This window comes from Argiope bruennichi, chromosome X2 (genome assembly GCF_947563725.1).
Source record: "Argiope bruennichi chromosome X2, qqArgBrue1.1, whole genome shotgun sequence".
NCBI lineage: Eukaryota > Metazoa > Arthropoda > Arachnida > Araneae > Araneidae > Argiope > Argiope bruennichi.
The window spans coordinates 85,794,410-85,866,498 of record NC_079163.1 but is presented as its reverse complement, the minus strand read 5'-3'; the positions used below and the strand labels follow the sequence as shown (position 1 = coordinate 85,866,498).

The following is a 72,089-nucleotide window of genomic DNA, read 5'->3' as shown; positions in this document are numbered from 1 at the left end:
GATTTTATACACATCTATATTATATATGTTAAATTTGTGCTCCAAATTTAGTTTATCTAACCTTTGCTTTGCTGTTACCATATTCTTTTGTACTGGCACAGCCTCATAAACAGCTTTCTAATAAGTATACAAAAGAATTTAAAACGAATACACTTCATCAATAGTTGAAAAATTTCTGTCGCTTGTTGTCTCTTCTTGTAACTTTGAACTGTTTTTATAAGATATTCACAGCACATTTCTCATTAAAATAGTCAATATTTTAGATATTTCTGTTAAATTTAGGCCCAAGAATTAAATTAATTTCGATCTCAATTATTTATTTATTCGCCGTTGTGATCTCTTGATTAAATTCCAGATTCAAACACAATGGTTCCATGAAAAATTAATCAGTATATTTGGACCTAAAGAGCATTCAGTCGGATATCCTCTAATAATATCCTTACTCTGGTGAGGCGCGGAAGTTTGGAGAGAGAGTGTAGGTTGAAGTGTCACTCTTTTCATCCTATCATAATTTAAATTGATGAGATCCGATCCAAAATAACATTCCTTGCTTCAAAGTATGCGTAGTATAACTTAACCAAATTAATTAATTAAAAAGTTTATCTTAACATATTTCAAAGAATGACTATATAATGCATTGTTACTTTACTAACGAATAAAAGATGAATTGTATTTTATCCCAAAAATTTGCATCGTTTTTAAAAGTGGTGCTTTTTATTTTTCAAAGATTCACCCTTTTAAACTTCTTTAATCACTTTGGAACATAATTTTATTCCCAGACATTATTTCACGATCTCTTCCACATCTTCGCAAGTAAAGCATCAAATACAAAAGCTAAAAGAAATCCATATCTTGCTTTGGATTTAAATTTCTTTAAAATCTTTAAAGGAAATTCATCTTCTCAAATGTCACTTTAAGCAATTGCGTTAGCATGGAATATGCATGAAGAAAAAATAAACATCCCTTCAGATTAAAAAAATAAATAAAACGTCTGCATTAAAAAGAAAATAACCGGAAACTATTCTACAGGAAATTCTACCGGCATCTTTCAGGAGTATTAACATCCTGCTTTATTCAGAATCGAAGAAATGCTGCAACTTTCTATTAGTTTATCTTTTTCCGCAGCTTAAATTTCTGATCGTATGAAATGCAGCTTTTTAATTCGAAAAGCTTTTTAAAGAAATGTTCTTTTAAAATAAAAGTTTATTTCACGTTTATTGCACAAAGCATTATTACAAACTTTGATTAGAAATCATTGTTTATTTTAGAAAATACTCCAAATGCATATGTAATGATAACGAAAATATATACGTTAAACAATGAAATGGACGATTTTTCTGTTTTACTAGCTACAAAATATGCAACGAATTAAACATGATGGTGGTACCATCTGAAAGACAAAGCACTGCTATTTATTTTGACAGTAATATCTCATTATTTTTGTTAAAGAGGGTTCGCGAATTAGTAAACAACATGCATTCGCAGTAAAAGTTTCTGACAAAAATAGTGAAGGTTATGTTTAGTGTATCCTTCAAGATCATTTTAAAGTCTCTAGTAAGAACCTACAAAGATTCGTATTGTTTGTGAATGACTTTGACACAATATAAATCTGGTTTTTATTGAAAAAAAATCCGTTTTAAATGTTTAATCTGATAGGTTGCTCTAAACAATAATGTTTCATGCTAATTTTTACGAAATTAATGCTTTTTGTAAAATTAATGTAGATTTTTTCACTCTTCTTCAGTAACTTTCCATTATCCGTTATAAGTTTTGGGCACTTCATTGCTCTTTCTATTAATCCAGATTTGCAAATGCATATGGTAGTATATTTGGGGATTTAACATAAATATGAGTAAAAGGTATTGGATTGATGCCAATTTCTTGTATCATTTTTTTCAAGAATTTAATATTGGATTAAGATATATGGTACTTGCCATGTATTAATGAAGTTTTACTACTTTATGAGTAAAGAGATAGCATTTTTCCAGACGTTTCGTGCCATAAAGAAATTGAATTTTCAATTTCAACCTTATAAAGAAAAAATTTCTTTGGCTCCAGAAAAGCATAATATGAATAGGTTGGAAAGCCAAAAGCGCATAAATTAACTTTAAAAAATGCAGACAGCCTTTTTTCCATTTCTCTAGAAAAAAACTTTTTTCCTCCTGCTTCTCTTTCAAACTTAGGCCCGCAGAAATCAAATACTTTTCTTTTTCTTTTGCGCAGATATGAAATTTTATTCTGTAATATTTTTGTGTTTTACTCGTCTGTCACACATATTTTGTTTCAGTACATTAAAATATTTTTAGTCATTAAAATTATGCAGTATTCAACATATGTTTTTAAATTTTTATTTTAAGTAAATTAATATAAAAATAATTTTACTATATTTATTTAACTTTTATTCAAATATTATGGTGATTTTACGATGATTTTATTTTTAATATTTTTTCCAGAGCATACTTATTTGTTTGTTATGAATTTTAAAATAATCACAACACAGAACATTTTCCATTTTTTGTTAAGAAACAAATATTTTAATAAGAAAATACTTTTATACTTCTTTATAATGACAACAGCACGTTCCTTATAAATTCCTTATATTTTACATTATATATAAATTTATTCGGGGAAATTTCCGTAATTTACAGCTGGAATTTCGACGAATTTTCGTCGCGGAGAATGTCATGTTCTCTTAAATGTTGGCAGTTTTAATTATATAAGCAGTTGATTTTCCTTTTGTTTCCCCATCTCTCTTTAGTTTACATTTCTCAGAATATAAAAATATCCCCTACAACTATAAATTTTTACTAAGGGCTTTGATTCTTAGAATCAAGTTTTCGAATTTTAGCCTTCTCCTTTATAATTGCAAAGGAAAATAAATATTTTTCTTAATTCTTTTCACTTAGAATTCTTTATAGAGCTCTACAATCGGTTATACATTTGAAAGAAAAATAATTAATATTATATTTTTTCGGTGTTTTCATCTTATTATTAATATCTTGTCATTAAATTAATTACTCCCTTTGAAACTGAATATTTTAATGACTTTGCAACAGTTTTTTGAATTGCTTGATTATAATTCAAAATGAAAGGTTTTACTTCAGAAATATTCACAACGCTCGCTTCTTATTCACCTATATTCCTGGAAATGTTTTTTTTTATTTGATTGCAAGTTTGTACGTGATTTTCCTTTATTATTAAATATCTTACTTATTACGTATACGAACTTACTTACTTATTACGTATTGAGATACGAAGATTTTACTATTTTTACAGCTTTCTTGAAAAATATTTTTTAAAAATATTCCCTTTCGACTAAATCGAAATGTAGCCTTCTGTTCATTTTTTTAAAATCTGCAAACGTCATTTTGTAATATCGCATTTTTTGGCATTATAAGTATCGCATTATATATCCGTAAGTAACATACTTTAACATAACAATGGTCTCCTTTCTATTGTATTAATTATAATATCGAGATAGCACATGAATAGCAACCATTGGCTAAAGCGCGCGTTCTGAAATTATTCTTTTACAATATGTCAACGCAAGAATATTTCCCACATAAAGTACATCCATTTTTCGTAATTTTGTACTATCCAGACTTTATTTCGATAAACTTTCAATGAAAGAATGATAAAAACATTCAAACAACTCAATTTGTTATTTTTTTTCAGCAGTTTTAAGTGTCGAAATTCAGCTCGATTTAACTTTAATGAAGGAAGAAATATTTTTTACGGAAATATTTTATTCAGAAAATTTATTCTGCAGTCTTTCTTCCTTCCATTCCTTACCTTCCGCAATTATGTTTCAAGAAAGTTTTCTACAGCTTGAAACGTGCAACATAATTTTTCCTATCATCTTTTCATTTCCTTGCTCAGTACTATTAAGCTGGTTGCTGCATTAGAAAAATCGAAGCAACTCCCCTCCTCTCCCCCACCCCCTCACAAACCTAGAGAATTCTACCGATGGCAAAAACATTTTCTGCATTCAAAGTGAGCATTTGTTTAGAATGCGTAAGCTTACACAGAAATTTTTACTGAAAAAGATTTACATTTTGCAAATTGAGGAAACATATTATTCCCTGTAGACAATTACAGAATGCATACTTTATAAAGGCACATTCGTGTTTTGTTTAGCATTCCATCTATGTAAAGGATTTTTGGTATTGAATCTGTTGATACATGGTTACTTTATCATAAATGAATAGAATTCGTAAATGAATAGATTCATATTTTTATAAATATTATTTACATCCAAATTTGATTGATAATTATTAGGCAAATTTATCATTTTCATAATTAAAACAAATAAACAAAATTTTGAGTTAACGTATATATTTTTTTTTCATTTACGAATTAAAAGAATGGGAAAAAAGTAAATTCCGTTAATTGCAAAAATTATACCTTTCTGCGAGTGCCCGTAAGAAATTCACTTATTCAAAGTTTAAAATTTAGAAACATTAATTATAATTGTGTGATATTTAATTCACATTTTGCTTACGTATGAAGTAATATGTCACAATATTTAACTCAATGAAAACATTTACATTTAATATGTACCAAGAATAAAGATAAAGTCATTTCCTCGTAATCCGATATCAAGTTATTTTTTAGCCTTAACTAGAGGAGAAAGAAATGAACAAAACTCACAGTATCACTTAATGACGGAGTTGACGTCATTAGAATACATTTCAGTTAAATTTTTCGTCATTTCTCGCTTAGTTCTTTAGTTTGAAGTTTGTATCCATTTCAACTGTCGGATATCACACCATGAACAAACATTCTTTTACTTTCATTCAATTCTTTTTCAAATAAAAATAATAAGAGTGACGATAGTGTAGATGGAATGGATATGTTTAAGAATCGTTTCTTTGAATCACAGAGTTAGCAATGAAATTCTAAATAAATTTATAAATTTGTAAAAATTTTATTGAATGAAGAAATTTAGCTGTATACATTTTTATAGATTTCCAGCATTTATTATATTTTATAAGTTTTGATTATCTAAATAGGAAATACATATAATGTTTCCAAACATCTAATTACCTTTTTGTCAAGACTATGTGTGCTTTAATATCTTTTCTTTATTCTTTTATTTCATAGTATTTCTTCAGCCTTTTTTATAAAAAAAACACACAATTCAAATTAACTATCAAAGATAAAATTGAATTTTTTTTCAATTTTAAAATATTTTATCAAAAACTATTTCATATAATAATTTTCAGAAGGCGTGATTGCAGGGAATGATTAAAAATGTGAAAATATGAAAAGTTGATTTAAATTTGTTGGAAACCCATAAAACACTTAACAGCAAAAATGCCAAAGATTTTTTTTATAAATAAAATCAAAGAAAATAAGATATGTAGGTGCATATTTTCCTTGAATGTAAATAATAAAAATAACCAATTCCCAAACATAGAAAAAAATAATGAAAATATATAATTTGAGAATTCACTAAAAATGATAAGAAGAAATAATATTGTAATCAACACAACAAATTTTAAGTTTTGATTTTAAAGCAAGACAAAGGGATTCTAAAATGCAGCAGAGAAAAATGTCCCTTTGAAAAAAAGTCCCTTCTTACACCAGAAATCTATCGAACCTGCTCTCAAAATGTATAATTTGATGAATTCTAGCAAAAAAGAGTCTACTTACTTGATGAGAAATTCTGTATTAAGATGGATAGTACATTTGATTAGATTTCAAGTACATTTAGAGAGGGCAGAGTATTACAATTTGCTAAAAACTACATCAGACAAGGCAAGAAGCATATTTTTCAGATATGGATACCATAAATTCATTTATTCTTTTAAATATGAATTAAACTAAGCAGTGAGGAAATACAACATCGATTTAAAACTACGAAAAAAAGCAGACGTTAGATTATCATAATGAAGCCATTTGACATCTGGAAGGCATTTCTAAAGCTGAAGCATGTGTTTTAAATATTTACATTTAAAATGGTCTTTTTTAAATATTTTTAATTATTTTTCCCCTGTCAACTTAAATTTATTACTTAGATAGCAAATTTCATAAAAAACAAAATGAAAAAAATTTACAATTTTGTGAATTTTCTTGCAGCTGCTTTCATTTGATTATTTAAAAGCCATGGCATAAATATTTGCTATGAATTAAGCTTTAACCATTTAATTACATCCAATGAAGCCATTCCTTTATGCCGCTGCTATTTCAATACGGCTTCTAGGGTTGCTTCTTCGTCTGGGGGACATCGACATCTTTAATTTTAAAATAAGTATAGAAGTAATCCATATTCATATTTCAAATTAAAATGACTATTATTTACTGAATAAGTTTACATAGAGCTACTGTTTTCTGCCGTTAGCGTTTTAAACTTTTTAAATTCTTCAATTGTTTCTCTCATAATTTTTCTTCATACTTTCTTAGCTTAATTTTTTACAAGTTTTTATAATAAGTGACAACAAAATGATACAAAGTTAAAGTAAATTTGATGTCAAATTTTTGTTGATCAACACATGACTTTCCTCTATCTATAAAATGTTGAAGTTCATTAAATACAAAATTAACTGATTGTTCTGTTATTGAGAATTTAATTGCATGTAATATCAGAAAGTCAGATACTTCCGAAAAAATAAGCTATGAAAATAATATAAACTGTAAAAAATACTTAATGTGTTAAAGAAGAAGTAAAATTTATTTTTCATTTCAGAAATTTAAATTTTTTGAGAAAATATTTTATTTATAATTATTTTTCTCTAACTCCGATTGTTTCCTCAGAAAATGAGTTGACTCAATTGTGAAATTAAATGATTTCATAATGTCCTTTTAAATCGTTTATTTACTGATAAAAAAATTCATACTGAAGAAAATCGGATTGTTGAAATCGTAATTCATTTATATGATTCAGTGACATTTCATTAATTTATTTATTTTTATAAATAAATCTATAACGATTCCATTAATTTTTAAAAGGATGTTTAAATAAGTAATTTTCAAACTAAGAAGAAGAGTCATAATATATGCTCACTTTTGTTTAAATTTTGTAAGTTTCTCGCTTATAATTAATTTGTATAATACAAAGGCCAAAAATAGGAAAATTTAATAACCCATTATAAAAAAGGAAATATATATATGCTATCACCAAAGTCACTCCATGTCCATAACATAATTTCTGTAACTTTGAGGCTTATAATCACAGCTGCATATACAGAAGATAGTCGCAAAATTAAATAAAATGGATCATTTCTAATATTTAAGGTTTTCCAAATTTATAATTTCGCTGTTTCATAGAATTACTAGTTATTTCATGACATAACTGATAATGTTTTATCAATTATTTCACAGAATACCTAGTTATTTCATAAAATATCTAGTCATTTCAAAGAATATTTAGGAATTATTATGATTTATCAGTTATTTCATAGTATATGCAGATATTTCGTGAAATAACTGATTATACATACTTTAACAATAACACGTTCATAATGTATATATGTGATCGGAGAAGTCCTTTAAAGCCCTTCAAAAAACTCAAAAGGGCGTCTTTTATATCTCAGGGAGTAACTTGAACTTATAGGAGAGTGACTATGGTGAATTTTCTGAGACAGGTTTCAGCTCCCCTAGTGGCGAAGTAAGAAAGTTACAAAAAACAATAAATAAAGGAATAAGGAAGTTACACAAACCAAAAAACCGACCAAAATATAAGATCGGCCACAAAGTCATTATTATGATTATGAACTTTCCAGTTTTATACCTATTACGAACTTTCCATGATTTGAAAAAGGGTTCATCCTTAAGTGAAAAATGTGTTTGGTTATTCTCCTCACTCCGAAGTGCGTTTTTCGGATTTTCTTCATTAATATTTTTGTTTACTTTCTTTGTTGATTAAATTTCATTTTGTCGGTGCTTAACTCGGAAAAACTGTATAATACTGGAGAATACATTTTGCAACTCATAATTTTAATCGTAAATATCTCCGTCAATTTTACGGAAAACGCCATAAAACGTTTTCCAGTGTTTTTATTATGATATATTAAGTATAATCTTCTAATGGGATTTTCTGGTAGATTTCCCTTTTTTTTTTTTTTTTGAGTTATTTTTGTAACTTCTTTATTTCTCCGCTAGAGGCGCTGTAGTCGATCCTAATAAATTCAGTATATTCATTTTACTATAGTTAAACGTTATTTTTCTGGTTATATCAGATACCGTTTTGAATTTAAAGGGACTTAAAAGGATTTAGCGATTACACAGCATGTGTGTGTGTGTGTGTGCCTACGTGTGTATGTGTAAAAAATAGTATACAGACGAAACAGAAAATCCAAATAAAGGCATAACCGCAAAACTAAATCAGAGTGAAATCCTGAAGAAAGCAAGGGAAAAAAAGCCTAAAACATATGAATAAAAGGAGATAAAAAATATAAAATACAGGACGGATTTGTATATACATAAATCAATGAAATTTTATATAAATTCCTTTATAAAATGTTTATAAATACATTTGTCTATTGCATTAAAACGTTTCTCTTTAAAACACTTTCATATTTAGTATTTAAATCAAATTAGCGTACCTCATAAAATGAACACTTTCTCATTTATTACGAAAATTTATTTATCATTATTTTTTCTGCGTCAGTGCGATCCCTGTCTTCTTTTGTATTGCAACATTATCTATGATTTTTAGTAACTAACGGTTTTCAACGGAAAAAATTTAAATCAAAGCTAAGTTTACTAAAATATCCGTTACAAAGTTTAATAAAATATCCGTTTCCGAAGTTGAGATAAGAAATAATATCAGGCAGAAAAATTGCTTGAATTTTCAAAAAGAGGGAATTTCATCAAGAATATTTCTTTAGAACAAAAGCTTTCTTTGTACATATATTTGGAGTATTCTATGTTAATCTCTGTGTCTATCATTTTTAGTTGATTGTCAAACAGGAGACAAGTACTGTCTGATTTCTGAAACAATAGCGGAAGTCACTAGGTAAGTCTTAAAATATAATTAAAAAATAACTTGAAGTGATAATCACCTCAAAATTGTTTTTATTTTCCACCATAATCTTCACAAATATTTATGCGCTTTCCCATAATTTTATCGATATCCCAATATCAACTATATAAAAATATTTGGGTTACTGTCTTAGCCATATTAATACTTCATGTTCCACCTCCAAAAAAAACGAACACTGAATATGACGTACAACAAATATTTGAAATTTTGCTCAATCATCCCGATCATTTTCTCAGAACTGTAGTCCGAAGCTTCAGTTAAACATCATAATATTCACATTTTCAAATACAAAATGAGTCAGTAACAATTCTTTTAAACCCAAAACCATAAGTATTCCCTTATCATCACAGAATATAAAGTTGAATTTTTAATTGAAGGTTCAAAGACCAGCTTCCATTGCTCTGAAGTACGTTTTAATTCGGCTTGATAATGCTCAACTCATGTTCCATCACATAATCAGTGATTATTAAGTTAAATATGTCTTCTTATACATTATGACTCTGAAAAAGATCTGCAAGCACAAATCCAATAGAATGTTTGTATCCCTCAAACAGTAGTCGAGAAAATCCAATCAGCACGCATTTTTCCGAAAATTCAAGCGCAGTTCCTTGTATGCAAAACGAAGTAAACATCCTTTTGCAATTGTAATGTTATTTCTATTCACTCTTTGATCAGCCCGAATAAATTCATCTTCTTCAGCTCTCTTGATTCAGCCTCAATCAAAACGGGATGCCCATTTCGAACTTTATTCCAAATTCTGGAGAGGCCTCGAGAAAAATTTTTGTCCCAATTGTGCACTGCTTAAGTGATAAATACTTTTCTCCATAAACAGATTTCTTTGTGCATATTTTTTGCATCAAGTCCTTTTCCCCACAAAAATTGAACCACAGAACTTTGCTCCCTTATCGTGCAATCATCGAATGGTAACGCCATTTTTAAGTTATGCATGCGTACGAATAGAATGTACTATCAACATTCTTGGACAATATTTGTAACTACTTTAAGATATATCATATCAATTTGTGTCTTCTTAATGATTTTACATTTCACTTAATGTTTCTTCGCATGGCACTATCTCAGAATCTCAGCGGTGAAGCTCAACCTAAGTGATTTTTTGCCCAGTATACAAATTCCCTTTCAAAAACTATATAAGTTCCAAATACGTTATGATGCTCTCTCTTTCCTGCCTTCTACCTTTCTTCCTATTTATTTGCGCAGCGCTTTTTCCCCAATTTTTATCTTAATTTAGCCCATATTAACTTCATTTTGAAATATTCTCTCATTTCCTAATCCAATTTCCACTTTTTTATTTAATTAATTTTACCTTAGCTGTATAAAATTGATCACTTCAACAGGTTCTCACGTTCTGAGTGAAGGGATAAAATTCCTTAATTTTTACCACATTCTTTCAAAGATACCTAAATTTCCCTTTCCTAAGATTAAGAAATCCCTATCAAAATCTCATAGCAAAAACCACCGAAGGGAAAAATGTCGGCCTCTTTTACTCCTGTATCGTGATGTAAAAAGACGTCAGTTTTATCATCGCTTCTTGTGCATAAAATGCCTCCCGTAGTGAAATAAAGCGAAGTATTAAAATTTCAAAAGTTTCTTCTTATCGGCCACGCTTCTGGTAAAACATGTTTACACACACACACACACACTCTCTCTCTCTCACACACACACACACACTCTCTCTCTCTCTCTCACACACACACACACACACACTCACACACACACACACACACACACACACACACATATATATATATATATATATATATATATATATATAGAGAGAGAGAGAGAGAGAGAGAGAGAGAGAGGGAGGGAGGGAGGGAGAGAGAGATATATACACTATAAGATTATGTTGTAATTTCAATACAATTAGCAGAAATACTATGTGTTAAAATAAATATTCCAATATTGTGCTTCTTATTTTCTCTTGAAGTTACGAAATTTAATAGAAATCCTGGTGATTTTTTAAAAATATTGGCTTGAGTGTTACTTAATCAAGCGGTTTTTTTTTAGGATAGCTTTTAGTAAGAATATATTTTGCAGAACATTTTCATTCACAATGATAAAGAAAAAATTTAATGAATAGAGAAAATGAATGAGCTTCTTCGTTCATTTAAAATTCTATATACACTCTACAGTATTATGATAATTTAGATAAAAACTGTCAAATAAGCATTGCTTTTTCTGATAATTTTTTTTGTTGATTTTTTTATGCTTTTCTATCTTCAAATATAGGCACTAACAATGCTTCATTACTCTACATTTTCCACTGATGGCAAAAACGTTGCTTTTATATGGAGGAAAATTTGACAAATTATAAAATTTTTTAAATTTTCGTTCATGTGCTATGTAAAATTCTATGTTTTCTCTCAAACCATATAATTTTCTTAACTGTCTTTCACTTATTTTTGAAAAGCTCCTTTCATTTAAGCGTAATTCATTTAATAGGTTGTTTCCTAGCAACTAACTTACAAGTGCATAATTTAGTTTTCTTCACTGATTTCAAGCTAATTGCTTTGACTTCTAATTAATTGCATTTTATTCAATTCTCTGTAATTCAAAACAGCCGGAGTAAAAAATAACATCATTTTCTTTCACAAAAAATTTCATGAAAAGACTCGCGAATTCGTTATTAGGTAGGAAAGAAAGCATTAATACAGTCTCATTCTCTTTCCAAAAATAGTGTAGTGTGAAATAAAACAACTTTGGAACAACAGTATTCTTTATTAAGCCATAATTTCATTTAATATTGTGAACTTAACGCTTTTAGCTGGACTTCCTAAAATGAGCAATACATGAAGTTTGCCAAAAATTGCCAAACAAGCGAATCTCGCCAATCCTAGACGCCTGTCTGAGACAGAAAACGCCCTCTTCCATGCTCTAACCAAAACAAACGGATTAGCAGCCGGTCATTTAAGCCTTCATCACGGAGAGTGCTGTAGGATTTCGTGGATTTTTCGTTTCTCTCTTTAGTTCAAAGATTCATCAGCTTGTCACTTGGAAATCAAAGGGGGGAGGAACGAATCTCTTCCATAGATTATTCTAGACTCGTGGTTTCATCTTTCCGGAGTTTCTCCGACGGATAGGATGCCGATTACTGCGAGACGTGCTTCAGCTGTCATGAGCTCGTGTTTCGAATTCAAAGAGGTGGAAAATTCATTGTAATTAACTAGCGAAATCAAAGTTTTACAACACACACAAATTGCATGTAAGTATTCATTATCATCATTATATATTTGTAACCAAATTATGTAATTTGTATCCATAATATAAGATACTATTCTTTAATAACTTTTATCATTTTAATGATCATTGAGAGTATTTTTGAGAATCGTTTGAGAAATCTAAATTTTGAAATTATTTGCGTAACATGTGTATTTAAAAGGAATCGATCAAAAGGCGTGGGTTTATTCTATGTCATTGTGTTTATTTTCAGAAGCATTCGTAAAATACGTAACTTTATTTCATGTTTATTTTTCCTCAAGTAAATAGGGAGAGAATATAGACTAAATTTCAAGTGAACCAAATTTAGGTTGACTGGATCAATTTGGGTTTTGGGTTATTGTTTTTTTTTGTATTAATTTTCAATGAAATTTCAGTGATAAATGAATTTGTTTTCGAGTGGTATACTACACAGCACAGATTATATGAATAACCAAGTAATGAAAATCAATTATGTTAAAACGTTGCATGTTAAATATCTGTTTAATACACTGTTCTCTATTTATGGATCTTGTCTTCCCCTCAGATGGATGATGCATTGTCCCTTTGTTCTACGTTATCACTGTTATTCGATGTTATTTGATTTAGATTAGTATAATGCTTTAATCAAAAATTGTATATATTACTTAGCACGTAATCGTATATAATAATATTTATCGTATTTGATATGGAGTTGTATCTTGCAATCAAATGTTCTATTTATGCTATAAATACGTTCTTCCATTTTTTTAAAAATATATATTATGACGAAAGATAATGAATTTGTGCAGAAAAAAACGTAAGAGTAAATTTATTAATTCTGTTTCCATTCAACTTTAGTATTTTTAATTCGATTTTCCATCGTAAAATAAATTGTATAAATATTTTGCATCAAATATACATTCATTTCTTTTAATCAAAAGTGCACATTAAAGAATTGACTTTCTGATTTGACCCATATGAATACTTTTCATTATTGAAAAAAATATCCCGCATAAATTGAAACTACTTCATAATCTAAATGAATTTAAATAAATGACAAATTAAATTTGTATAAATTTAAAAAATAGATTTTAGGATAACTACGGAGTATAGAAAAATAAAAAATTCGCAGTATAAAGAAGTTTACTTATCAATTGTTTCAGTTAAGAAGAAAAAAAATATTCAAAACATTAAAAAAATAGAAAAATGAGGGAAAATATTATCAGTCCAATTTCAATTGTTGCCTCTAGAATTCATTGTTAATTATTAATTTTTTTATATTGAAATGGAGAAATATTAATCTGTAATAAAAAAAGCGAAATACTGCACATTTCTATTATTTATTTACATTACATTAAAAATGTAAAAATTTATTTCACTTACTTTAAAAAAGGGTTTATTTTTTCGAAATAAATACTTGAATTATAATCCAATGATTATCATCCTGTTGATTTTAATATGAATGAAAGTTAAATTTTTTTTATTTATGCAAAATTGTTCCTTGAGCATCACTTTTAGAATTAAAAATCGAAATTTGTCTATTGCTGCTTGAATGCAGCATTCCATACGATAGAAAATATTTTTTCCAAAACGTTTGTCTGTTCTTCAAAGACAATATGTTAAAGCAACCTTGCAAGTAAAATAGGATTACTAAATGGAAGAATATTCTTAGTTTAATAAATATTTCTTGTTATGTCATTTAATGTTTAATTATTTTAACAAGAATGTAGCTATTACATATAAGTAAAAAAAAACTCATAAAGTTATTGTATCAGTATTTTTCTTGTATTTGTTTGATGAATTAAATAACTAAGGGAATAAATTATTTTTATGCTGACAACCTAAACTAGGAGGTATTCAAAAACACTTTATATATTATTGAATGATTAACACTTCATTCATAAGTAAAATTTAATCGAAAATAAATATAGTAATATCTCTAAAACAAGAAGATAAGATAAGATAAATGTTCTAAAATAATTTTTCTGCGCATTTCGATAAGGATTTAATCATATCTTTAGACAGTTATAAGAAGTTTAAGATAGTAGATTAAAAGTTCCTTAAAGTTGACTTTTCTAACCTGTTAAAAAAAGAGATATAAAATAAATTATAGAAATGGGTCGATTAAACTCATTTTACGTAAGAATATTAAATGAAATCAGTTTAAAAACATTAATTTATTATTGTAGTGTTTCATATTTGCATGATTGTTAATTAATACTGTGAATTTCACACCTCCAAAATTTAAAATGCGTTCTTCAATTTCGAATTTGATTTTTTTTTCATTTTTTAATTTAATTTTTTTATCTACAATGCTTTAATTTCGTTTTTTCCCCACTAAATGGATCTGACATTCCGGTATAAAGAGAGGGGGGGGGGTATCACCGATTTTTGATTATTCGTTTCAGACTGAAAAAAGGAGTACCGGATTTATCCCGTCTTTCAATAAAATATTCTAAATTGTTCAAAAACTATTATAAAAAATTTAAAAATAACGAGTAACGAGATCTGAACGTTATTCATCGTTAACGTTATTCAACGATTAACGTCGTCTCTGAATAATTATTCATCCACAATCTGAAAGAAATATCAGAAGTTCACATTAGTGCTTCTTTTTTGCAATTTTTAATAGTTTAATTTTTCCATTTTTTGGGAAAAATACTTCCTTTTTTTTAATTCCAAAACCTATTCCCCTAATCCCTCCCCTCCGTCCTTAGTTGGGCAGCCGTGTTTTAGAACCTCTCGGATTGAAATTTTGAAAATCTGAATAATTCTCCAGTGTAAACGACGTAGTTCTTTCTTATATAATGCATTTAATATAGAAAAGAATGATCTAATTTGAATATATGGACCACCATCTACGCACTGAATGCAGAGCTTTCTCCTTAAGTCCACAAAGTAATTAATTTAAACAATGGTCAACCAAATTAGGGCAAAGCAGGTAAAATAACTGAACTTATAAGGGACTTTACAAAGAACCTTGACGTGGATCATCTCATTAAAAATTGTGGAAAAGTCATTTTTTCCTTGTGTTACACAAATATTTGAATAAACGATTTTGAATAGAATAGAAAAATGATAAATTAATATGTGTTTGCTATATCTTGCTTAACGTAGTTTTATCAGTAGAAACTTACACTGCATACAGACTGGTAAAAATGCTATTAAGATTTCTTTCTTCGCACTAGGAAAATCTGTCTGTTCTCTTATAACTTTTAGGTTTCTCTTTTCTACTTCTTATACTTTCATGTATTATATTCTCCCACACTTTTGGTCCAATTTATTAACACCTCTGTTATGTAATGATTTATTACTTACGAAAAAAAGAAAATAATAGACAACGCTTACGGTGATTGAAAGATATCACTTTTATTATCTTAGAATAAATAGAAAACAAAGGAAATGCTTTATAACTACTACTCCAAAATCTCCATTTTAAAAGGAGACTTTGAGATTTCAACTACTCTTGATCTAAAAGTTAAGATGTTATAGTTCGCCGAAGAAGCTCTTGATAGCTTTCTATTAAAAATTTATATTTGATGAAAGTGATTTTTAATGCAACTGTTTCGATTAAACTAGTCTTTAAGCCATACCTTACCAAACAATTACCAAATTACGGCTTAGCAAAAAAAATCAAATGATTATTTGTTGGTCTCCAGACTACTAAAATCCAATTTATTGAAAGATCCATTTTGTAGAGATCACTAATAGGTACTGAAAAATTAAGAATCTTATGGTATATTGCGCTGCTGTTTGCTACATTGTAGCTCTTCTATCGCATACAATCTAGCTCCTTTTTTAATCACAAAGAATATGCCCTATATTGCGCTCTTTACTAAAAGCGTTTACTCGTGTTTCTGACTGCGATATAATTTTTTCACAGTGAATCCGTTTTATATAGCTGCGCGTGTCATCACATGTGTGGCACAAATAATGACTGCGATATAATTTTTTCACAGTGAATCCGTTTTATAAAGCTGCGCGTGTCATCACATGTGTGGCACAGACAAGCCGAAGATTTAGCAAATAAAGTTTATAATATTTTAATCACTCAGTCTATTTATATAACTCTAAATTCACTTATTAAATTCCTTTTGGGAGAATCATTTAATATATAGAATATTAATAAATGTTCCCTATTTTTTGAACATTAAAATAACTCGTTTTCTATTCTATAACACTTTTCTAGTAGCTGTGAATCGGATATCTGATAGTTATAAATGAATATTTTTTAAAATACTCTTATAATGCTATCTTAGCATACCAATGCTTTGAGAGTATCATTTAATATATAGAACATTAATAAATGTTCCTGACTTTTTTAACATTAAAATAACTCGTTTTCTATTCTATAACACTTTTCTAGTAGCTGTGAATCGGATATCTGATAATAATAATTATAAATGAATACTTTTTAAAATACTATTATAATGCTATCTTAGCATACCAACAAAATATATAATGTATCTTAGCGGAAAGAATCAGTACTGTATGCTTCATTCGGTAATTTCTATGATCAAATAAAATTCTAAGAAAAGAATTTCTACTTATCTTTAAGCATAATTTAAAATTACCGCTTCTTGAGCATTAGAATGTATAATGTTTTTTTGTTTTATAATATATACTTCTCTTCAGCCAATGAATCGCATACAAGTTAAAAGTCGTTATAAATTGCGACCCTTTCAATGCTGTTACGTCTTTTTATCTTTTATCTTTATCAAAAGAGTATTTTATTCACAATGTTAATTATTTTGTAACAGTTTGTCAAAAATATTGTCTTCTTATAAAAAAAATTTCCCTCTTAAAGAATCTTAATAATCGGGCAAAATCCTTATTAATCCTTTCTTTCATAAATCTTTATAATACGAATAAAATTCTTATTTTTTAAGTACCTTCAAAGTACTAGAAATAGATTTATCTGAAATGAAAATACCCCGTTTTATAGTTGTAAAATTTCTGTTACTTAATATAGAAGTTTATTAGAAGTATAAAAATTATTGTCATTTCTTTGAGTTTCAACTTTTGTGCTCACATCTTTCGACTCGTTCGTTTTAGCTCACATTCAACCTTGGGAACCGTCAAACAGGACTTTCACTTAGCACCTTTGCATGCAAAAATTTTAGTATCACTTGCAGATTATTATATTTTCACCCTGAAAATATGTAAAAATAAGTCGTAAATGACACTGACGCTTTAATTCATTGTCTTTCTCCTTATGATAGTTAAAACACCTTGTCATGTAGAATTCGTTATTCGGATACTGTAAAAATCTGTGTCCATTCAATTTCAAGGATAGTTGATCAAAGCACTGTTTTATAGTCTGAGTTATTTAGTATTATTATTTGACATACTAAAAAATACTTGGTTGGGGAAAAATAATACAAAATCTGATTTTATCAATATTTGAAATCTATCTATGTATTTTGATTTGCTTAAAAGAAATTCAAAAATTGGTATTATTGCGAAACAGAGTGAATAATAATAGTTTACGTATGAAAGAGGTTGTTGAATGTTTCACCTCTAATTAAATAAGACAAAATACATCAAAGAATTAATACAAAATGCAAAACATAAATGATGAAATTCCGTCCTGGATTAATGCTAACTTTATAAATATAAGTGTTAGTTTTGTATAATTTACATACATAATATTAATAATAAAGATGTGGAGCCCTATGTTTCGCTCAGAATCCAGCCCTCTCCTTCTGTGCATTTGCAGTTAACCTCTCCCATTTCAAACCTTATCACCATTTTAAATATGATTCCAATCTTGTATTTGGACACATATTTGGCGCTTGCTCACAAACATGACCTAGCAAATAGATTGGAAGGAAAACAGAAGATATAAGTAGATAGATATGCCCAGTTCGTAGTTGATACAGATAATGGATATACGAATCTGTCATTTTAATAAAATTTCTAATAAAAGTAATAATAAAAGGTTTAAATATGAATATTTTATCAGTACATCCTACTTTTTGCCTTTCTAAAATGCGCATGTTTGTTAACATTTTTTTTTATTTCTTCTATTCATTCATTTCTATGTTATTCATATTAAAAATACTGGAACATCGATTCGATTTTTTTTTTTCATCTTCTGAAACGCACAAAGTTTCATGAAATGCAGTTTTACGATAATTACTGATGAAACTATTCATGCGAAAGTACCATTTTATTTATCTAAATGATATCATATTTAATGTATACAATAACAAAGAGAAAAAATCGTTTAGAATATATGTTAGCAGTTTATTGTCTAACAGATGTTTAAAAATATTTCATCTGTCTTCTTGTAATGTAAATAAATAAAGAGTATTTTTAAGAAATACATTTTCATCTATTTTATGTTGATGTATGGGAAAAAACAGATAACAAATAACTAAATTTCATTGTTCCATTTTGAGTTCTTCAAAAAAAGATTAGAAAGGAAAAAGGCAGTATGGCAACTTTTGCTTAAAGACTATTTTGCAGTCATTAGTTGAAATTAATATTTGTTTCTGATGCTAATCTCATATTAAATTTAAAGCAAATGCTTATTTCGCAGCCATTTATTTTTTTTATTTTCTTTAAAGCTTCAGAAAAATTCTGATTCATTTGCTGTCATTTTTATTTTATTACATCTGCTCATTCATCGTAGATACATCCGGGAGGAAATTCATTATGTTTCTTAAATAAACAGTAATCTGGATAAATAAACAGAATTTTGAAGGAAATCTATAGAAAAGTTACATCTGCTCATTTATCGTAGATACACATCCGGGAGGAAATTCATTATGTTTCTTAAATAAACAGTAATCTGGATAAACAAACAGAATTTTGAAGAAAATCTATAGAAAAGTTACATCTGCTCATTCATAGTAGATACATCCGGGAGGAAATTCATTATGTTTCTTAAATAAACAGTGATTTAGATAAATAAGCAGAATTTTGAAGAAAATCTATAGCAAAGTTGAGAGTAAAGAATAACTAAAGATTTTTCCTGCTTATTCAGCCACATTTTTTTCCCAAGGTAAATGTTTAAACATACACTTTAAAAATGTATGATAAGCATAAATAGTAAATTATAGCTTCAAGAAAGTTGCATCGTGCAAATTTTAATTTCACACTTATACGTGCAACACGATGCCTGAAAATACGTGCTACAATTTCTTTCTTTAAATAACTAAAATAACAAAAGATTGCCGTTATAAATCAAAATGTTTATTATGCGATCAAGCAAATTATTTGGCACTAATCTACTTGGTTTACTAGGAATGTAGGAGATAATAATGTTTATAGTTGTTTATATATTTAACTTCTGTTTCCCCCTCTTATGCTGTTTATATGTGCCTTTTTACAGAAAAATTATACTTCATGAAATGACTTTTTTTTATAACGTTTTCATAAGCTATCATCTGAGACTTCTGCAGAATCTTGGAAGTTAAAAAGTTTATCTCAAAAAACATCGTAAGTGCACCGAAAATGCCAACTTTCAAAGATGTATAGCTTCGCCGATTTAATATGAATTGATCTGCAAACAACGCTAAGTTAACTAAAGCCCTTAAAATTGCTACCATTGGGAGATTAGTTGAATACACGTTACCGTAATTAATGCAATGGAATAAATTAGAAAAAGTTATTTTATTCTTTCTTCTGCAATATATCTTAATGTTCGCCTGACTTTTACATATGATGTTCGCTATACGAATAAAAACTGCACCCCTCCTAAAATATCACATTTCTCCATTTGTTTCGCGACTTGGTTTTGATAACAATCAGAAACCGATTGGTATGCATTTCTGGATATGTTTTCATTGGTGAATGAAGAAAGTTATTATGAACAATCCGTCAAATAACTTTCAGAACATTTCTTACTGAACGCAATCTGTAAAGTTTGAAATCAAGCAAAATGTGTCATTGGATTTAATGATGCATCTCCCGTAAGTACATGTAAATTGTATTTGTATAAGAAATTTCGTCATAATATTTATTTTCATTACATCTTCAAATTTTCTATTGATATTCTTTAGTTTTTCTTCTTTTAAACGATTTCTCAGAATCCTTCGAATACGATTTTGGAGAAATTTGACGGAAAAAAACCCGGAAATTTACGATGAAAAAAAGGTCGACAGAGTTGTCGCTAATGAAGAAAATTGGTTATTCTTGAAACTTTTTCATTTAATTTTTACATTTCATTAGTTAATTCAATAATTTAACTTTGGACCCTTTAGCTATTCTTAGAAGGAAACCAAAAGAAATTATCTAAAATATTTGTCGAATTATGAATCAAAAATTCTGCATTCGTTTTTCTGTATTCATTTATGGAAAGAAAATCAGAAAAAAAAGGGGGAAAATATTTACTATTAACAAAAAAACTTCCTTATCCAGAAATACACTTTGTATTTATTCCTTTTTGTTATCCGCTTCTCTACTCTCAATATATAAACCCATATTTACGAAAACCTCATTATTCGACATTTTCATTATATTGTTTTTTATATGCTGTTTAGATTTTAAAAATTTAGCTGTTTATCCTGAAAAATTCAAAGAACTGATATGAAATAAAAAATACTTCATTAAAATGTCTTTTGAGTAATTATAAAATGTTAAAGGTGATTATTATGAAAAACTTCTTTCTCAATCGAATATAATTATCATGATGAAATTTTTATTCTTCAGACGAAAGATTAAAAGATTTTATTCATCTAGATGGAAAATAAATATCGGTTGGTAAAATTTTTGATGTCGCTTTTATATTAAAATTTTAATGATAACATTGAATCCTTTGATCGGTTCATTATTTTATTTTATACTTTTACTCAATCAAACTTTCATAAATTATCCATTCATTCTTCGTTTAATCAGCTTTTCAAAAATTATTTTTTATTATTCTATAAATCAAGAATTTCCTTGAACTTTCTGGAATCCTTATCAATTTCCATGCTTTCTGATATTTTACTAATTGCATTTAGATTTTAAGGAGTCAAATTTGTGTTTTAAATCGATTGCTCGTTTTTATTTCTCTGTTTTTTATAATTACTTTTAAAAGGAAACATTATTTAACATTATTAATACTTATATATTAGTCTAAGTCAATATCTAAATATCTATTTTATTTTCTGTTTCGCTTTCTTCACCTAATAAATATGTTAAATTATAATGACCCTCCTCCCCCATAATGCTGAAAATGGCAGCATTCGGTGCACTTAGAATTTTGCTGCATATTTTCGAAACTATTGGACAAAAATGGCTAAAATAGATTTGTAACAACTGTGCTCCAATTGCTACTTTTTTAATTGCATCAAAATTTATATGTGTTTCTATTCAATAATTTTTGGATAAAAGTTTAATAAATAATTAAAATTATAATATATTACTTCAAATTGAAAACTACATAATTTTTATTTGTGTCAGGAACCGGTTTAAGATAGAGCTAGAGTTATTGTAATCGATCCATTACATCGAGATATGTTTTTTAAAAAAAAAGTGTTTCATTTAACAAGAAAATTGTTGAATTTCAACTACTCATAATTCAATATCCATTCTTTGAAAAGGAAATTTTTTCAGACATTCGAACTCATTTAATCAAAAGAATTTGAATTTCCAAATTTGGTATTGTCATTTTAAAAATATGAGTCTCTGTGAATTTTAAAAAGGAGACGACTCCCTGCAGAGACCATTTTTTAAGTCTGATCTCGCTTTTAATGCATGTTAATTAATTTCAAAGCAACAAGCAATATTCGGATACTATTTTTCATTCACTTTACAAAATCAGTGATGCTCCACTTTTGCAGTACAATTATTTTCTCTATCTGTCATAGTTTCTGAGATAAAATCTCTAACTTTCAAAAATTGCTTTTAGCCATTTTACAATAGATAGTCGTTATTTCCAAAGTTCTAATTTTCTTCGTTTCAACATAATTTCATTTATCCGCCCAACTAGATGTATACTACAATCTACTACTCCCAACTAAATCTACGTATATTCTTTTCACTGTATCTTATATTCATTTGAACATCTTTTCTTTATTTTTACCATTTTTTAAATTACTTTTTTTAATTTCATATGATATACGCAGAATTTATGTGCATTGTATTGAAATATTCTTTATGTTGATATATCCTAGTATATAAATGGCTTTTTTTTCTGTTCGATATAATGCATAAATCAATTACTTGTATTCTAATCAACGAAAAATTTCTAAATACAATTGCATAAAGTAAAAAAGCACGTTAAATTTATGAAATAATGAAATCGAAAAATGTGGCAAAATCATGAATGAAAAAAATTAAAGGCTTTACTTCGGAGTTAATGAAGGTTTTTTCTGTTGTTGTAATTGTTATTTGCTTTGCAATAACAAAAATCACCTTCATTATTTAATTTCGCATTTTAATTGGTTCCACGTATAATTCCTGAAACCAGACGTGAAAGGTGAAAATTCACATTAAATTTATGAAACAATGGAAACGAAAAATATTGCAAAATTATGAAACGAATTTAAATTTTGTTTTTCGTTGTCCCATTCTTTGTTTTTGAAGTCATTTGATGAATCTTGTAATGGTGGCGCAATTACAAAAACAATGCTAATTTTCGAAATTTATATTTTTATTAGTTTTACATGTATTAATGCATTCTCTCATTAGAAATAAATTTGTCTTTTTAAATTAAACCCAAATGAGCTTACATGATTATAATAAATAGTTTATATTTAAACAACGAATGCTAATTTTTTTTCTGTTATATTATGAAAGCTTAGTGCTATTGTTTCTAGAGTTTGCTCCTCTTTGATAGTATTTTTAATTAAAAATTTAAATCCACATTAATAATAACAAAACAAAGCCTCTCTTTAAGTTTATTAAAAAATTAAAGAATATTTGCTTCATATAAACCTACAGTAGAGAAAAATTGTATCGGATAGGAATGTGATGCAGAAACATCTAGAAATTGAGCAAAAAAGCCTGCAACGGAAATGCCCGGAAAGTCTAGAAAAAATTCGCAGTGACTTTTCGCAATTCCTATTAAATTGTGATTTATTTTCTATGTCAGTAAAGTTACGAAAGTTTTTTTCCCCTTTTTCTTTCATTAAAAAGTTCACAAAATTTTTTCACCAACTGAAAATGCAATTTATTTCTCGCCTTTTTTCGCAGATATTAGAGACGTTGATTTAATTTCTTCAACGTATATATTATAGATTATTTTTAGAACATTTCTGAGAATGTTCTGAAAAAGTAATATTACGAAAGAATAGAATAGTAATAGTAATAGTTCTGAAAAGTAATATTACGAATCGGGGTGATTTAAGCAACCGTTATATCAGTTGGAAAAAACACTGGTAGCTGTTTATGATGTCAGTTTTTTTAAATGCATAGTTCATTTTATTGGAAAAGAATTTTCTTGCATATATCTGAAGATATTTTACTTTAAATCAAAATTAATCGATTAACTTCAGTGAATGCAATAAAGATTGCAATGGCACTCTCCGCTTTTCTATTTTTTAGCGAATCCATTTAGGGCGGTCATTCACATGCACTCCACACCAGGTTCTCTCCAGTTCTGGCGGTGAACTTCTTACCAGAGTGCAGTAATCCCCGGGGGGGGCACCTCGAAATGAGGATGAGATGCTTCCGGCATGGTGGTTGGATCTCGCCACCCTGGAGGATACACAAATAGGTGGGGGATCTGACTCCTCCCATCGATGACGGGACGTACTTCCTTCGGGGAGGGTTGTACCGTGGCCGGTGATGGCTCTTAGGACTCAACCACAGTTCCCGCCAGTATTGCTGTTGCGGCGTTTCGGTCATTCAGTTTTATGGTTTAAATCCGTGTGCCTTCGTCGCGTGTCGGAGAGTCAGATGGTTGACTTACTAGAGTGCAGTGCTAGTATCCTCTTTATGCATTCCAAGTCTCTCTCTCCCCACCTTCATTAATTGAGCCTCGATCCCAAAAGGTGTGATTAAAATGTGAAATGTAAATTAGGGCGTATTAGCTATCCAACCTTCAACTCGTTTTGGTATGGAGTAACCAATTTTGCGTTAATCACCAACTTTGGCTTTTATACATGAGAGGCCTGAATTCAAAACTGGATTAATTTACCTGCTATATTTGCATGGCGTAATGGCGTAAATCTATTTTGAGTCAAACAAGGTAATGCAAAAGTTTGGAAAAAGGGTGGAGTTTTAAGTGCCGTCCTCGTCATCTGATAACCATTAAAAATTAATCGCACTGTTAATAACCATTAAAAATTAATCGCACTGTTAATAACCATTAAAAAAATCCTTGTAAAAAACATTGTACCAAAATAGCCCTTGTAGAGCTTCCAAACAGGATTTAATCTGACTTAAATGGTCTCTCGAAAACATTGTCTCAATTACATTAAATAAGTGAAAATGGAACGCTCAATCTGAACAAAAATGAAGAGTAGTTCCTTTGATTAGAGAATTGATAATAATAATGGCATGGATCATGTGTTCCATTATTATGATTATTTAATGAAGCATTTTTTTAAGTTTTAAGTTGATTTAAAATTATTATTCATTTAACTTTCTAGATACAAAAAAGATCATTCCTTTGTTCATCTCACTTTAACATGATTTCACTTAATGGTAATATTTTCACTTCATTCATTATTAAAAAAATAATATTAATAACTGAAAGGGCTACTGAGAAAAAATAAAATGGGAGTGAAAACAGATTCTTTGAATACATTTAATGCCCAAATGCATTTTACGTGTTCTCTTTAAGTCTCATTTTCGGAACAATGTATCATTTTGAGAACCTTTTAATTTCGCCATAAAACACTAACTTTCCTTCCTCGCCAATGCACTAGTTGTGCCAGTCCATTTTCAGCGTTGGACATAGAAATAAAAACCGCCCAGAAATACTTATCACGCCAAGGTACTTAGGGTTAGCGGAATACAAGAATTCGATGATTCTTCACCAGATGTTTCTATCGTTGCAATAACGTGGAATAATAAAAACAGTTCCTTAATAAACTCAGAACTCCTGTGCTACATTTAATTATAACATTTAAACTAATCATTTCATTCAGTAATATGTGGAAAGATATAATAATAAACAGAAAATAAAATATGAGGAAATGAAATTATATGAAAATAGTTGTTCTTTTACTTATTAATACAATATCATCAGGAAAAACTGCAGTTATTATTTGTATTATTCCTTTAATTCAGAGTGTCTTAAACTGTAAATTTTGATCCCGAAATGTTTATGTATATTAATGTCTCAAAAGAAATTTGTCAACGAATAGAGTTCTTGTCAGTAAGAAATCAGTGGGAATGGTCACCTTAATATTTTTATATACTTAATAAATGTATTATTCCCTCCCAATCACATTAAAAGTACTGTTCGTTCAGTATCCTGAAACGGGCACTTCTAGACGATTCTATGTCACTGAGGGGTGAGAAGCGGAAGGATGAGCGCATCTCCGGAATTCGTCATTCTTTGACCTTGATTCCCGCCCTATTAAATACTCTTTTGTTCAAATTTTTTTTCTCACGTGTATGTGAGTATGGTGTCTTTTCAGACCTTATTATTTTATTTTAATTAAGTCTGCTAGAAATCCGAGGTTACTTTATTGCCAAGTGCAAATATCTCCTCCTTTCGTCTTTCCTCTCACCCCTATTTCGACGAATTAAACCAATCCTAACGCATGCGCAAAATCGCGGAGGGTTTTAGTTGGCAAATAATACGCAACATAGGCAAGGCGGTGTACGCCCGAGATTCCGAGTTTTTATTTTCAGAGTCACATACTTGAGTATTTGATGCTTCATGGTATAGAAAAAAAAACGTGTATACAATTTAACTGCCTTTTTAATAACAGATTTAAACCGAAACACTACGTAGAACTACAATTTCAGTAACAAGATCACACACTAAATTCGTAAATCGTTATGTTTTTGAGTAATCGCCTTTACATGCATGCAGGTATGCAGACCGACAGACGGTCAACCCTTTATTGGATTTTGTTTAAAATTTAACACAAGGCTACAGTTTTAATAACAAGATTACATACCAAATTTAATTTATCTAAAGTCATTGAGTTTTTAATTTTTCAGGTATATATGCATGCGAAAGTACAGATTGACAGAAGTCAACCCGCGGACAAATTAAATTCAAAATTTGGTACGGATATACATGTTAGATACTAAAACGCTGTACCAAATTTTATTTAGTTCTTTCCGTTTTGAAGTTTTCTTGTTCACTTGGACATGGACAAATAGACAAACTTCCTAAGAATGGATTTCAATCAAAATTTGACAGAAATGTGTAAATTAGGTTTAAAGACCGTTTAGCTCAAATCATTTTAAAATTACTTAGATTCCCAAGCAGGCAGATAGACGATTCTAAAAATGTGTTTTTTCGTTTTTAAAGTGGTCTTAAATGTGAAGATTCGTCAGAATTTCGAAGTTAAATTTGACAATTGCAATACCTTGTAATTTATATATACGAAAAAGTAAAAACCACTAAGATTGTCGCCTTGATTTAAATCAGTTTAATAAATGATTGCAAATAAATATATTTCTCTGAAGTTGGTTTCGTTTATCGTCTATTGATAATGAGTTTTTGTACTTTGCTTTCCTACTTCTGGCCATGCACATTTGGTATCAACAGTGGAAAAGACTTAAGTTTACAGTTTAATTTCGGTTTGGTGTATTATAATCTCATTTTGAAACTGGTTTCAGAGATATATTGGACCGACTTCGTAATTATGAACCATTGTCAGACGACAACATTTGAGACTGCAACTTCATTTCGGATATTACATATCACACTTAAGTCAGTACAATTAATCTTTTGTGGATTTAGGAGTTTTTATGGATTTATAAAAGATTTATCGAAACTTATGTGGATTTAAGTACCAAACCTTACAAAATCCAAAACTCAGTCACGAGGAACAATGGGGCGAAGAATTACTACCTTAGTTTTAAAATACGCTATTATGAAGAAAATAAACACTATTTTCATTACATTTGGAATTCGTTCCTCTGTTATACCCGTTTGCCTGCCGATATCATTAACGATTTTATGACAGTGTCATAAATTTATTTACCGATGTTACACTTTTAACCGTAATTTTATATTTAGGATTACTCTTCTGCTGAAAACTTCGACATCTTTAATTCCTCATCGTAGTTCTTCCCGGCATAAATGCATTTATGCCATTTTTCAAGTACTTATCTTCAGATTCGTATGATAATCTTCGTTGGATTTATGTTTCTACCGCTTGGCGTTCTCATTTCTCTGGACAAAATTTATTTTTCCAAGATAAAAGTAGCACATTTTTATTTGCTAAAGAAAATCAGATTTTCTCTTGCATATCCAAAATTACTTCTGCGCTCAATAATAATGTTGATTGTGGCAAACATAATAATTACCTTAAATGCCTCTTTGCTTGAGGGATGTTGTAATCGTACCTTAAACTAAACGCAAATTATAAATTTATCTTTAAAGTTTCTGAAGGCATCTGCGGCTCAATGGTAGTTGAACAATCAAATATTTATAAGATAAAGGGTTATAGCCAAGAACTATTTACATAATACAAATTATTTTTAAGGGCGTTGAAAAATTACTTTTTTCCTTCTTTTTAAATCTCTAGATGTTTTATGTTATGTGAAAGCTTATTCTGTAATACTTCCACTGTTTCCCCCTTTGCATTTTTCCACAGCTTTTTTCCTTCCGTCTCAAATAAGTTTCAAAATTACCATTTAAAGATATCGACATTTTAAATCGCTATAATGTAAATCTAAAATGAATGTACAGAAATACAGTACTCTATTTGAGCACTAGTCTCGTACACATTAAATGAATCGGAGTCAAGGTTCTTTCAAATGGTGTGACGCGGAAATTCGGAGAAAATTTGATGATTCATGAATCGTTTTCATTGTCTGGACACGCTTCAAGATTATGTTGTCCGTTTCAAAATAGCCCACATATAATTTCAAAAGGGAAAATTTGTTTGAATACATAAAACTATCTAAAAAATCTATAAAAATTAAAGATATGAAGATTAGCTTCCGATAACAATTTGGTACAAACTACATCGAACTCCCAAATTATCTTAATTAAGCACAAGCAATAATTAACTTTTTAGCGATAACAAAAAATAAATAAACAAAATTTTACTAAAATTTCAAGCATTTCTAATGAATGAAAATTCAAAATTCCATGAATAAAATTATTAAATTAAAGTATGAAATTTATTACTATCACTTGACAATGAAATCTCCTCATGCAGATTTTAAAGCACAAAAATTCTTGGAAAAATCCCACTGATCCATTTAATTTTATAGAATAACAGACAATTTATCTTTCCAGAAAATGATTTGCTAAAACGAATTAAAGAGAAAAGGATAAATTGGAGTTAAAACATTTCAAGAAACGAAAGACTATTCATTACAATCGATCGATAAAAAAATTCGGTCGCTTTTGGAAAGAAATTTTAATTTTAGCTCAATTGGAAAAGATATTTGGTAACTATTTTAGAAAGACCAATGAAGCTATTTCCCCCATGGAAAATTAGTTTTTTTAAAGGTTATAAATGGAGATGCTTTTCAGAATAGTAGTTATGCTTCTAAAAATTCTGCTTCAATGCCAAATGCGACAGTAGATAAAGTGAAAGTCGCCATAAAAAAGATGAAAAATTAAAGAAAGAATGGAATGGGATTTCAAATTTGGAGATATTTCACAAGCTGAAATATTAAAAGTAAAATTTATTTTTATTTATCTACACAAAATTTGTTTAAGCAAAAAAACATGTAATAGTTATTTTTAACAATACAAACACTAATGCTTTTTCTCATTTTATGCTTGCAACTTTATTCATGAGAAATCTAACATCAATCGTTTTCGCTTCCAAATAGAAAGAAATACGACTGAATTCGGAAATTGCCATAGATGTTGTAAAACATTTTCGATAAGAGTTGGGAAGCATTTGACATCTCGAATTAGATATAGACAGCAAAGAAAGGCTCGTAAACACTATCATAATTTTCGACTGGCTGGAGATCTCTGATTAATTCAGCTATAATGTAAATCACTCGGCGGTAAGCTTCATGTAGGTTATTTTTTCACCGTAAACATGTTTTCGGTTTTTTTTTTTAATTCTATGATGAATGGCTATTCCATTGAGAGATTATATTGTTAAAACAATATCATTTAGCTCGACAATATTCTCTTCGAGTATTTCCCAAGCTATCTGGTAAGATTTTAAGTTTTATGTTATTCTATAAACTAAATAAATCTATTTATGACATTATAATAATCTAAAAAATATTATCCTAAATAGTTTATTTTATAGACAGTTTGAGCAACTTTGCATCTAATGTTTATATATGATTTTAAATGTGTTCTAATATATTAAATAATTTTATTGCACTTATTGATTTATCTAACAGATACTTGTTGATATAAGATTTTGTTTTATAAACCTTAAATTTTTAAAACTATTTAAGAACTTCAAAGTTAAAATTTTAATTAACTTTTTTACTAAAAATAAAATTATTCATAAAAAGGAAAATAATTAGCAAAAAGCCATCTATTGCTAGCTTCGTAACCGTTGTTTCCCATCACAGACTCGAATTTTCTTTCTTTTCCAGAAATTGTTCATCCACTAATGAGTAAATTTTACACTTTCATATAGTGGAACCAATTTTGGGCTGCTTTTTCAACATTGTCAGTTGCTACACCTTTAATCAATTTTGGTTGTTGTCTACATTGCTTTTTTCCTTTTTTTATAGTATTTTTTTCAAAAACACAGCTATCATCAACTGAGAAATCTCATACTTTTCAGCAACAGCGACTTAATTTTACTATTGAACAATTTCCGAAATTACTTTTTTTTCTTCTTCTTCTTTTTCTTCAAATGCCACTCGGCGGTTGAAATGTCATGTCGGATCTGGAATGTCATGTCGGATCAAAACTTTAATTCATCGAAGACAAACTTCAGGGGGAAAGTGGACAGTCAGAAAAGCTAACTGCAAATAAACAACGCCCACCCGGGGACAGAGGCAACAAACATGTCTGCACATTCCATTCGCTAACAGCTCCTCTCTCCCTCACACACACACATCTGATTTCTCTGTTATTCCACGTTCTCAAATATTTCCGAGGAGAGGACAATGGTTCTTATTTTCCAAGGAAAAGAAATAAGATTATACTGTACTAGCTTTCTAAAGATGTAAAGCTATCGTTGCGAACAGTACATATAAAGCGCTTTTACAGCTATACGCAGGTTTAAAATACAAATATCTTATTAACTGAGTGAAATTTACAGAAGACTGGACGGCTGAATTATTTATTCTTGATTGATGATCTGTCATATCCCTACAGTAATATAGGGAATACATACATATTGCGGAATCTTATTCGGCTTGATTAAATTAATGATTTGAAACATGACAATATTACAGAATCAGTGAGGGGAAATTAGTATTGATATCAGGTGCGATGTCAATTTGAATTCCACCGACTTCGGCGGACCACAGAGTTCCTACTCCTATTGTATAAACTGGTAAAGCACTAATTAACCCAAGAGGGAAGCATGCATTCTCCAGCGCCGCAATACGTGCCTGTCACTTTACACTATTCTGCGCAACCCGCTTAGGTGTTGATAATAATTTTACAGGTGTTTCGAATCAGCTAACTCATAGTGAGCTTATCCATGCCACTATCTTTGCACATAATTGCAAGTAATGATATGAAAATCCTAAATGCTGTGAATTAATTTGAAAGAAAGTATTTTTGTGAGATTTAAAGGCTTGATTTTGATGGATTTTAATTATTTATAAATGTTTAGCCATTTTTAGAATTCGTAGGGGTTATGTAAGTCATCAAAACAGTTTGGCCAAAGAAACTCATGAGATACCTGATTTAAAAAGATGAAACAATCTAGCAAAGAAAAAAATCCTTTCCAATTTATTTAAATTTGTTTATATAATATACAAGAATTATAAAAAATGTAATAGCAATGAATTATAAATGATTTCAGCGAATTATTTTAACTATTATTGTAAAATTAGCCGCCTTTAATGACCAGTTCGATTTCCGGGAATAATTATTCCAATAAAATTGTAATTCCAATTAAATCTTAAATGCATTACTTGATGTTCATGATACTCTCAACAAAATATTTTTTAGCACCAAATCGTGGCAGACATTAAACCAATGTTATTTTGTTTATTGTGTACATGAAGCTTCTTAGTAGAGTGCCATGGCATTATAGTGTCATTAAAAATTTAAATTATCGGATAATTTATTTCACATTGCACGTTTCTTTTCTGGTAATGTAATTTTATTTTCCAGTATATAAATTACGCAGGTAATAAACTGAATTTTTCTTTCCTAACGTCGAAAAAAAATCACACGATTAAATATTTGATAAAATAATAGGCATTTTGAATTTATTACCACAATAAAATCTAATGTTGAAAATTATGCAAAAAAAAAAAAATCGCAAATTTTTAGGAAAAATTTGCCCTACAACTACATCGGTATTATTAAAAGACAATTTTAAAATGACGAAGAAATAAATTTTATGCAATAATATTTCTAGAAGTTATCGCGAAGAAGCACTAAAATTCTTGCTTAATTTTAATTAATTTAAATTTAATAAAAATTTCAAATTGTGATGGAGATTTTGGGATGTAATTCTGACAGCCGAAGACCTTTAGTTCGAATCCTGACAGGGACGATATTCCGACAACGTCAAAATCCGGCGTATTTAATATCCAAATCTAAACATCCAATTTGGGTTAACTAAGTACCTTTTATAAACCCAGTATTACTTATTACTAATTAATTAAGAGCCTTAATCACTAAATCACAAAAATGCATCGATAATTAACCTCTTATTGAGTATGTTCTTGGTATAGATCACAACGGTCCACTAAATGTACTGTAAATATTTCGTTTAAACGCATACATAGTTGCATACTTTATTTTTAAACTAATTTAATAAGCCTTCTTTTCATTGACTATCATCACCATTTGTTAAAATTCATTTAAATTAAGACATAATTTTTGTGATTTAATGATTATAGCAATTAAATATTTAAACAGAGTATCGAGCTTAAATTAATATTATTACCATATCTTAATTACAGCGTGGAATTAGCTATTGATTTGTCGGGATAACTGTCCTGGAACTCGAATAGAACAGGGACTCAAACCCGTGACTGTTCTGCCTTGAAGCTGATACTCTGCCCTAAAATCACTGTGTTCCATTTTTTTTTTCCAGACTAACTGTAAAAACGTGAAATCTTCTAAGGCGCAATATCTGTAGAAAGATATAAAAATGCTTATATTCGGTTGCATAATCCACAAAATATTCCTCTTATTCTTTTATATGCACGAATACTTAAATAACAATACTTTGGTTTTCTTCATATGAAACAACAAAGTGAAATTTATTAAGTTCACTTGTTTCAGAATAATATTTCTTGACTAATCTGATAACATAATATTTGAGTATCCGAAATAGAGCATTTGATAAATAAGATTATTTATCACCAATAGTAAGATTTTTGGGCTTACCTTTACATTAGCAAAAAATTTCCTATTTATTAAAAAAAAATCTAAATTTAAAATCAACCTTGATTTTTTCATATTAATTACTCGTTATATATCATTTAGAAACATAAATAAATTTTATAAAAAGAGTTTTTAAAAATTCTACATGTTTATTAATGTGGTAAAAAATAAATTATTTAATTTCATAATGTTTCACTTTTCGTCTTAAATATATAAATCATTATTTCGAATAGTTGGATTCATATAAATCATGTTTTTAAACAAATTCATAATTAATAAATAAAGAAACTAAAATTTATTTAAATTAATTGATTTACTGATAATTAGATTCTAAAATATTAGTATAGGGTAATGTCATTGTAAATATTCAAGTGTACTACATTTCAAATTTCTAAAAAATGAGGTATCAAAATCGAAATTGGTTACAATATTCAGTTTTTGAAAATAGTAATCGAATCATATGAAATAAGAGAGAGTAAAAATAGAGGAATTGTAAAATATATATTCATTAGGGTTGAATAATTAGGCGTTTTTGTCAGCTTTCAGATTCGTGTGCGAGGCATCAGACGACAAACATAATAATTATCATCGCAGAATTTCGAAATGTTATCTTTGCAGTTGAGCAGATGTATTTTGAAATCACAACATCTTCTATTCAAAAATAATCCCATTTCTCAATCATTCGTAGTATTATGATGTAAAATTATTCGTTTCGTTCGGATGTATGCTTGCAAATGTATCCTTCTTTAAAATTGCTGAAACATTCTCTATAAATACCAGCGTTAGTTTCAAATTCATTCAAAACTATACCTGCAAAAGTGCGGTTCTGATCGTCTATATCAGGTTAGTTTATTCTTTATTCTTTTTTTTTTTTGAGAAAAAATATTTTATTTAATAAACATATAAAGATTGCTTCTAAAACGTTTCTTGTCATATGCTTGTCACACATCTTATTAATTTCATTATTTTTATCTCTTAAATTAAATCTGATTTGGCAATAACTAAAATAAATATTTTTATACGTTTCTTCCTTTAATCGTTTCTGATTTATACTGAACAATTCATAAGTCATATATTTCTTCATAATTACATTCGAACGAATATACCAATAACATATACCACTTTTTCATTAATAATATATTCTTCATTTTTAAAAACATTATTTAGATATTTTTTGCCATAAATATTTTTGAATTTTTGCATTTAAAATATAAGTTTTCCTTTCTTTTATACGCCTGAAATTGAGTTTTGTTTGGCAATAAATTCAAATAAATACATTCCTTTTTTTTATATCAGAAGAGTTATACCTGATGATTTATTCATGTTTTTATTCCGGATTTGTTTATAATATATACTGCCTTTTCATAAATAAATAAGTTATTCTCTGTTTTTTTAAATATTATCTTAGCTTTTTTTTTGCATATCAATTTTAAAATTTTTATATTTACAATTGACATGTTCTTATTTCTTTTAAATTCTGTAATTTATTATATTTGGGCATAATTAACCGAAATATGTTTATGCATACTTTTATATTTATATTAAAAAAATTATACCTATATATATATATATATATATATATATATATATATATATATATATATAGGTATAATTTTAAGTAAGCGGAAATAATCAATAAGCGGAAAATGTATCTGTAAAATAAATATGCTGTATGCATGTTACATTATATCACTTGAATAATAAAAAATGAAACGAAATATTTTAAAAACTGAATCGATAATATTATATTCAACGACCCAGTTTAATGGAAGGACTTCTTAAAATGTTTGTTCGCAATGAATGCACTAATAATTATATAAATTTAATAAAAACATTTCTTAAAAACACCCTTCTATTTATGTACTGAAATTATTTTTATTTTAAATATTTTCTATTTTTTAACCTTTAATTTATAATTTATTTTTAATGAAGATTATATGATACATTTTTTTCTGCAATGGAATAGCGCCACTCGTATGGAAGCAAAATTTAAATCAATTAATTGATAAATGAAAATATACAATAATAATTTTTGAACTTCTAAAGAAGAATGCTTCTTTTTTAAAATCAGAGAATGCAACGATAATTTTCATTTAGTTTTATCGAGACTTCCTTTTATAATTTAATTCTTAAGTGTGAATAATTATTACTAATTTTTTCTAATGGTAATCAAGATTTTCTTGTCTAAGCTGTGCTCTTCTATAGACACAACTTTAACTGTTATAATAGAGACAACAATATTTAAAAATGAGAACTAAAAAAAAGTCAGTCGTTTTCGTTTCAATAAAAAAAAGATCTGCATATGTAAATAATTCTTAGCAGTTTTATTTTTGAAAGTATTTTTGAATAATTCATTCGGAATTGTTATTTTATACGTATTTCATCCTTATGTATTTACATTAATTCAATCGCTTAGCGGAATTAGAGACAAAACAAATTCACAAACTCTATACAGAATAAAATTATATATGGAAATAAAAACTGACACAAAGCTTCAACCAGTTCTTTTATTTTCATAGCTTCATTCTTTATACTTTCATTTTAAAGCTCAGTAACAGATGCGAAAAATGGTCCTTCAGCTTAATATAACGCCGGTCAATAAAATGGAAAAATGTCATTGAAAGTGATTGTTTATTTACGGACAAGAATATAAAATTAATCTCTTTTAATGAAATTCCTGACGTCATTAACTCTCGCCCTTGTTGGTAAGTTAATAGAGCTATAAATAAATAACTATTTATGTAAAGGGCTTCATTAACTTATATTTATTGACAGATTGATCAATTGTTATTTATTACTAAAGTAAATACCGATCTAATTATTTAACCAAGAATGGTGGGAATTTTAAAGACAAGCAAATGTATTTGATTTTCCGAAAGACCTGTCCTCCATTTTTCAAACTACACTAAACGATTATTTCGCCAAGCTGATGGCATTAAAAATTAAGGCGATGTCTTGATTTGGTTTATTGATTGCATCGTTTCACCGTTCTTCTACGTTATTTACTAGATAGCGAGACTATGTGTCGAAAGTTGGCGAAAAGACAGCTGAAAATATTTCTCTAAAAACTGTGGTTTTCAATCTTTTAGCATTTGAAATGCAGCTTTTATCTTCACAGTTTGAAGCCCCACCCTTCCTTAAAACTTTGTTATTGCAAATAATTAATATAAAAATATCTTTTGTGTGAGTTCTGTGTGAAATAAAAGATGAAAAAATGAATAGTGTATTATAATATAAAATGGTGGGAAGGAAAACGAATTTCGAAATGAAAGAAAAAGGTTATTTTTTTTATGATTAATGAGAAGAAATAGGTATACTCAGAATTATATTTTTAGCAATTATTCTGAGCAATGGATATTAACGGAGTACATATTTGCTTAACTAATAATACACTAAGAGATTATTAATGGGAAGAAACAGGTATACTCAGAATTATATTTTTAGCAATGATTCTAAACAATGGATATTAACGGAGTGCATATTTGCTTAACTATTAATACACTAAGCGATCATTAATAGGGAGAAACACATACATTCAGAATTATATTTTTAGCAATGATTCTAAACAATGGATATTAACGGATCATGATATAATTGAATTATTGCGTTTTAAATTAAATTATATATTTGCTTAACTAATAATGCACTAAGAAGAAGAATGAAAAAAAAACACATATACTGCTAATGACGTGTTTATTTTTCATTCAAAATTATTTTCTTCATACTATTTTTATTATTATTATTTAGGTGGTTTTATAAACATGCGTGTTTTTAAAATCATATTTTTTGTTAATTAACTCAAGTCCCAATTTACTGTTCTCAGTTCTACTTTTGTCACATGTCTCGGATCTTCCCCTGATTTGAACTTTAAAGTCTTTTCTTTAATTTATTAATTTATAATTTTTTATTAACTTATCTGTTTATTTGATTCATGTTAATTACTTAATCTTCATATGAAACTTTCACTCATTTCATGATATGCAAGAATTTTGTGTATTCCAGAATTTTTAGTATTAATCGCAATTTTAATAATTTCAGAAATTAATTTTTATCTGCTAATCGATTGAATTCTGATTCTGTGCCAGTAGCTGAACTCTGTAGTAAATATGAGAAAAATTGATGTCAAAGCTTCCATATTATAATAAATATTCGATTATCTGCGGAATTTTGAGACGCAGTAATGACAAATAATCGAATTCCGCAAATTGATAGAAAAAAAAACGTAAATCAACACGAAAATGCTTTTAACCAATTTTTATTAAAAAGCGTTATTTTTATTAGTGGGGCCTACACGTACAGTTGTGACTTTTTTTTTTTGCTAATTTTTTTTGCTTTTTTTGCTCGATTTTGAGTTTGTGTCTCTTTTTGCGTTAAAACGCATATTTTTTTAATTTATAATTAAGTTTTTCCTATATTTTGAATTAACAACAAATGTTAATCGAGAATTTGCCATATTTATGATAATGAATTATTAGGAATTGTCTCTATAGTTCCCTCTGTATCTTTGCTAATACAGAGGAAATTAAATAGACAATTCTTAATAATTCCCCATTATTGATTGCTTTGCTAAATTTGTTAAGATTTTTTTTAAATTCAGCAATGGTTAGGTAAAGAACTTTTCACTACAGAATGGGAATGGGTTACTGAAACTGTGAAACACAATAAAACTTTCGAATGAATTCTGAATTCATTTGAATTCATTTCAATGAATTCATTTTTTCCGATCCTTTGCATCCAATGTCTTGAGCTTGATTTTCTTACAAGTGGAAAAAGGACGAGGATGATACTATGAGTGCAAAAAAGCTAATTTGCTCTGCTGTACACTGTGAAAGTATTGTAGAGATTTGTCATGCTTAAACTCACCAATTTATTCCGAGGATAATATGATTTAATCTAGCTGTACAAAATGCAAGCAGATTGATTGAATATATAATATATCCCTATATATATTCATTCCTTGATGGTGATAATGGGATGTCTTTGTGAAATGGTTTAGCGAAAACCCTCCGAACCAAAACTGGCATAATTTTAGAAATGTTATAAAATTGTTTCATATTATTTTATATCATGTTATTTCCTCAATAAACCCATCTTTAAAATACGGATATGATGATCATAACCTTATTTATCTACTTCGTATCTTACAGTAAATGTAATCCCATTACATCTACTTCATTCACTTATTACGTGATCAAATTGTTGAGGTTTTAATATGATAAGGTTTCTTGCTTTTATCCCTGTCTTCGCCGTTAACTTCGCCCATAAATAAATAAAAATGTATATCAATAGCTTAAACAAAATGTAAACTATTACTTTTATAGGAAAGATTTGTACATAATATGTGATATAAAAGTGTAAAAATCAAAAATTTGACAGCAAAATTCCAGCTTTTTTTCACATTTATTATACATTTATAAAAAAAAAAACTACTTGACTTATCTTCATATTTATAAGGATAACTATTCTTTTAGGCCATTAAATAAGAAACAAAGCGAAAAAAGAAGTACTTGATCCGATACGAGTTACAATATTAATGGATGTTTTGCAAATTGTGTCATTTTGAATCTTTGAGAGGGACTGAGAAGGAAGTTCGAAGGGGATATTCGGGGACTTATATACAAATTTTCCTGTAGTATTGATATATCAATGGGGTATAATTCAATTTTACACTTTTATCCTTTTAAAACCTAGTATTGAAAGGATTATCAGTTAAAGCAAGAACGCTTATTTAAAAGTATACTACAAAATATATGTGTTTTTAAACACTTCTACATACATGTTTCGGAACTACATACATGTTTTTCACTCACTTTCTGGTATGCTAGTTTTGCAATTTTGATACGTGAGTTTTCTCAATGATAATATATTTTACAATATTTTCGGTCCTTAATTAGCAATTAATCGATTAATTTAATTAAATTTGATTCCGTACGAAGAGCTTTGCCTAGAAAAATTAATATTATAAAAATTGATTTCAAGTTTCTATAATATTTATAATAATTAATTATAAATTAAATATTAAAAGTAGAAAATAAATAAAATAAAAAATCTTATTTTAATGAACCCATAAAAATATGATTTTAAAATACAATTTTAATAAATTTATTTTTAAGTGATTATTCCGTATTAAGAAATATTAAATTAACCAATTATTTTTTTAATTCGGCTTCAGAAGAATTCTTTTTCCCAACTTTTTCCATATATATAATTCGGTTATGTTAATGCACCCATTTTGATGAATAAACCTAATTGAAAGATGATAAAAGTAAGGGCAAAATGTTTAAGTTTTTTATATATTTGCTTTTTTAATTTTTAATGATGAACTGTTTGTCATTAACTATTAATGAGCTATTTGTCATTTTTAATAATGAGTTATTTTTATGTTTGCTAACTATTATTGGCAATTTTTTTATATCCTTTAACTTTTTCCGACTCCATGTCTTGTAGCTTTATTCCCCAGTTCTCGATCTTAATGTCCCTCGATCTAGTGGCAAACTTGGTGACGAATTTGGTGAAATTCTGAAAAATGCAAGAATTATGGCTCCATCTTTATGAAGAAACGAGATCTAGAAATTCTTCTGGATCGTTGGAAAGCTGAATTGATGCTGTAATTCTCTGGTTAGCGTGTGAATCTCAGAACGAACTCTTTAGCTGCTTACGCCAATCGCTATTACTGGTTTTCTATTTTGCTGTTTTCATCCGTTCTCTCTTTTGCTGATCTTTCTCTCTCTCTCTCTCTCTCTCTTTTTTTTTTTTTTTTTAATATTCGTGGAATAAAGTATAATTTTCCTTTATCCAGCGTGGCGTTGAAATTCTTTTACCACACATCCAGCGGACGATTTACTTTTAACTAAATATACTTTTTTTCTTCGTTTATTTTACTGTTTACTTTTTATGCCTTGGAAGTTCAAAGACAGAAAATCGTTGTGTAACCTGCCTTTCTTGAATTTCATGTTTTTTTTATACTTCAACTATAAAAAAAATACATTAAAGTGTTATTTATCAGCCAAAAAATTAATTATAATTACTTATTAAAAAAATTATGGAAAGTTTCTAATACTAAAAAGATCGATCAGCCCCTTTCACATTTTTAATACAATTGTGCTACTTATTTCAACAACAAATGTATCAAATGTATGAAGTGGTCTCTGAAACTAAGTTTCTAACATCAGTATTGAACAGGAATTCAAGAAAAGACAGAAGCTATCAATCATCATTGGCAGAATGAAATCTTTAATTACTTTTTCCACTTCATCGAGCTTATGATACTTACACGATCATAAATCAAGTTACATTCATACTGTTCTGGCGTGTCCCAATAAGTATGATTCCTCGTTTTATGAGATTTTTTCTTTGCCGCCCTTCAATATATGGCCAAAACCTCTCAAAGGACAGTTTTTTTTTCCACTTATTTTCGATGATTTATTGTAGGGTTCTTCACGTACTTGATTTTTTAATCCGATTCCATTGCCAACCTAAAAAAAAGTATATTTCTTTAATGCACTCGAAAAAAGCACATTCTTTTCTTTATATTTTATATATATATGATTTAATTTTTAGAGTATTTCAAAACATAAAAATAAGACAAATGAAAGTATAAAAATTTCTAGTTAGACGATAAAATTTATATGTTAGTTTTTTGTTTCTCTTCGCTTAGCATAAAATTATTAATTTTGGAAATAATTAATAATTAATATTAATTTTGGAAATAAAAAATAGCTCATGAGATACTTCAATGTAAACTTAGACTCAATTTATCCATTTTAAAAATGTTTTTTTTTTTAAATACAGAAAACACATCTAAAGCAATCTTTAACCGTGAACATATTTTTATACAAATTTTTATTATAATAATTGTGTTGATAAATATTCTATTGTTTCTATGCTGCTCATGCTAAAAACGAAATTTGGCATTTCTGTTTCAATTCTGTATAGTTTCAAAAAGTTTGTTAATAAAAAATTCTGCCTGCAGACTTTAAGAAGTTACTTGATTTCAATTCCAGTTGCCTTTGGTACAATTTCAAGTGTTCATGAAATTTGACTTGCAGGGTTTGAAAAATTACTTATTGAATTGAGAAAGCGGATCTCTTCATAGATGGCACTTGATCTTCTTTAATTCAGTATCTGTTGATAGTATAACCAGAAAAAGAGCTTTACCTTTTACTGCTGAAATCCAATTGATATTTGGCAGGGATAAGAAAAAATACTATGCCAAACTGCAGATGGAGTTAAGTTAGACGAACAGTTTTTCCTTTTCTTTACCATGCAATTTTGAGTTTGAGTGGAAGGAGGAATAATAGGGCTCGATCTCTTCATTCTAAGGTCAAATGAAAATATTTTATAATGAATGAATGAAATCAATGCACGTAACGTCACATTTATTTGACAAATGCAAATGTACATGTCATCTAACATGTTGCAATACATTGTTTTAAGTTTCTCTTTTTGCAAGTTGTACATCCATTTCGAAATTTAATAAGAAAGGATCATTTGACATACATCGTGTGAACTTGAATTGACTCCATTCAGTTTTGAAGAAATATAAATCGCTGACCCACCCAGTGCATGTCTGTATATATAAGAAATCCCGATTGGATCCGATTTCAATTGTAGAGAGTATCGGAATTTTTATTGATTTCCCTCCTTTATTTAAATAAGGCTATTCCAAGAATTAATATAAGTTATTGCGTTTTTTTTTTTTTTTTTTTTTCCTTTGCTAATATTTGGCATTCTTTAAATTATTCTGATCTCAACATAGATTCCTTTGCTGCAAAAGAATTAATTAATATTGAATGTTCTAAATGCGAAAAATGATTAACGGCAATTTTTTCTGATTTTAACTTATTATTTGCATTTAATTTATTAAATAAGATTTCTGCAGCTTTAGTCCTCCAATGTCAGACTTTTTTTTTCTTTCTTTTTCTTTCTTTCTTTCTTTTTTTTTTCTAATCAATTATTTTAAACAAATGCTTACGAATAAATTCAAATTCTTTTTCAAAGAGAGGGGTTCTTGTTTATAACCTATAATTCTGTAATTAAATGCTATAATGATAAAATATAAATAATTGAAATTATTTTTATTATAACACCATATTCTACGAGTTGTAAGGAATAATTCAGAAAAACTGGAATTATTTTAATAAAATCTTTATATTATTTATGAATATATGCATCATTTTTACGAAAATGGTTGTGGATAATGTGCACATTAAAGAAACCATGAAGCAAAACTGCAAATCATTATCAGTTTTGCTGTCAAAAGGGCTAAACCCAAATAATTTTTCTTTCATTACTTTCTTGTGTTGGCCGAATTTCCACATTTAAATATGCGTTCTGGTATATGCAAAGCTCAAGAATAGTTCATTCAACGAAATTTTAAAAAGGTGTACAGATAAATTCTTCAGAATTTTTTAAAAATTAAATCTGATTCACTTTATCATTGATAAGTAAAATCGGGTCAATCAAACTTTTTTTCAATCAGGTACTGACTGATCCGGCAATATTGATCAGTCTTAATGCTTAAATTAAATTTTTATCTAGCTTTCTGAAAATATTACATGCCATTGATATTTTTAATATAATTTCTGGAAAATCGTAGAAAAATCGGAAAAATATTTCTGAATTTGGACAAACAAAAAAATTCAGGACTGTTGGATTAATCATAGATGCTGGGGCAACATGTTTTAAATAATCTGTGAGATAATCTACATATTATTTAAAAAAATAAGCTAAATGTTCAGGCCTAAGCAGCCAATTACAACAAATTGAAGACCTGTAAGGTTTTCACAGAAAATTCATTTTTTTTCCTAAATGTTTTGACCCAATTCACCAAGATTAAGTCAATTAAGTGCCTTTAATTCGATTTCTTTTTGTACTCTTTTATAGAATTTTCAAGCAGAAGACGTCGAATCAGCCAATTTGAGTTTCAGTTCGCTGTATTTTGGATAAAAAGAACAGGAGACATTTATATTCTTATAGTTGCAATTAAGGTTTCTTTTCTGTTGCAAGTTTAGTTAAACCAGTTTTATAATATTCTTTTTCCTTATAATTTTTTGATAAGCTTTTAGATTTTTTTTTCTTTTATGGAAATTTAATGTTGAATTTTGGAAAACTTATTTTTAGCATACTAGAAAATTTTTAACCTTATTTTTATTTCTAATGCTACTTATCAGTGTTAGGAAATATTTATAGAAAAAGCACAAGTTTTAATCCTTCTTTCTGCTAAACTTTAAAATTAAATCCTTTGAATTCGCGGGGAATTTTCTTATGAATCAAATACGAAACTCCATCATATTCATTGTTTGCTTTAGTTAAGCTTTTTTATTTCTTTATGTTGATTTAAATGTTACCGATAATAAAATACTTTATTAATGCGACACGATTTATAGTGTCTGCTCTCTTCCACTGTTCTGAAAGAATTTCGGATGTGGGTAACTACCGGCTGAGTCGTAAATCTTTCACTCTGGAGAATTGTTGTTGATTCTTCTATAATTTACAAGGCTGCTCTTATATAGAATTTTCGTAATGATTCATGAAATGGAATTGTAAACTTGAATATTTCATTCTCAGACGGTTCATGATTTTGGAACTTTTGATTATAATTCTGCAATCTTTTTAATCATTACATAAATTTAAAAATGTGGAACTATTTCTATATTTTATAAGCGAAATACTACATAGGATAAAATATCATTGATGCATTATTTTAACTAACAATCAGTAGGAGCGAATTCTCCGTGATTTTTTTCCAAACACTCGAACACTAAATTTAATGCATATTAATAATCCTGATGCCAATATCATATAGTAAACTAAATTTCTCAAACTTGTTGCTTTTTCACATTCAGACTAACTGACAAACGGCTAGTTTATATGTTGACGCATTAAGTCATTAACTAAACAGAGATCTACATAGTTGGAATATCGTATAATAAAAGATTAATAAAAGATCATCGATTGTTGTGTTTCTTAGGTATCTTGTATCAGTTTCTGCTTCAAGATCAGCAATTCATTTGTTTGAGTCTGATTCCATCAAGCATTCACCATATATATAGATCTGGTACCCGTAAAATCCGCCAGGGACAAATGTCCTTCCATTGTTTGGCGTAAAAGTTTCGAGAAGAGAATACCGGTTCAGGCGTCGTCCTCAACATCTGACCATGGTTCAAACTTACAAAGCCTATACTAAATAGCCCTCGAGTAGCTTCCAACTTGGATTCACTAATGGGATATAGCAAGTCAGTTTTGCTGTGAAAGAAACAAAAATAAGGAGATATTCAACATAATTCTGCTTTTGATTATGCAGCGAAGACAACTCTAAAGAAATCTCCATACGACAAAAAAAAAAGTCGTGAAATTCTTATAGACATACAATATATATAAACAAATAAATTCAGTTTAAAAATGCAATGCACGATAGAAATTTAACAATAGCTGCACATTAAAAACGGTTTTTCAAATACATCATAAATTGCACAAAAACTGCTGTAGTAAATTGATGCATACAATATTCTTTTATTTGGAAAACTTTCTTCACTTAGAAGACCTGCCTAAGGTATTCTATGACTCTTAATTGAATCGAAGTCATATATTTTTAAATTAGAAATGTTCATTTAATAAGTCACTAGAAAAAAACTAAACTATATTACTCCTTATTTACAATACAATCTTTAACATTTTTCGGTCATTTGTAACGCTTTTTATTGGTCCCTTTAAATTTTATATGATCACATTGCCATGTAAGTGGTTTTAAGCGATTTATACTTTACTCTTTTTATTATTATTTCTTTGGATTTATTATTTTTTCTTGTACTGTCTTTAAATATCCATTGAAAAATGAAATAACCCCATTATAGATTAGAGTATTCACTCTTAGACGAACCTTAACAAAGAGTATTTTTTTCGGAAAGAAATCGGTTTGGTTTTAAAAAATAATAACAAGTTTATTTTTTGAAGTGTTTAGTTTCTCGTCATGATAAAGATTATTTCAACAATAAAATACTGATTAACACATAAAAGCGTGCTTCTAAAATAGTCTCCAAAAACAACTGGTGGACTCTGATTGATAACAATGATTCAAAATCAAATAACCTTTCTGAGATTTCGTTATCGATTTTACAATCGGAGCACTTTAACCAAGACTTGACAAGTGGCGTTATTGACTACCAACCTTGTGCAAACAGAGAGTTAGGATGAGTTCTTATCTAAACGTTAAATTCCATTGATTCTGATTGGCATTTATTCCGAAAGCAGATAACGTTGCTTCAGGAGCTTTACATTCTTTTTAAGAAACAAACTTCACGAACTATTTTCGTTTTTATACTTTTAGAAAAAAAAAAAGCAGAAATAAAGTTATTGATTAAGATAAATCTTTCCAAAGCTCGAGAGTATATTGATATTCGTGGAAAGAATTTGTTTTTCGATAATAAATTGATTTTTGCTTGAAATTCGATAATATTGGCAATGAATTTCGTGGGTTTCTTTCTCCTGATGAGTAATATTCCATGGTATTCCATCCATCTTCGTTTCCCCCCTTTTTTCTGGTTCTCCTTTATATTTATTTATCGACGTTAGTCTGTTCATTGCATATATAAATAAATAATAAAACCAAAAAAGTAAAATAAAGAAACACATGGCAGTTAAATTCAAAGAGCTTTGTTCACTTATTTGGTTTTTCTTCCTAAAATAATATACTTATTTATGTTATTAATATCACCGCACGTATAGACTGGTCCATTCACTTTATTACTATGTATCCATTTATTTTTATCTCGATTGCATTATCTAAAGTTCAGAATCCAGTAAATTTTTAAACTGTGAAAAAAAAGGTATCTTATTTTTTAAAATTTATTGGCGTTAATTTAAAAGGAATTCATTCTGCATGAATGATTCTATTATATAGGATATCCGTAAATGAATATTCCTAATTTGCAGGACTATTGAAAGGAAACAAAAGAAAGTAAAATCTTGTTGGTCATCGGAAATCAAAACAATAATCTAAAGTTAAAATTCAACACAGTTATAAGTGTTCATTGTAAGCCCTTCTAGAAACACGAAGGATTTCGAGGGATTACGATAGCTTATCGCATACTTTTTGCTGCATGTCTGCTTTAAAGCTTTTAAAAGCTGCACCTAAGAGTGTAAAGTGATTGTCGATTTTTTTTCCTGAGACTACATCAAACAGCAGGTGTTTTGTGTCCGATTTATGCTGAGAAACTTAGAGACACGCATATCTGCAATATTTCAAAGCTTCACACTAGACATACTGAAAAGCGTATCCCCACGATATTACACGACAAAGGCTTACATTGAGCATTTAAAACTTAGTTGAATTTAAACTTTCAACTGTTATTTTTGATTTTCGATGAACAACAAGGTTGTGCTTTTTTTTAAATAACCCTGCAAAGTTAGGATAATCATTTATGAACAGCCTTGTATAATTTAGACTTTGTCAAATCAATCATTCAATCAAGAAACTGAAACTAGGAATTCACTTTTAGTAGAGTGATCATATTCGTTGTATAGAAATTAGCGGGAAAAACGGAATCTATTTAAAATCAGCAGGTGTTTTTTTTTCTGTAATATGAGTTATGTACTTATTAACCCAGGTATTGCGCGATGTTATATCTAAAAAAGTTAAGTGGGGGGATGCAAGTTTTATTTTCCAGTTAGAATTAACAGTCGAAAGTTGCGACCGTAAAATTTAATCTGAAACATCTGATTAATGAAATTATTTGAAACATCTTATCTCCAACATTTTTCTTCCTTACGGAGCATTTTTTAGAATTAGTTTCTTCTGAAAAAAATAGGTAGTGTATTTAGATATTACGAAGCCATTTCTTGCATGTACATCAAACGGATACATAAGCAAAAATAAGGTTTCTTTATCTTTTATTATAATGTTGCTACTCTATTTAAAACAGGGAAAATATATCAGTTAATTTTTAATTTTGATTCAACTTCATCTCATTCGCATTACACATTCCCTAATTATTATGGTAGCAGTATCTAGGCTAAGGGCAAGAGGCTGGGGATTTCAATGCCTGAACGTTGTGTACGCAGTGTTAGTACATTTTAATTCTTGCGAGTCGAAACAGATTTGAACAGGGATTACCAGCTTATCTGTGCTCCTCATTGTAGTCTGAACGTGATTCAAAATGAAAAAGCTCGTCTCAAAATAGCCTCGCATGTACTTTCAAACATTAATTTAACTAAAACTAATTCACCTCTATTTATAATATTAAACTGCTTGTGATAAATAAATTTTTTTAAATGCTAATTATATCGTATTTTTATTTTCGTACGCGGATTTTGGAATTTTTTTTATTTAAATGCTTGGTATTAGAGCCATAAAAACTATGTTAAAGTTTTCCAAATTAAAAATATTTAAGTTTGAAATTATAAAAGTAAAAAAGTTGCAGTTAAGATACTAGAATAAAATAAGATACTAAAATAGATGAGGAAGATTAAGGTACTAGAATAAGAAGAAAGATGTTTTTTCCCCGAAGATATTAATGCTTTCTTAAACTTGTTACCAAAAGGTGACAACAGATTAGATAATTATTTTTTTTTCCATTTTACTGTTTCATCTCTAATGAACTATTTATCCTCTTCCCAAAACACGTGCATAAACCATATGGATTTCGTCAAATTTTATACATGTTTCATGAAAAGGATTTTAACCCTAAGTAATAAAATAATAAAATTAATGTTAAGTTTCTAAATACGTAAACAATGTAAAAAATATCTCACAAGTTTGAATTTGTTCTAAATTATAAATAAAAGAATTCGCAATCAAAAGAAAAATTGAATAAGATAGCGATAACCATGCTTTCTTATTGATGGCATAAAACAGTTCCAATAACTCATTTATTTTCAGTATATTTCAAATGCTTGTTGTCCGATAGGCGAGACGGTTTTTCTTGCTTTAAACTTATAAAAAATTGCTTATAACTAGTTCAAGTTTAACAACTTTCAAAGAAAAATATGCCAAAACTGAAAATGCAGTTTTTTTTCAGTAAATCAAAAATAAAATGAAACAAATCATGTTTAATAAACAAATGATATTTAAAGTGTAGCTTATTGAAATAAATAGAAATAAATGTTAAAGCAGTTGTTCACTACTTTTCAGTACTCTTGTGAATGTACTAAAAGGTAGAGTTCTTTATTTTAATAATATTTCATTTTTTAGTCTTTAATTTATAATTTGTTTTTATAAATATTATGAAATCTTGAAATCATTTCATTTCTCAAATGCTTTACCAGTTGGCACCTGATAGAATCAATCAGTTTAACTAAATTGAAATATCAAATGATAGTTTTGCTTTAAAAATGTCAAAATAGAGTATTTATAACAAATTGTCATTTAGAATACACAATTGTATAAGCTTTTCAAAATTCTGGCTCATAAAGTTAGGGAAAAACTGATTACAAATCTTACACATGAAACTAGCATATTAAACAAAAGTGTTCGATAAGGAAAATTTAAGTGCATGTTTTAAATAAAACTATACTGCTTAGCGTTGTTATGGCCAAACAGTAATGTTTTCATTTGCAATTTATATTACTTTGTACAAAGATATGTATGCATCAAACATTTAATGAAAAGTTAATACATAAGCTACGAAGTTTGAAATTTACATTTTTATCTTATGAATGTTTACCTTTTAAATAATACTAAAAATCTGCTTTTCTATTTTTTACCAGCCGCCTTTGGCGACGAGCTAATTCACCGGGATTGATAGAAGCTAAAATTTTAAATTAAATGTTTTATGTGGCTTTCTTTTAATGGCCTCCTCTGCAAATTATTTTTAAGCTTCAAATCTTGAGAAAAATTTACTATTTTAGAAGTTTCTCGCCCCTCCTATTTATTGTGTAATACAACTTCCTAATTTTCTATAGTCTCATCTAAAATTTTAACTTAAATCTGAAACTGAAGAGATTAAACTTCAATTTAAACAAAATGGGTTATCAAATTCTAAAGATGCATTTTTTTTGTATTCGACCTTTTCAATAGAATTAAAATCAGTCAATTTACTAAAACTATTCTGTCTTGTTTGTTTATGTAGAGAATACTCCTGATTTTTCAGTTAAACAGCCGATAAAACACTTTCTAGATACAGTCTGAAGAACCTTTCTATAAATTTTTAGCTAAGCAGAAAGTGAAGGAATAATTTTCTAGGTAAACAGAAATTGAACGAAAAACATTGGAACACCATCAGAATCAGTAAGATTGGATGCTCGGACTTTTATTGGATGATTAAACAAGACCTTCCTAAAATGGGATATATCTATTTTTTTTTCTACCCAAAGCTTCACCTAATAAAAAGAATACTAAATAAATGACTTTCCAAAGAATGTGAAGTTGCGAATTCTGGAAAGTAAAAGACTAGTAACTTTGGAGAAGTTTCAATAAGTCTTTATTTAAAGAAAATAGCCCAAGGGATGGAAACTAACAGAAATGCTGCATTGATTCAGTAATTTATCTTAAAATTTTTCTATTCCTGAGTTGTTTGAATAGAAAACTCGAAAATATATTTTTGTTGCTTTTGCGAAGACGTGAAATGCAACTAATTATGAAAAGGCCTTTCTTATAATTAGAAATGCAAATTCAATGCAATAAATTGCATTAGACTAATGGAATTCAAATTATCCGCCTTCTCATCGTATTTCTTTTTCCCTTTTAAAAATAGAAAAATAATTTAAGATTAAACAAATAGCCCCAAAAGACAAGATTTTTTCATAAACTCGAAATCTTCATCCATTCGAGCGAATAGCCTTAAGTGTTTTTAAAAATGCGTCATCAAATTTCTAATTGTATTTTAAATTACACTGTTTCATACTGACTGCCCAATTTTCTCAAGTGAAAAATAATAATAGCGTTTAAAGTCCCTTCCGAAGTCGTATTTTGTATTGTTTATTTCAGAAGCATAATCGCACCCCCAAATAAACCTTTCACCATCTTTCTATTATAAAAATTGCTATAAAATATTTTATCGAGATTATTATAAAAAGATATATCTATAAATGTAGAGAAGAAAGAGAATATTTGAAAACTTGGTTTAAAGAACCATATGAAACTTTAAGCAAAGTATTTATATCTTTTCACGGTTTTGTATATAATAGAGAATTAAGAATATTGAAAGCACAAAAAAAAATGTAAAAATAAATTCTTCATATTATCAAAGTGATATTTTATTGCTAATATTTAAGAAATAGATACCATCTTTTTACCAATAAGCCATTCAAGAAGTAGAACGATATCAAGACAAATCATGCAATTATGGCATCCAAATCCAGTAATAAATTCTTGTCAAAAATGAAACGAGAAATTGGTATCGATTCACTGCATTTTATTGACATTCCTGTAATAGTGTTTCATCCTTAAGAGAATCCCGAAATAATTTTCTAAGCTGGATTTTCGTTTTTTCGTCTAATTTGGTTGTTTTTCCTTTCTGAGAACTCTGGGCTCTTTGCCGATGGCTTTTCACTCTGCTTGATGCTTTTTCATTCTGTAAGTGCGAATATCAACAAAAAAAAAAAAAAAAAAAAAGGCCATAAAAACGTGAAAATAAAGCGTGAAGTGAATCAACAATCTAAAGAAACACAGGTCGGAGCTGGTTTGCGAGCACCTCATGAAAGACGACAGCGCGCGCAACTGATATTTTGGAGGCGAAAAGAACCCTTGCATCTGAGAAGCGCTAGAGCTGCATTCAGACCAGCTCTGGCTTAAAGCTCTGAAAACTGATTCCTTCTTTTCTGCACACACTTCCGAAGTTTTCCATCCTCCCATTTAAAAAAAAAATCTCTAATTGATCTTTTATGAGTTTCAATTCCAATTCTTAGTCTAGGCAGAAACACATTTAGTTTATTGGATATTCATTTTCTTTTGTTAGAAGCACTAATTGAAAAAAAGTACCCGAATAATTTTCTAAAATATTATTTAAATGAACGTTTTTATAAGAAGATATCGAGTGTTATTAATTGATTTAGATAATAAAGATTAAGATGTAGAATTATAATGAAAGACAGGAATAATGAAACAGGCCATTTAAAACGCAAGATTTTTTATGAAAAACTCAATTTATATTATGTCAAAATCATTCAAAAAATGTGCAGAAAATCTCTTTATGATATTCTACCTAAAATCAGTAATTTAATAAAAGTATTTTTGAATCAAGGCGCCCTAGAATTCGTAAAAGTCCGATAAGAAGTCAAAATGACAGAGGATCATGTGATTTTAGTAAGCTGAATTTCAGGAACTGTTATTTTAACTCTGTTGAAAAAATCGATTGATTTCGTTTGAAATCTTTGTCATGAAAAAAAGATTTCACATTAATCCGTTATTGATCTTATTTTCTCTAAGTAAAGAATTTAGTTATTGTTATTTCATCTTATGCCTTAAGATTGTTATATTTTTCCGATATGATCATTATAGGAGAGTATACATTTATTTTATGCTCTCACTGAAAACTGATAATATGTTCTTTCTACAATATTTAAAGGAAAATATTTAGACTGAATTTTTTTAAAGTTTTTTTTTTATTTGACAAAACATTTATAGCCTTAACATCAAGGATGTTCATCATGTGATTTGTTGTTCAGCTCGATTATTTAAGAAACATAATGCTTTGTTGTTCGCAAACACTAAATTTACAATTTAACCTCCTTCGCTATAAGGCTTTGCCGTTTCTGCTGCCGAAAAAGAAATTTAAGACCTCAATAAAAAGAACTCTCAGATAATAAATGTCAAGATTTTTCTCAACACGTGTTATATTGAAGTAGCCTATTTCTTTTTTATGTCTTTGACCAGTTTTATGAAAACCTTATTGCTATACATTGAACATTTTTGAATTCATATTAATCATATATAATTATAGAAATCTTTCTTTCCCTCAAATATTAATACAATAAAACGCATTTCTAAAAGCTATTTACACGAAGTTGCTGAAAATGTACATTTTAATATTTTTTCAACAAAATTCTTTAAACATAGCCATTTACTTTAAATTGTATTTTATATAATAAATTAAAACTATCCATTACTGAAACAGCGTAATTGTTATTGCTACTTTTCCATGCTATTTTGAATCTTTGTTTTATTTTCTCTCAATTTTTTCATAGATGAATAAAATCTTTTAAAAGTCAAAATACATATAATGCAAAAAATGCACATCTAAAACATATTTAAAGCGAAATCTCTGAAAAATGAGCATTTAAATATTCTGCAATTAAAAGAATGGAATATAGTCACATACATAACACAACTTTAAAAATATTTCCGCTTGTTAATGATCACTAAATTCAGATGATCAATACAACAAAAATGCCTTTCTTGCATTTGTAGGAATACAAGTATGCTAGAAAGAAACAAGAGGACATCATCTGCATTATTCATTAGTTTTAATTAGAAAAATCAACACAATGTTCAGAGGGGGGGGGAATTCATACATACTTAATTTGTTACGAATTCTTTAAAATAACTATCGAAATTAATACCTTTTTTTTCAGTTATCAAATATTTAATGGATAAACCGTTCATATCAATAATACTCAAAAGGTTCAGCTACTGGAGTAGTCTTTGATCTTCTAACGAGCCAGTGATCCTCTCATACGTTAATTTTTTTCTTTCAAGTTGAGAAATCACTCCTTCAACGCGTGTTCCACGTTTCCATCCTACTCACATCACTTTCATTTACGCGTCAAATTGTCATTCTTCCGGACTATAGATTCAGAATCACTCCTATATTCTAGCAATGAATTAAGTAACAGTTGGGAAATTTTTCAGTATATCCACAACCTCCTGCTGACTCAGCCTGGGTAGTTCATATTTCTTTCATAAGATCACATTTTTCTTTCATGTTTAACATTTGACGTTTGCTCTTTGCCAAAGTGACAACTCTAAGAAACAATTGGGAAAATTTTTCAATATATCCCCGCCTTCCTGCTGCTCTCAATCTGGGAAGTTGATATATTCTTTCATAAGATCGCATTTTTCTTTCATGTTGAACATGTTCAACCTCATTACAACAGTGACAAATCCTTGGTCACTGCCATTACTTCACTGACAGGGAGAAAACAAAATATTGCACAGAGAAGAGGGAGATGGTTAGTTCAATGTATGTAAGATCTAAACAAAATCGGTTTTTTTTTTTTTTTTTTTTGTTTTTTTTTAACTCTGCCATCAACCTTAGTCTTTCTCCTCCGACCATCGAAACTGATCTCTAAAAGGAAATTGTTGATCACTAGAACTGGCGGATTCCAATGTATTTAGACAAGGAAGATCCGTTCCCCGCTATTTTTATCAGTACAATTGATTAATCGTTGCATCCGTGATCACTACAAGCGTTGGCTACTATGTAAAACTATATGAAACCATTTATTTCTGAAATCACATACTTGTTTCCTTCGTGTTCTTTTCTATGATATCCTGAATTTGTGTTCTTTTCTGTATGGGTGTTTGTTAGATATATAAAACCTTTCGGAAGCTCAAAAATTTGAGGTAAAACTAATAAGAAAGATCCAGTCATCTCACTTCAGTTATTCAGAACACGACCCATTTTAATCATATAACATAATAAATAGAATCCCGTATTCATTTTGGATTCCTTCGCGATGACTAATCGGGTTCAAAATCAAATATATATATGCAATTTTTGTGTCAAAACGGTTCACCAAATTTCATTTATGTGTCCTTTTATATTCTTGAATTATCGTTTTAAAATACATATAGATAGAGAAACAAACAAGTCATTTATCCGTTAACCGCTTTAATGGCAGACAAAATTAGACACAGATTTATAGTTTTGGTGAGGATATCGTATTTAAATTCACTCTTTTTCTTGTGTTTTTGAGATATTACGTTCATCTATACACGTATAAAGAAAATTGACAGGCAGCTACCCTTTCACGAATTTTTGGTGCAAAAATTTATATTAATCGGCAATTCTAATCGTAAAACCATGCCGAAATTCATGTATTTTCAGATAGACAGACAGACTTACTGTTTTCGTCTGAAATTTTATAAAAATCAGAAGGTAACTTTTTACTTTTTTTTTTTGTTTGTAAAAACCGCATGCCAATATTTTTTTATTTAGCTAGGAATACTTTTGAATTATCGTATGCTCAGGGGAACAGTCAACTGACATAATTCAAACAGAACGAGTTGATAAAATTCTGAAAATACTTTTTCGAACTAATAGAGATCTAAAGCTTTTAGGTATATCAAAATCTCGTGATCGAATTTTTTGACAATTGCAATATTTTCTATGTTTCATATGCAAGAAAACTAAAAAAAAAAAAAAAAAATAACAACAAAATCGAAAAAGAAGGAAGATATAAATTGACGCAGAAAATACAGACGGAACTGTCAAAATGGACATGCAATAAAGCTTCGCAAATACGAAAACAAATAATCACACAAATCAAACACAAGCAGACCTAGTCAGAGCTTTTTAAATATTATCATTAATCACGCAAGGTTCAAAATCGATTTCTGCCCTTGATAAACCACTACATGGAAATAACCAAGTTAAATTACCCATCTATTTACAAGTTTCGCATGAGACTACAATCTAATATTTACATGAGCCTTCATGAATAATATGAGCCAGGATGACCTGATTTCAGAGTCTTATCCTCAACCTCGGTAGGCTGTGAATTCTTAATCAAAGCCCCTGAAGATTCTTTCCGCCTGTGGCTCTAGGACAATTTAATTTAGCGTCATCCTCGTAAAGCAAATATCTAATGTTTAAATCGTATAATTAAATAGTTTGAACTGTCTTTATGCAAATACAATTCCGAAGAACTTTAGCTTAATACAAGTTCAAAATAAGCCCTTAATTTAATTAACGAAAAATAAATTAAAGTATCCCGACAAATCACTCTGCAACCGAAAGCAGTCTGTTCGTGAATCACAGCGTTCAACCACTGGGGACCCCTATCAGTTCTATTTAAAATATACAATTGGCTGCTTCTAATTCAAGATTCACTTCTTCATACAGTATGTGTGCTGAAATGAAACATTTTTAGAAAGTGATACAGTTTACTACTAATATTCATAGTGAAACATAGATACGGAATTAATTACAAAGGCAATTAAAAAGTCGAAATAAAAATTGTATGCAAGAAATAGAAAATAATGCAGGGCAGAACAAAAAAACCGTAAATACAAAAAGTGGCACTAACACGCAAATACGGAACCTTACTATAAAATAATATTCGGAGGAAGTAGTATCCCCGAAACTTTCTCGCATGCTCTTTAATAAAAATAATATTGGCGAACTATAATTCAGCCAAGAAACAAAACAAAAGAGAGCAAAAGAGCCAATTAGCGTACGATGTTTAAACAATCTTTTTTTGGCGATTAATCACAGGGATGTGGTTAAAACACAAGAATCAAAACCTGAATATTTGTTATGGACACCTTTTTTTAAAATCCACTGAAACCGAAATTGTACACAGGGCTACAATTGTCATATACAGGGTGTCTATAAATGATGGACCCGATTTTAAAAAATCATATTTTCAAAAGTTCTCGACGGAATAAAATAATTAATGCTTAAAAATAACGAGAAAAGCACAAAGTTTTTTTTGTTACTAACAGATGGCAGCCATTTACGATCGCTGAGAGTAAGAAGCCCAAAATGGCGACATTGAGTGAGAAGAGTTTATGTGTGTTGGAGTACGCAAGGGTTTTTTCGACTACTACTGTTCAACGTGCTTTTAGAATTCAATACGGTAAAGAATCACCAACTAACAAAAGCATTTTGCGATGCTATAAGCAGTTTAAAGAAACAAGTTGCTTGTGCAAAAAGAAAAGCAGCGGCCGGCCAAGCCTTACGAATGACGCAATAGAGAAGGTAAGGGAGAGTTTTGTTCGCAGCCCGCGGAAGTCGACGAGAGTTGCCGGCCGAGAATTAGGAATGCCACATCAAACGGTATGGAAAGTTTTGCGTACAAAATTACAGTTTAAACCATATCGTTTACAGTTGCTACAACAAATAACAGAGAATGATAAAGTGTGTCGATTAGACTTTTGTGAACGCATGCTTATAGAATTACAAAATCCAAATTTTGCCAAAAAATTGGTATTTTCAGATGAATCGACATTCCATTTATCAGGACATGTTAATCGTCACAATGTGAGAGTGTGGGGAAGTGAAAATCCTCATCAATTTCAACAGTTTATGAGAGATTCACCCAAAGTAAACGTTTTCTGTGCAATGTCATGTGAAAAAATTTATGGGCCTTTTTTCTTCGGTGAAAAAACTGTCACAGGTGACAATTATCTCGACATGCTGGAAATTTGGTTATTTCCTCAACTGCTTGAGGACAGTCCCGATTTTATCTTCCAACAAGATGGAGCACCTCCTCATTGGTCTTTGACGGTTCGTAGTTACTTAAACAATGTGCTTCCACAAAGATGGATAGGCCGTGCGGGTGACGATGATTTAACGTTATTAACATGGCCACCAAGATCTCCTGAACTAACCCCATGTGATTTCTTTCTATGGGGTTACGTGAAAGACCGTGTTTTCGTACAGCCAATGCCGAAAACACTCCCAGAATTGAAACAACGCATTTCTGCAGCATTACAAAACATTACCAGAAACATGTTACAAAATGTGTGGAATGAACTAGATTATCGATTGGACGTATGCCGTGTGACAAAAGGGTCCCATATCGAACATTTATAAGGTAAAAAAACTATCTGTTGGTAACAAAAAAAAAACTTCGTGCTTTTCTCGTTACTTTTAAGCATTAATTATTTTATTCCATCGAGAACTTTTGAAAATATGATTTTTTAAAATCGGGTCCATCATTTATAGACACCCTGTATTTGTCACTGCGTTTTTGAATTACCACGTATGCATACTTGTGAAAGTACAGACCGACAGACTGTCACCTTTTGGACATATGTGGTTCAAAATTAGATAAACACTTAGATGATAAAACTGTGACCCAAATTTCATTTTCCTAAGTTGTTACATTTTTTTTATTATTGCGCTTATATGCATGGAAAAGAACAGACCGACAGACTGTCAACACCTTGACATATTTAGTTCTAAATTGTATACGCATCTACACTTTAAATGTTAAATATGTGTACCAAATTTCTGCATTCTGCTCACTTTTTTCTCTTCCTCTGAATAGATTTCGTTCACAATTTGACAGAAATCTGCAAATTTGGAGTAAAGACTATATACCGAATTTAATCTGCCTAGCTCAAACTAGCTCATGTTCACAGATAGACAGAGCGCCAGCCGTACATAATTTCAAAAGTGCGTTTTTTTTTTTTTTGGGACTCAGAAACATCTGAAACTTGGAGTTTCGTCAAAATTCTCAAGTTCGGAAAATTTTTTGACGAATACTAGTACTTTCTATTTGAATACTTCGTTCACGAGGAAGTAAAAATATATTTTAAATAATATTGCCAGTAAGTAATCAGTACAAGTATCACTATTCTTACTCAAGACAATTGTAAATTTCAGCTAAATATATCTGTAAATAAATACTTCAAACTAAATTATAAGAACATTTCCAAAGGAGAGCGATAAATTTAATTTTCTACTAATTTTAATGGAAAATATATATGTGGAGAGATTAATGCCGTCACAAGGGTCGAGTTCTATATTTGGCTATGGTATACAAATTGTGTCCTCAATTGCAATCGTTTAATTTGAACATGAGACATAAATCTAATAAATCGGTTAATAACTTGATATCAATATCTTTTTCCGTTATATTATTTATCAAATGTTCTCCAATCATTATAGTGACATTAAAAATAAGCCTTAAATCATAATTATATCGATTAAGATACTCTTTAACACAAAAGTTGGAAAATTAGCACTATTTTACAGTAAAAAATACCACAAATAATTTAAGTCAGAAATTTAAAACAAATATTTAAAATTTTAAAAATGGCAGTGATCTGCATTATTTGTGTAGCAATAGAAAGCTGAAATTTAACCTCATTGATTATTGTATAATTAAGTATTGCTAAAGTTAATTGAGTTGATTTAATGAGTTTTGACTCAATGAGTTAAATCAGTTAAGTTCCATTAATTATTATTTTTTTTAATAATATGTAGTAAATATATGAAGACCAAAACTTACAAATCTCAGTATATTTGGAAATACTTAGTTATACATCTTGTCTTGAAAGGTATCTAGGTAAGGAGGAATAAATTTTGCGCGAAATAGAAATTTGTATCTACTTAATGTTACCAATTATGCTAGTTGGAAAAAAAAACTGATGTTTTCCTAAATTTATACTAGACTGTTCCGAAATCATCAAGAAATTAACGCAAATGCGGGTTAATATTATATGCGTTTTTTCAATTATTTTATTCTAGAGTCTTTTTAGATTATTTACTTTAAATAGGTGCGCATGATACTAAAAAATGTTCATATTATAAATAAATAATTTACCCAAATTTTAAAACTCATTTTTTTTCCTTCATTTTCACCTCCTTGTTTTGAAATTTGAATGATAAAAAAAATATTCTGATTATTATTCGTTCGGATTAAACTGCAATAGTTTGGATTGGATTAAGAAATTATTACCAATTGCAGCAACAAAATTTGAAACAAATTAGACAGGCAATTACTAAAAGCTTCACGTAAAGTAAATATGTGGAGAATCTCACTTAGTAATTTATAATAAACCATATTTATAGCAAATTATATCAAATCTATGAAATCAAACCCAAAGGGTATCTGTTTTTCAATTACAGACATTGACGAAAAGTAGTTAATTTTTATAACACAGGAATGCACTAAATAAAGAAAAAATAAAATTTAGTGTTCAAAAATTGACAAAATAAGCACAAACGTGAAAAAAAATATTAAAAGCGTAAAAAATGTTTTTTATGGGATGCAGTGAATAAAAAAAATAAAAAAATTGAGTTGGATATGCAACAATGATTTTTCCTTCTCCCATGCTCTACCTGGCGCCATCTATTGATAAATTTAGTAATCAAAATGAATAAAAGAACTGGACGGTTAGGGGACGCTGGCTTCAGAACTCTTATTTCAAATTGTTTGGTCGGAGAAAATCTTAATTTCAATTAACTTAATTTCCACTTTTATACATACAAATCAAACAGATATCCTGATAAGTATGTTTCCCTACTACTTATAATGTTAATTATTGTATCAAAATATCGTATCAATGTTTTATTTTTAATTTGTATGAATTGGCGTTAAAAAAAAGAGCAGTATTTATACAAATTTTAAATTAAGTGAATTTAATCTTGGTTTCAGATCCTGAATAAATCAGTTATTGAAAAGTAAGATTAGTTTGATTCTGGATAGCGTCTTAGATTCGAAGTCGACCTGAATCTGTATTAAAATATGTCACAAAATGAAGCAAGCTTTGTTTCAGCGGTGTAATGACAGGGGGAAAGGGGAATGTAAGTGCCACTTTTAAAAGTCAAATGTGAAGAAGAGATGAAAAATAATACCATACCACAGGCTTTATTTTTCCTATCCAAATCACAGATGACAAGAGAAATCATATTAGGCCCTAGTGACACATACCCTCGATACATCACTTTTTTTTAATAGCACTTCTGAAGTACTGTTGCTTTTCCTTTATATATATATATATATATATATATAAATTTTGATATCTAGAATTTATTTTATCCTTATTTAAATAGTTAAAAAAAAGTAAAGGGAGGTTTCAAATATTTTATCACATTATTTTTGAAGTACTATTTTTGAACAATTTAGTTCCTTTCAATAGGGCGCTCACGCATTTTGCCAATTGTCACGTTGCTAAATTGAAATTTCGTAAATGCAGCTATCATTGAAATTAAAGCAATTCATTGGGATCACGAATTAACGAAAATAAACTTGTTCGGAAATTAGAGACCCTTCGGAACAAACATTATTTTTCTATTTCTGACTTTCCGTGTGAGCTTTTAAATCCGAAATCCAGTTAAGTAAAACTTTTATGTGTTTTAAAAAGTAAAAATTTTTAAATTTTTTTAAATATTAAAAAGACTATATTCTATATAGAAATTCAAAAAATTGATATTGAATTTCAAGAATCCTGTGTTAATTAAAAACAATGATCTGTATATGTACACATTTTTAATGATAAAAAGGATAGTTTAGAAGCTTAAAATTAATTAGCTCGTTTTGCAATAAAGACAATTATTTTCAGACAATTTTATCTGTATAAATATGTAATACATTGCAGGAAATAAAATTCACTTTGAATTGACTGAAAATAATATTCATAAAAAGCTAATCACCGAGAATTTCAATAAGGTTGTATAAATTTATAATTCAATATTTCTCCTAAAATCTAGAAAGTATGATTTTATAAATAGCCAAGATAGCCAAATGTACAGCACAGAGATATGGAAAAGAAATTGAATGCCTCAGAGAAACACTGAAGCCCAAGCTTTCTCAGCACTGCTATCATTTTCTTGGAGTAAAAATTGAAAATATTTTCTCTTTTCTTGAAATAAGATACGCATTTTGGATTTTAATAAAAAAAGAATCATATTTCGCCCTTTTTTGCCAAAACCTGTGGTACGATATTACATCATTGATATAATAATAAATTAAATAAGAGAACTCGATAGAGTTTAATTATTATATCTATGCTTAAATTTAATTATTTTATATAAAATAAATAAAGTTAATTCTTAACCGCTCTTCTATAACGAATATAAAAGTACTCGTCCCCCTGTAAATTACAATATTTAATATAATGTCATTTGACCTTCACACTGCTTCTTATTTATTTTGCTTTATCTCAGAGATACAACATTCAGCAATACATAGAACTGAAAGTTCGCAAAGGATAAGATGTTTCTAATAAATATCTTTCTCATTATTAATTTTTGCATCATTTATCAGTAATTAGTATCTAATTACTAATAAATATCTTTAAAATACTTAGATAAAGATTTTTACCCCACGTGTTTTATAAACTTAAAAACATTAGTAATTTGAGCTTGAAGACATTAGTAATGAGGAAAACATTAGTAGTTTTACTTGATAAATGATTTCTTTTTCCTACTCGGAAGTAATCCATTATTCATTAAGTTCAAACGACAAATGTAGTCTAAACATAACTAACCAACAAGAAAAATATTAGATTCGTGCAGAACTTTAATAACATATTATTCTTCCTAGATAATTAAGCTTCTGCAAACTGTCATAATATAATTCGAGAAAATACTTCATAGTTGTGACGTGCCGTTTTATCCGTAATAACTGAACTATCCTTTTAAAATTAACGTAAATAGATAATCTGTCAAAATGAATAAAATATCAATAAAAATTCAGATTTGGTCTTTTAGTAACTATTTCATGACAATGTGGTTACCTAAAATGTGCATAAATTTTTGAAATTACATCTAGAAATATTGGGAAAAGTTAGACGTCACAAACTTTGGAAATATTCTTTATATCATACTTTTTTAAAATATGTATAAATATTTCTTCATTTCATTATCTTTTACTTATACACAGCTTCTAGATATAAGTTTTCATATCAAAAAGATTTCATATTTGCAAAAGCTATTTGTTTCAGATATAGGTCGAAACTTCTTAAATTGATGGTCGCGATTCCAATAGTGGTCGTGAAATTTCTCACGTGACATATTTTTTTAAACTCTTCAACATTTGCCAGTCAATTTGTCTTTAAAAAAAAAGAATCCTGACTTAAAATGTTTCATTTCGTTTTTTAAGGATTACCTTTCAGCTGAAATTCCTTTTAATTATTAAATATTAATGCTTTGCTTTCTTAATTGTCTCCAACTCTGTGGTAGTTAGTTTCCTCAGATAAAAAGTTTTTTTCTGAGATGGGGGTTGCAATTTATTTTTTTTTTTTACTTGAAAAAGTGTCATAAGTGGAAGAAGTATAAGAAGAAATGATATAATTCACCATTTTACAGTGCGATGCATCTAATAGCCTATTGTACAACAATCAGAAGTAACTGTAAATCTTTAAAAGCAAAGGCTTCGGTACGAATATGTATTCGTCTTCAAACTTATTATGTTGTTGCATATAAAATGGCCTTTTGCATTAAATGCATCATTTATATTTCATGCATATTTATATTTCAAAATTTCTAAGTGGAATTCAAAAAGAAACAACAAATCAAGTAGAGCAGTGGTTATTTTTAAATGGCCATTACTGTATAGATATCTAAAATGTATTTATTCTCTTGAAGCTAAACTTATAATTAATCATATTCAATGTTCGGAAACATTTAACGAAAGAATAAAAGCATTTATACAATAAAATACCTTTTCTGTAATTTTGATTATTGCGTATTCTTATTCCTTGTCTAAATTAAATTTGTTTGCAATATAAGTAGTCTTGCAACAGAAAAGGAAATATTAAATATTCTAAATTGAAAAACAAATCTAAAAAACTTGAAATTAAATATTTTGAATACATAATAAATCATGAAAGAAGTAACGTATCCCATACAGTAGACTATTTAGAAAAAATGTTCTTTAAAATGAGAATAATTTTATCTAAAAATATGCAACTGAAAAATATTAAATATTGATTAGATTAAGACTGAATCGTTCTAAAAGAATCAATTTCTCCCGTTGTTTCTATCGCAACCATCAAAATAGAATGATCAAAGTAAATGATTTCCTGAAATTGAATACATGAGCTCTATTCAATCAATCTTCTTACAGGGTAAGGAAATGATGAAAGAAGTTCAAATTACCGAATCCTCTATTCAGTTATATGATTTAGAGGAGAGTAAAAAAATACGGCGATGAAAATCCGAAATACGTATTATCGGTGTTTTTGACTTGTGCAGTCTTTAAATTTGCTATACAAAGAAATTTTTGCACTGCTTTATATGTATGGATTTTTTTTTTCAGTTTTTCTTTATTGTTTAAACTGAAGAGAAAATAGTTTAGTTTTTACAGATGATTGCGAATATATAATTTCATCAAAGCTTAGCTAGCTTATAATAGTAGCCTTTGTCAGTATTATTTCCAAAAAAAAAACTGATTCTTGTATCTTATTTTAGTTTTTTTTTTAGAATTTGGTACCGTGGTGTCACGCTTTTTGGATTTTAATCAGTTGATGGCAAAGGAAGGCCGTATGTGACGTCATGGAGACGACCCTGCTGGATTAGTGGATCATGCGACCATTAAAGCATTTTAGGCACATGCTGAATATCAGAAATTCTATAGCGTGCGATAGGTGAGTAACGAGAGAACCATTTACTTCAAATAACGAGATAGTGCAGAGATATGTAATTAGTAAAAACTGTCACGCAATAAAAGGGAAGACAGGGACACGGTATTTTATGTTTAAAACAATTGTCTTCGCCATGGCAACTTCGTATCCGTTAATAGCTCTTCACTTGAGTTCCGATGTCCCATCCATTTTCATAGGAATATTACATAATGTATTAAATTCTACTCTGTTGGATTTTGAAAGGCAATGTCTTTTAATCGATGTGAATGGTTCAACGATCATTCCACTTTATCCGTTAAACGTTGAGAGTAATAAATTATTTCGCAGATAAAGTCAAGATTCGTCATTTTTATGTTTCTGATCTTGACGTAAGTTAGCTATAAACACATCTCAATGTTCGAATAAAGTAAATATAATAAATGTCGTTGAAAACCGGGAGATCGATTAAGGAAAGAATCTAATTATGTCTAACCAAAATGTTCGAATGGTGAATCGATTTGCTTTCTAGCATTAGTTTTAGAAATAAATTCTCATTCAAATCATGTCTTGATTTCATCTATGCCTTTTATTTAATCGGGAGAATAAAAAATTCCCTATTAACCATCCAAACATATGATTATACCAACATATTATAGTTACGAAGGACGCGCCTATAATAATAAAATGTGTAACTAAAGTATAGTGTGTACTTTTTACAGTCTGAAACTATGGCAATTGAAATTGAAATTGCAATCTGAAATATTACTTTTTTTATTTTTTCCAGTTCTAAAAATTGGCACTTTATTTTTGGAAGTTATGGACAGTACATATACATTATGGAAAATATACACACATTTTTTTTTCTTTAAAAAGAGAAGATTTATTCCCATTTCCTTTTAAGAAACTTGAAAAATGCATGCTAAATAAGATTTAGTTAAGCAAAAATATTTAAAAATCAACATTGCTTGGAAATTTGTACATATGAACTTCTTATTGCCTCTCGGAGTTTTTTAGATATATTTCTTTTAAGATATCATCTATTGGGTATTAAAGATATATTTCAGACATCATTTTGAATAAGTCCGACTCATGACCATTAAAGAGAGATGCGATGAAGCTTCGCCAATGGAAATTTCAAAACAAAAAGAGAGCAAACAGAAAGTTTGAAGTTTTTAAGAGCACGAAGAGAAATTATTTATTGGAAGTGGAGTTAAAACTAAAGAAATAATCGTCCAGCAATTTAGGGATTTAAAGTTACAGCCATCACATCCCGAGAAAAGTGAAAAACCTTCGCAGTTTAGAAATAATAGTGTGTGTTTTAAATTTGAATTTATTACAATTATATAAATGCATTCGAAGATTATTCATTCAGTTCAAATGGAAGAACATTGGAGAGAGGTTGAAAGTTTTATTTCCCTATAATTCTTTGACCAATGAATATCAAAACATTATTCAAATTGAGCAAATAACTGTGTCATTATAATGAACACTTTCTCTTCAGAAGCTCTTTAAATATATCAACCCTTAATACTTACGAGTCGATAACCCTATTCTTTGACAAAAACATCATACGTTCAGATTTCGTTATTTTTAGCTCATCGAAAATGAGATGATTTCGTGAAAAAGTGTCAGCTTCAACATCGGAGGATTACGAGTTTGATTTTTTTTTTATTTTATTTTTTTTTTTTTTTTTTTATGGAAGATCGTTTTAGAATTCAGAGCCTACCATTTTTGGAGTATTTTATTCCGCAAAGGAATGATACACTGTGAGTAAGCAGAGCACTTTTCTGAAATTTATTTTTAAGCTCGATTTTCTCTTCTGATGTTTTTTTTTTTTACAGTCATACTATTTTGTTTCATTTCGAAATTCGTGCTACGTTCCCATAATTGCTTGATTTAAAAAAAGGCTTTATCTCCGTCTTTCTTCTCAGTCCAATTTTGGTGAATTAAAAGAGGCTGGTGCATGCTCAAAAGCACAGAAAGTTTCCTTATATGAAAACAGGGAATAGTTTACTTGCCCTCAACATAAACGGAAAGGAATGAATTTTAGCCTTCCGGCTTGCAGATAAGAATTGTTTAAGTTTTAGACCATCAACTAAATGATTCTACGTCCATATTTAAAATCTAGGCTCCTGCTCCTTAGAACGGAAGCTATTTAATCATTCATTAAGATTGGCTAAAAAGGGGCGAACAAAATTAGGGACAATTCTCTAGATAAAAAGGAATATTTTTCTTCCAATTACTTGTACTTGATTCTTGATGGAAAATAGAAAATAGAATTCTCATGCTTTTGTAAATTACAGATTTATAATATGGAATGCTTGTTGAATGTCAATTTATTTCTAGATTGCACTGTAGAACTAAACTGATATTCAAGCAAGCATAAAATGTGACAAATCTGAGGAAGTAGAATTTTGAGAGAAAATCTTCCACTGAGTGGAATATTATTTTACTAGGAGTGATTAAGTTGTGGAATTTCGCAAAAGTTTTGGAAACTCTTTTTTTTTTTTCTAAATAATGTTTCTTCCCTTTTAAAGGAGAAAAGGATATTAAATTTGTATTCACTTTTTAGAAACTTAAAATTTCATTTCATACTAAAAAACTTTGCATGTTAATAGTAAGAAATAAAAAATTATTAAGAAATGTTAGTATAATTTTCAATAAATTTGATATTTATATGGAATTATATTTTAGTATATTCCATATTTATAAGTGGATATAATAAATATATTCTTGAAGTAAATTGACATTCAAGTAAAATGCCAGGGTTTTTTTTTTTACTATCAAAGAAATGAGCCGCTTTTTCAAAACAATCCTTCCTTCTTTTAACATGATTATTGATAAGGCAGCATTCATCTATTCTGCAGAACTATTTTTAGGTGTTTAAATTGTTCCACATGCCATATGATCTTAGATGTTTAAGGCCTTTTGGATTGTATTAATCACATAAATTAACAGAAAAAAATTTAATCATAATACAATTAAATGTCTTTTAATATTTCTTTGCATGACATCAAAAATAAGTAAGCATAAACAACAACTCCAACTCACCCCGAGGTACATGAAAAAAATCTGTATGATCGGACACCGCGACAGCATTGGCTAGAACTAAAGTTTAGTCCTAAAGACCATTAACGGTCGCGGTGCAACCCCTCCCGTAGGAGGCACGTACCGTCATCTATAAAGGGTAAATAACCCCACATCATTTCTGTACCCACCAGGGCGGAAAGAATCAACCACCATTTCGTAAGCCTCTCATCCCCATATCCGAGATGCCTCCAGAGGGTATCAAAAATATGTAGTCACTCTTGCAGTTACTTTCAGCATATTTAACTTTAGTTGCCTCAAATAATTTACAGTCCAAAGTCATTAAATGTTTGATACGTAGAAATCAAAAGATGGTTTATTTTTAGACTTTTTGAAACCTTACTTATTTCCTACACCTCACCTTTTCCAGAATATAACTTTGTAATCAGTAAAAGATTTATTTATCTTCAAGTTGCTCAATTGGGTCTAAAATCTGATATAGGACTACAATTTTGACGCAAAGATAAGAATTTCAATTTCATTTATCTTTCTACTTGACATTTTATTTCTTTAGCGCATGAACAGACAGAGTAAAATACTGCTTATCTATTTCATGGAATAATCCAAAAGTGGATACAAAAAATGAGTGCTAGAATTTTGGAGAGAAGATCATATTAATTAAAATTTACTTATCTAGCTTGTTTTACATTTGAGTTATCGTTTTCTCATACGAAAAAACAAACAGTTATTTCGTGAACTGATTTAGGTTAAAACTTAATACAAATATGCTGATTTAATAATAAAATAATATGCCTAATTTCCTTTATCTATTATTAGAAAAGTTTTTGAGTTACAGTGTTTGGGTACACGGATAAACAAATAGACCTACTTGCCAAAGACGAATTTATCAAAACTTTGATAGAAATCTGCAGTATTCGTATGAAGATTATGTATCACATTTCATCAGTTTAGCTAGTTGCATATTTGAGTTTCCACAGACAAGCATGCATTATTTCAAAAATGATTTTCTTCTGAAGGAGGGCTGAAAACGATCTTAAACATGAAGATTCACCAAAATCTCCAAGTCATTTTTTTTTCCACCTGGAGATTGCAATGTTCTCTCTGAGGATACTCTTAACGGAAAGAATATAATCGTTGAATATATCTGCTAAAAGTCAGTGGTAAAGAGGTGAGAAGATTTTTTTTTGTGTGTGTGTCGTTATCACCTTGTGTTATCTGTGTTGTTATTGTTATCCTCGTTATAGCTAATTTCCTGTAATTCTTGATTCATTTCTGTATTTGTTGAAAATGTGAGGTTTTATAAGTTACCTCTCTTTATACTTTCATAGTTAACTTTTATTTCTTAATTTTTGATATTTATGTGGTCTAATAGGGCACGATTTGAAGTTTATTTTCATCTGTAATTAATTCAGGTTTCGAATTTTAGATCCATATTTATATCTTTCAAAACAAATATCCTATTGGCGTTAAATGCGGAATACTAGCCGAGGAACAAATATGTAATAGTATACCATATTTGTCACCCTGAAACACACGTGTGAAAATCAAGGAGGAAAAAAAATGATTCGGGAAAAATCAGGCGAGGACTCTCACATCTGACTCAGTGTTTTTGATTTATCTGACACTAAATATCCCTAAAACAAAAACCTCTGATATCAGAGAAGGATTTTGCTAGAGAAACTTTTTGCAGACATCAGAAGACAAGAGTAGGTCTAAATTAATTATGTGAAGAATGAGCTAACGCAGAATTTGCTGGTTATTCTGATGGTAGTTATGTGTGTAATTTTTGCAAAATTTAGACAGCATTCCATAATTTTTGTATGTATTCTATAGTGTACCGTTTAGAATTAATGTCTTTTATTCATCATAAATGTATCTTCAATTACACATATTATATTATAGTGTATTAGTTTTTTACTTATAAAGTACTTCATTACATTTTCCTCACTTATTGGCCATTTCTATTTGTCACCATTTTAGATAGCTAAGAATTTTGCCTTAAAAAAAGCATCTTCAATTATTTTTGATATCTTCCCCAAGTTACAAAGAAGATATTTTGTGTGAAGTTAGTTAACAGTTCATAAAAGTATTTAATAATCTAATTTTTCAAAAATCAGCATTTCCAATAGTAATTTTTTTGGCCAAAGTAAATGGCACGCTATATTTGTATCTCTTCCTGTATATAAAATAAAACCATGCATTAATGTTAATCTAGACCTAAATGTATATTCTTTTACGAAGAGTATTCTATCATTATTATTCCAAAATCCCCAAATTCAAAAATCTGAATTTAGACATTTTAAAAAAATATTGGTTTTTTTTTTTTTTTTTTTTTTTTTCTAAATTCAAAATATTGTATTTCTTTCTAAACTCAAGAATTTTGATGAAGGATTATTTTGTAGTTTCCATTGGATTATGTAGAAAAAGAAATGATGAATAAACTTTCTGTTTCCTAAAGCCATGTACCAAACATTTTTAAAACTAAAATGTTTTGGAAGGTTATTTGTATTCATTGCAGTATAATTCATATAACTTCATTGCAAATGTTAGTATAATTAATATTTCTGATTTATTTCGTCTGAAAAGTTGTACTAGCTGAAATAACAAAGTAAAATATCGAATCTATCGATCGAGTGAGATCTCAACTCTAAATGGTTTTCATATTACTTGTTTTAATCTCAGTATGTGAATATCCCATTTGAGATCATTTTATTTAAATTAAAGTTGTTCTTTATGTTGAAGGTCATATTAATAGCATTTCCAAAGCTAATTTGTTGTTCATCGTAAATCCGAAGAATGTATAGCAATGCTTTTATTATTTAAATCACCAAGTCGTGCAATATTATTGATACATTAATACACTGGAAATGATTGGAATAATTGAGTTATTTTAGTAGCTTTATTGAACACAGACATTAATGACTTTCATTATGATTTTCTGAAGCTTATATTAATCATTTTCTAATTATTCTATTTCAGGGATGATTAAAATTTTATTTGACTTTTTCTTTTGTTGTTATTTTTATTTATTATTATTTTTTTTTTTTTTTTTAGCTAACGAAGTCCAAATCTGAACAACATTTCATTTCTTTGCATATAAAAGTATTCATTATTGGTTAATAAATAAGCTTTTTTATATGATGAATTCAATAATTTTAATTCTGGCGTTTTATTGAAATTCGAAAGCAATAAAAGGTTAAGAATAAGCGTTCAACTATATGACAATATTTGCCATTTTTTCCCTAAATTGAATGGTTAACTTTTTTTTTTACTTCCTTTACTGAGCTGTAAGTTGAATGAATCTTCATGTTAACTCAAAAAAGTGATTACCTGTAAGAAAATATATCTGCTTGTTAAAAATAAATACAAGCTGCATGTCATCTGTGCTGAAAATATGGTGTTTATTTAATGGCTTATTCTTCTCTAAAAAATCAAACAGATTTACATTTGTCACTTTTTTGTGTGTATTTTCAAGAAAACCAATATCATAATTCAGCAAAATATTTAAATTGAATTTATAGAAAAGTGGTTGAAATTCACTGTTATTTCCCTTGTAGTAGTTAACTCCAAAATTCACTGTTGTATCTTTCTTGTTTTAAAGCATTCAGGCAAAAATACATATTTTATCTAAGAATCTCCAAGTTGTACTAGCAGCTTATATAAATCTCATCAAAACTAACAAACTTTAATTTAAAATATGAAACTAAGATTTTAAGAACTGTCATATTATAAGTATAGCAGTTAAAATGCTAAATCCTTTAAGAATTTTAACGCTATTCAGTATTATAATATTTCTAACTATTGTTGTTATATGCGTATATTTCATAATTAATTGTTCTACAATTATGTATTTTTTTTATAGAATTATTTTTGAAATTATTTTAGTTCTTTTTTAGTTACCACCACAGGCTGCAATGACTATCCGGCGCATTGCAAGTTTGACCATCATTTTGTTCCTCAATCTCATCATAGGCTTCCTGTATATGCAGCCTAACCGAATTCGAACCCTCATAAACAGTCCTTTCAACGACACCGAAGCTTTCACATTTAACTCCATGATAGCGTCTCCTATTGATAAACTCGAAAACTATACAAATGAAACTCTGGTGAAATCAACGGACTCTGATATTCCTGAAATTGCCTTATCTTCTGTCTCTTTCAACTTCACACTGAACCCTAGAGATCTGTGTTCTCCAAAGACATTAAAAAACAAAGGGAAAATATCTTTACTGATTCTTGTCTGCACTGCTGTACCGAACAGTAAGCAAAGACAGACAATTCGTGAAACATGGGGATCACCTTCTTCTTCAACCAACAATACAGGTTACGCCAGACTGGCTTTTCTAGTTGGTTCCACGAACAATGCAATATTACAACAACAACTTGAGCATGAATCTTCTCAGTATTCAGATATCATACAACAAAATTTTGTAGATTCTTATCAAAATCTCACTTTAAAATCCATCATGCTTTTAAAATGGGTATCTGAATTTTGCCCAGACGTTCAATTCGTTATGAAGACTGATGATGATATGTACGTGAACATACAAAATTTAATGTATGCCCTGAAAAGATTTCCAATCAAATCGAACGTCATGTATGGTGTTCTTTTCAAGAAAGCAAAGCCAGACAGAAATCCTCGAGCTAAATGGTACGTGCCAAAGAATCAGTTTGATGGCGACGTCTTCCCTGATTATTTATCAGGAACAGGATATGTAATGAGCCGAGATGTGGTGCCTAAACTCCTGGAAGCAAGTGCTTCACTCCCCTTCTTAGTCATGGAAGATGTGTTTATTACAGGTTTGTGTGCAAGTCAATGCCGTGTCAAGCGGTATAATATTAGAGGATTTGCGTATTGGCGGAGACCACCGACAGGATGTGCTTTTAAAGATGCGATAACAGGACATCATGTAACTGTGAAAGATATGATCAAAATATGGAAAGAGCTTCAAAAAAGGCCTTTGATTTGTCGCCCACCGAAAAAGAAAGCCTAAATTATTATTATTATTATTTACTTTTGTTTAAATGGTGTTTGTATATCATAATGTTGGGGTATTTCTTTCAAAGATGATCAAAGTCAAATTATCTAAAAATGCATTTGTAAATCTGTGCAAAAAGAAATGTGATTTTTTTATATTTTACTGAAATTAAATTTGTTATATGAATGCATTTATTTACCTTCATTCCTCAAGCATTACACTTTTTCCTTACTCACATTCATTTTTACATTTTAAATAAAAAAAACAATGCTTCTGTGATATGCACTTACTCATATAATATAGTTCTTAAAAAATTATGGCACAAATATCACAATTCAAACTTCCGACTTAGTATGAACACTTTAAAAAACTATTTTTTTCTAGTGGTATGCTAAAATATTCTTGAAATTGAGATTCATTTAAGAAAAAAAAATTCACTTAGCTTATTAAATAAAATTAATTTCCTTTTGAAATAATTTTTTTAAAATTAGTCAATAAATTGTGTTTTGTAAAAAGCTTTTTTAATAAAATAAGTCAGTTCTTCCTCTGCTGCATAGTTCTTGTTTTTTTTTATATACATTTCTTCTTTAAAAATCAAAAATGTTAGATAATCAAATATAAAAAAAAATCATTAGTTATTTTCAACGAAGATAAAATATTAAACATTGCCAATCAAGATTTTCTTTCAGTAACATATGCTTGAACTTTCTTTGCATGTATCAATAAATCATAAATATAATCAGATGTAAAAAAATTAAAGAAATTAAAAGTAATGCGAAGAAAAAAAAGTGTCTCACTTCTTTTAATCAAAATAAGTATCTAACTATCTGCTGAGACAAATTTTTGAAAACTCCTCTAATAAGCAATTTCTTGATCAGTGCAGTCAAAACAATGAATAATATTAATCAGGAAATTTTGTGCCGATTGAGATTTAATAAAATGGAGGAATTTAGGTAAAAATGACGGTGAACATTACAGCAAAAACAAAACACTACAAAAAATTCTATTCAACATATTCAAATTATTTTTGTATATAGTATACCTATAACTATGGTGAAAGCAATGAACTAGAATCTAAGGAATATCTGCATTTTCAAAAATCTTATGGCTGATTGAGTATTTTTGAATTCAAAGTTTCACAAAATTCATATTTTTTTTCAACAATTTTTGTTG

The 72,089-nt window shown here is 28.7% G+C and overlaps 1 protein-coding gene across 5 annotated transcripts; it reads left to right on the top strand.

Moving 5' to 3' along the window:
- The first annotated feature begins 11,891 nt into the window (after nucleotides 1-11,891).
- On the top strand, nucleotides 11,892-71,106 carry LOC129961084 (beta-1,3-galactosyltransferase 1-like). 5 transcript variants are annotated; one of them, XM_056074903.1, is made up of 4 exons: nucleotides 11,892-12,209; nucleotides 62,750-62,913; nucleotides 66,954-67,105; nucleotides 69,834-71,106. In XM_056074903.1, the coding sequence occupies exon 4, from the start codon at nucleotides 69,852-69,854 to the stop codon at nucleotides 70,929-70,931; it is 1,080 nt and encodes a 359-aa protein (XP_055930878.1). In that variant the 5' UTR covers nucleotides 11,892-12,209; nucleotides 62,750-62,913; nucleotides 66,954-67,105; nucleotides 69,834-69,851; the 3' UTR covers nucleotides 70,932-71,106. The 5 variants fall into 5 exon arrangements, with proteins under 5 accessions (XP_055930878.1, XP_055930880.1, XP_055930875.1 ...); XM_056074905.1 differs by having other exon boundaries at nucleotides 69,823-71,106; XM_056074900.1 differs by lacking the exon at nucleotides 66,954-67,105.
- Nucleotides 71,107-72,089: the final 983 nt, after the last annotated feature.

Bases quoted from the DNA above. Each gene is read 5' to 3' on its own strand.
- LOC129961084 (XM_056074900.1), top strand. From the start codon at position 69,852: ATGACTATCCGGCGCATTGCAAGTTTGACCATCATTTTGTTCCTCAAT.